The 72,089-nt window shown below is 38.4% G+C and overlaps 1 protein-coding gene and 1 long non-coding RNA gene across 2 annotated transcripts; both read right to left on the minus strand.

Moving 5' to 3' along the window:
* Window positions 1-27,775: 27,775 nt before the first annotated feature.
* LOC144712496 (uncharacterized) lies at window positions 27,776-54,010 on the minus strand. Its single transcript, XM_078586793.1, has 3 exons — window positions 53,898-54,010; window positions 28,098-29,014; window positions 27,776-28,032 (listed from the first exon to the last, which is right to left on the minus strand). Exons 1-3 carry the CDS (start codon window positions 54,008-54,010, stop codon window positions 27,776-27,778), a joined length of 1,287 nt encoding a protein of 428 aa, XP_078442919.1.
* Window positions 54,011-60,507: 6,497 nt separating this feature from the next.
* On the minus strand, window positions 60,508-66,301 carry LOC144712404 (uncharacterized). The gene is made up of 2 exons (XR_013583788.1): window positions 65,967-66,301; window positions 60,508-60,711 (listed from the first exon to the last, which is right to left on the minus strand). It is a non-coding gene; the product is annotated as an uncharacterized LOC144712404 (long non-coding RNA).
* Window positions 66,302-72,089: the final 5,788 nt, after the last annotated feature.

Genomic DNA, 72,089 nt, shown 5'->3' on the forward strand with positions numbered 1-72,089 from the left:
CTCAATCTGTAAACAAATATATAATTCCATATTACTAAGCTATCAATTACAGATCTTAATCAATGTGATTCACATGATTATACTGACGAGATTAAGACATTTCTACTAATAAGTAGGGTTATCATAGCCAAATTCTACCTTAATTATGGTGAGATTAAGTAAGAGATATTAAATTGGGATAAGCTTCTCATGTTCCTTGAAATAGGGGCCAGATCCTTAAGTCAGAAAGGTTATTTTTTTTCTCTTGAGAATCCAATTATTTAAAGAGACTTCCAAAAATCATCATCTACTGCTCCAAAATGACTTCCCTCAAGACTGTTTGATTTGATTAATCGGAGACACAATGGACTGAGTTATGTTTTACATTCATGTAAGATATTCTTCATCTTAAAGAACTAGTGTCATCCTCCGGCTAATCTAACAAGTGATATCAGAGCCAACTTACATTATGTTCTTAGAGATGACAACCTTTTATTTCATATTTCCATCAGCTTCATGTTAATGTTATTGAAACATTGTTTAATAGACAGTCAAATTACACAGTATCTCCATAACACCTTCATGTGGAATATAGTCATACGAGAATGAAATCAATACTAGAATTGCATAAGGTATGAAATAAGATAGAAAATGAGTTTTTTGTCCCATTGTGGTTTCACCCCTTAGAATATAAATAAAGCACGAGCAATCACTGCCTCATGGGCTGATGTGGGCTACCCAAGCGCTCGATGCTTGATGTGGCCCACTCCAAGACTGTGCATGACCCTTTATTGGCGGGCCGTTTGGGACAATGATAGGGGCCATAAGGGACCCAATACGAGAGACCCATTTTTGGTTGCTAAGTGGCCCTACGTGACATAGTATGGGTGACCCATTTAAGGCCCTTCTGGCCCCCGAGGACCCAGCATTGATGGAAATATATGAGGCCGACAAGCCAATCACACATTCCACATCTTGTTCTATATTTATTAACATAACATATTCATTACAATACAAGTGTGATGCTTACAATGAAGTCGATGAATACATGTTTTGACTTAGTGAATTATGATGAGATCGTAATACGGAGATCACTAGTCATTATGGATGTGTTCTAAATATTCTTATTCGAAGGATACTCGAGAAGGACATTGAAGTATCCGGATAGAGTAGCACTATATAGCCTTACTCATATGATGAGTATGGCTGGTCCCATAGCCATTAGTGTGGAGACACCATGGATAGAAAGTGTGTGCTCTTTAGTGGAAAGAGTTCACTAAATCGATCCTTATAAATCCCTAAATGGTATTATACAAAATTGTGAATTAGATTGATATATGTCATGGTTGTCTAAGTGGTCCTTAAACTTTAGACACCAAAGATGTCTAGTGGATAGACGATTGTACTTTGACTATAACCATTTAGTCTTTAATCATGGGATTCTAAATTGTCCTAATTCAGATGCATCAAGAAGCTCATGAAAATGATTGAGTGGTCAAGATGGGATCGACCAACTTTGGTATAAGAGGTGACTGCTCAAGGAAGATGATACTATAAAGTCCTTTTGCCAAGGCAGGGAAATATCTAAGAATATTCTCAGAGGATTCCCAAATGCATTTAGTACTAACTAGGTTTAAGACTTGACCATACCCTAGGTCCTCCTTGGAGTGTCAAGTAGACAAGGGACTATACCTGCATGATAAATTGATCAAACATTAATTATTCTATATGGGCAATATTGTTAATTAATTTGGCAGGCCAATAAAAGTTATTGGGCCACTAGAGTCATTAACTAGAGTGATACATGGGCCTCGAGGGTCACATACAAATAGTTTTTGGGACATCAAAAGATATATTTAAGTTTTGGAGGTTTTATGAAAAATACCCATTTAGTATAAATAGGGGAAGGCCCTGAACGAAATTCACCGAGGCCAGAATTTTTAGGGGCCCTTCCCTTCTTCTCCCATGATAAATCCAATTACAGGTTTAGATGTCATTGTTACTATTTGGATTTAAACAATACAATTTATATTCTCTTGACTACTCTATATGAAAAAATATAGCAGGAGTGAGGAGTCAATACATAGGGAGCAGGAATGAACAACGTAGAAATGTGAGTTGATTTACTTTATTTTAGGATTTCCAGATAGGTTCTACTATTCACTCTTTAATGTCCTAGGCAAAAAATAATTATAGCTGAGAAAAACTAACCTAAATAGTTATAATATATCTAGAATGTGGAAAATAATCTTTACTAGTTTCTAGGGATTAACTGATAGAAGTTTGAAATTAGAGAAATAGTAAAAACAATTACATGTACCTACGCTAGAGCACCGGTGGTGTCCAGCGTCGCAGCGGCAGCAGATGGGCGCAAAGGCGTAGTTGTTAAGTGCAGGCGAGAGGCGGTCTGCGGTGGGCACTAGGTTGCTTCAAGACTTAGCAAAAATTTTGCTAAATCTGCTCCCCTTGGGCGCTCACACGGTAGCGGCTAATGAGCAGCAATGAATGCTTCACGCAAGCCACCATAACTCAATTTGTGGAGCTCCGATTACGTCGACCTTAGTGGCATTGGAAAGAGGAGAGCAGACCTTTCCAATGGTAGTACTTCTCAATCAGAAAAGATTTAAATGGAGAAAATGAAGCTAGGAAAGGGGTATTTTTCACTCTTGGGATCACACCTAACCACAGATAATTGATCTCCAAGGGTGACTTTCTCACTTTCTGGCTATCTCCGTCCCTCTAGGGGGTTCTTCCTCACTCAGCCCTGTGTCAGGATCTTCACAAAAACCTCCATTAAAACTTTCATAAAATCAATACAATCTTACAATAGGAGAAGAAAGATATAAGTGGAGAAAGTTACGCTGATCATGGCCATTGGATCCCCAAATGTAATGGATGGCCAGATTTACTTTTGGGGCCTTGAATCCCAGTGACAAAGGCTTCCTCAAATCAGCTTTAAGGTCCCAAAATAAAAATGGAAGGGACGTCGATCCATTATTTTTAGCTTCCCTTATTTTCTCATCTTTCCTTCTATTTTTAAAGCCGCCATTGAAGTGGGTTTGTTATAGTTATTGAAGAGGGTCGTGTGCTGAGTTTGGGCCCATGGGTTTGGGCTTAGGATGGGCTTTTTTTACTGCCCAGAACCTTGCTCCAACTCCACTCCAGCTCATCAGGATTTCCAGTATATGTATATTCCTAAATCCTACTATACACATACACTTGAGATAATTATATGTTTCACAGCATGACTTGGAAAGCCTAGTGGGGTTAGTTCTAATATTGAATAATTAATCCAAAATGAGGATTCATGATATTCAGCACTGAATATTAGAAAATCATGATTATTTAGTAATTATGGAATTTCATTAATATATCTAGCAATATTAGGATAACTTATCTTGCAAATGCTCTTAATTAGATGTGATAACTTAAAATTATCATACCCTTTGTATGCCTGATGCAATCGGGAAGGCGTAAATACAACGGTGGAGGTAGGACATGTCTCGTCAACGAGAATGGGGATATTCTACGTGTTGAAGGCCGCATGGATATATCTAGAGGCTGCACACTTGAGCAGCTCTACTCTTCTGGCTCCCAGATAGAAGAACGCCCGAATGTGATCCATGCAAATGTACTTTATTTCATGATTTTAATGATGTCATTCTGGTTCCGTTCAAGTCTTCTACTATGGGTCATTTTAATTTCTTAATCCAGATCTAGGCCTCTAGAACCCAACAAGCATAAGCGATCTAGTTATGGTAGCTTTAGGGTCCCCCAGGGCCCATTATGAGCGACCCCGTTCAAGCCCTTTTATGGGTTCTCCAAGACCCATTCTAGGGGTCCTATTCTTTTTTTCTGCTCTAGGGGCATGTGACACCATTATGGGTGTGCCATTTTGGATTTCTCTAGGGCCTATACTAGGGCAATAACATGAGTTTCTCCCTTTCAAGGTGATAGGTGATACAAAGGACCATTTTGAGCCATTTAAGAAGAAGAAAAAATAGGTGATAGAAAGACCGATCGGTCAAAATCTTGTGGTCAAGCGCTTTACACCATCACAAGTTGGCCCAACAAGGGCTTAAACAAATTATTTTGTATCCATTCAAAACTAGGATGCTAACAATGCTCTATATTACAAATTAAAAAATACTAAAGGTTATGGATAGGTAAGGATATACATAAAAAATGTCAAATACAAAATATGCATTCTTCATCGTTGCAAGTTTTAGATGGAAACATTATCTTGCTAAAGTGGGCTTTCTAGTAGGATAGTTTACTCAGTACATTGGATATTATGTACACGTGAAATGTTAGTACTTGTCGGCCAAAAGGTAGGCAACTACTGGACATGACAGTTTATGGTTGTGATAATGACACGACGAAAACTATTCAGTATTAGTCTAATGTTTACTTAGTCAGTCCAAAGAGTGACCCGCTATTTCATGGGAACTTTCTGTCTATGTTGTGAATCACCACAAGACGTCGCTTGAAGTTAATGTTATTGTCCTAAGATGATATATTAATTGTACACTCGACATCTTGAAATGGTTTTGTATTTTAATGGAAATTCAGTTCCTTATATGAGTTATCTGTCCTATTATAGAATGAATAGACACGAGTACATCACAATACCCAGCAAGAGACTTCATATTTTTAATCTAAACAACTTTTAGACATTACTTTTAGACTGTGTCGTCGTCCGACGGATGCAACCCTAACGGGTTATGTAACAATGATGTTGATGGAGGCGCAAATGGGGTGTAATTTTGTTGTTGTTATTTTTGCTGCAATCAAATAAAAAATTTAATTTGTAAACCTACTCAGGGATGTATAGCATTGAGTAAGGTCATCTCCGCAGGGCTTGGCATTTAGAGTTAGAATTACCTAATGAGTATGACGGCTAAAAAACACCACTAGGTGTTTGTTTTAATCTCTAAGTGAAAGCAAGGAAGAATTTATTGGTGATTTACAAAGGAAAATATCCTTAATGATTTTATTTCGAACTCAGACTTTAAAGGTAGGTAGAGGAAGTAAATTTTTAGAGGTTGAAAAGATAAAATGCAGGGGCAAATACTGAAGTTGAAGTGTTTAATGAAATGTCTAAAAGAGGATTCCAGATTTTTATGATTTTTCATAAGGAATGAGATAGAATTTTAAGGTATTTTATCAGACCGTTGATGTAGATTAGTAAGTATATCTTCCTAGAGTTTATTTTATTTTTAGAGATTTTTACATGTGTTAAAAGTATTTAAAATGATTTTAAAAGGATCGAATTTAGAGAGCATGCATACCAAGTGTTTGTAGAAATGTCTAAAGGCGATTTTTGATAGTGTGGGCTTAAGCTCGAAATCAAATCATTTTGATTTCGAGTTAGATGATATGGAAAGTGGATTACTCCTTAATCCTTGGATAATATTGTATGAATTCTATTAAATAAAATTTTGATCTTCTTATCAGATTTCGGCACCAGAACGGTGTCGCCAATGGCTCCAGACCCTTCACCGGCCTTGTTGTCCTTCAAGTAAGCTTTATGCTCCGTCTTCACATCTTCTTCCTCACAGATATCCCTTCAAGTCACGGCCCTGTCACAGCCGTTGAACGAGATATTCCAGAGAAACAAAAGACAAAGGCGGAGGACCTTCTCCTCCGGCGATTAAATTTCAAATGGTTGATTTAGAATTCCGACGGTCAAAGATTTTTTACGAGAGACTTATGGCTATTTTATAGGTCAGGAATCGTCCGAAGACCTTCCTGACCGGTCTGGGATATCTCCAGCAAAGTCTAGGATGGTGCGCCGCGCTGAGCTGTCGGCCTGAAAATAAAAGAAAATAGAAAAGAATTTAAAATAAGATCTTGAATGTTCGATCTTCCGAAGGAAGATCGATGATCAAAAACATGCTTTTTTAATAAAGCCCAAACTGACAGCTTAGGAGATGGCAAAAATTTTGGTGGCGACGTATCTCTAGAATAATGCCTAGAGTATGGGATTCTTGAAGATCTTGAAAGGTAACTGTTCAAGAAACGAGTTTCTTGGTTGATTTTAAGAACTCAAGACAAGGAGGGATGTCAACGGCGGCGGTTCTTCCACGCTCTACGTGGTGAAGCTGGCACGGCGACGGGGAACCCATGATCTCAATCTTTACGAATTACTCTTACAAAGCGGGAAAACGAGAGAAACTTAAAATGATCAAAGATTTCATTTTCAAATGACAACATGTCTTCCCTTGGGCACGCCTTCCCTTTATATAGGGAGGAAGGCTTCTAGTGGCCGACAACAGGGGGAGAAACCGCGTGAGATGATGTTCCCCTTAACAAACATTACAAAGATGAAAATAAAGTAACAGACAAGGCCCAAAACACAATGGCCCAATCCGATTGTTCAATGAAATGAAAATACAGAGAGAGAGCATGTAACACTTACTTTTACTGATAGGATTACTTAAGATCAACTAAAGAGGATCAAGTATCTCCTCTTCTAGTAAATAAAGGTCAATGGCTAGGATCACAAAGGTTATTAAGTTTTTTCCTGAGCATCACATTACTTAAAGAAACATCACAGAGCCATATTGTGCGGATCCAACATGCCTCACCTCAATACTGTTCGATTCAATTAACCTAAGATGGGATGGAACAATGTAAGATTTACTTTTAGTTACAAACATGGGCGATCTTCTTCACCCTGAATAACTGGTGCAAGCTTACTCCAGATCGAATTACTATACTCTCCCTCCATATTTCTCTCTCTCTGTCTCACACTGTCTATCATTGTATCTATCACGCAGTTGATAGGTCTCTTTATCTCACTTTGCTTCTCTCTAGGTATGTCTTTGTCTCACACTCTATGTCCCTGCATTCGTCACATTGTTGCTCTATCTATCCATCTATTTGTTCCCATGTTGTTCCCTATGTGTCTCTTACTCCTTTGCTCTCTCTTCCTGTATATCTTGGTCTCTTCCTCTCTTGCTTTGTCTCTCCCTCTATCTCTTGCTCTCTCACTCTCTCTCTCTCTCTCTCTCTCTCTACATCTGTCTCTGTATCTATTGTTCCTTCTCTTTCTATATATATATATATCTATATATCCACGACACTCAAAAGCCTCGTGTCTCTTCTTTTATAAGTAAGCTTTGATACTGGTATTTTTGTGTTTAGTATAGAGATATATTGAGAGCAACAAAGCAGGGATATATACAGAGAGTGCAAAGGGCGAGAGAGTACAAAACATCTTGGGGAGTAAATAGCTGCGGTACATTCGGTTCTATTCATTAGACTATTGATGAATGAAGCAACAAATAAAACTAAGTAAACTAGGTCAGTAAAAGAAATTGGTAAAACAATGGGTAACTAGGTCAACATCCTTGTTCAAACTCAGGTCCTTGATTTACTACCTTCCGGTTTATAAATAGATCTCAATCATATTTTCTCATCTATATCAATGACTCCATAACTTACGTCTTTTCTCCTCTCTTGGGCCTGCTGCACTTCCCATTTTTCATGTTCAAGTCATTACTACGTCATCAGTTATAGCTCCTTCATCTTCCATTTTTATCTAGATCATGGAGGCTCCCCCTCTCATTCTTTGGTGTCAATCAATGGATTCTCCCCTGGAATGCCCCCTAGCCTCTAATTTTTAGACACATGGTACTAGGGACAACCCAGGCAAAATCATCAAACATCACCATGGGCATACACTGTGAGCAACTCATAAAATGGAGCATAATTCCTAGATAGTAGAGCCACTCGTCATGTGATAGCCGAACAAACTTAATCTCAAATGCAACAAAATACCAAGGGAGGGAGCATCTGCAATTGGCTAATGGTACTGGTTTGAAAATTACAAAGAATATTTTATCCATTCACAAGCTAACTATCGAAAATAATGTTTTTGTGGAATTTCATCCATCTTATTGCCTAGTGAAGGACAAGAAAACCAGATGCAGCCTGCTCAGTGGAACAATCGAAGACAAAGAATATTGTCTGAAGTCACATCCAAGCAAACCAAAAACACTAGTTGGAGAAAAGATATCCTCAAACACTTGGCACTCTTGCCTTGGACATCCTCAATTTCATATTTTACAACTAGTTATTAAAAAATTTAGACTTCCATTTACAATTTTTTGGAAGCATTTTGTATCTGAATCTATAGAGTTTCCAAGTCACATAAACTCTCATTTTTCTCTTACTCATAATTATTCAAAAGTGCATCTTGTAGCTGTTCATTTTGATCTATGGGGGGGTCCTTCATCTATCTTATCAAATATTGGTTTTCCGTACTATGCTGTGTTCACGAAGATTACAGTAAATATATATTGTTATATCCATCAGAACACAAATTAGGTATTGGATAAATTTATTGAATTTCAAAAGTGAGTAGAAAATCAATTTGCGACTAAAATCGAGTATTTTTCAATCAGATTGGGGTGGACAGTATTAGTCTCTTCAAGAAAATTTTAAATCACAAGGTATTGTCCATCAGGTATCTTGTCCACATACCCCTAAACAAAAGGGAAATGCAGAGGGAAAACAATATCATTACTTCATCATGCATCTTAGCCTCAAACATTTGAGATGAGGCTGAGCCACTACTACATATCTCATCAACTGATTACCAACCCCTGTTTTAAAAAAATAAATCCCCTTTTAAATTTTGGTCAGAAATCTACTTGATTATTCTTGTTTAATAACATTTGGATGTTAGGGTTATCCATGTCTAAGGTCATATGAGCAGCGAAAGCTGGACTAATGGTCACAAAAGTGTATTTTTTTGGGATACAACGCAATGCACATGGGCTTCAGGTGCCTCTTAGTCCAGTCGCGTAAATTTATATTTCAAAGCATGTTATATTTGAAGACCATATATTTCATTTTGCTTCTAATTCATCGCGAAAAACACACTCTTGAATACTTGGACCTTCTTCCTACATACATCTAATGTTCCAACTATAGACATAACACAAAATAAATCATCATCAGTGCCAAAAATGGTGATTGAAAATCATATACAACTGTCATCGATATCAAATTCAGGTCTGAATGATGATATCGAATCACTTATCAATCAAGAAAAAAAGCATCTTAAACCCGATAGATGATTCTTCTATACATAAAATAGATCCTAACCTTTCGGATATCATCAGCACATTTGATCAAACACCTGAGCATGGAGTTCCAAATAAAATAAAATAAACTGAATGATGTTTATTGTAGGGATGAATCGCATCATAAAATCAATCATTTATCATTTTCAGCTACTAAGCATCATATTCAGAGTTTCTTATTTACAAGTTTCGGATCTACACAACCAACTACCTACATCGTAGCATCCAAAAACAGTAGGTGGATGCAAGCAATGAAAGTAGAATATGATGCTCTAATTTAATATTTGGTTCTAAGGGATCAAAATTTACATGTCATATGATGTAAGTGGGTATACAAGTTATAATATAAACCAGATGGATGTATTGATAGATACAATGCCTATTTAGAAGCTAAGGGATTTAATTAGAGGATTTTGATTTGAAGGAAACGTTTAGCCCTATAATCAAACATACCACAATGTTATTACTATTGTCAATTGATATCATAAAATTGTTGAAATATTCATCAATTCGATGTATCAAAACACATTTTTACATAGAGACTTGGAGTAAAACATTTACATGGAACAACCTCCAGGTTTTAAATATGCTTCACATCCTGATTTTGTTTGTCCGCTTTATATATATATATGTATATATATAGATTTAAAACAATCACATCGAGCACGACTTTACAAGTTATCATCTTAATTACATGCACTTGGTTTTCTCAATAAAAAACTGGTACATCTTTACTTTTCAGATCAAATGATATGAGGCCTCTTTTTCTTTTAATGTAAATTGTGATATCTTGATGATTCTGTACATATCAGCGATATACAACAAAATTTTTTATTAGTTACATAACAATTTCGAATATGTGATCTTGGAGCTGCAAGATATTTTCTGGATATTGAATTAATACCACATCCAAATAGGTTCATTTTGACACAGTTAAGATACATTTTATCCATACTTCATCAAGCAAATATGGAAAATTCAAAACCAATATCAACTCCTATCAGTTTGACTTTAGCAACTAAAAGTGAAACCAAAACAATGGATGACACTTTTTATAGACAAATTGTTTGTGCACTTCAGTATTTAACATTTACTAGAGCTAATATAGCTTTTTCAGTCAACAAGGCATGCCAAAAGATGCATTCTCCCAATTCTGATGTATCACAAACACTATCCGTTATTGAAAGGGCAACATCTTGCATGGTTTGCTTGTTTATACAGATTCTAGCACACGTATTAGTGTGTTTGGTGATTCTCATTGGAAGGTGATTGAAAAGACAGAATAGAAACAGGGGCTTATCTCATTTTTATAAGAAAAAATTTCGTTTCCTAAAGTTCAAAGAAACAGACCACCATAGCTAGATGAAGCACTGAAGCTGAATATAAAACAAGTCCAAATGCAACTGCTGAAATTCATTGGATTCAATCTTTATTAAAAGAGCTCAAAATATCATTTGAGTCCATATGAAGATAATGGTGCAACAACTTAGGTGCTAGAGATCTGGCAACAAATGCTGTGTTTCAGTGCTTCATATGGAAGCAAATGTTGTGGCAGCAAATGCTTGGAGGAAACATATATAAGTCAACTATCACTTTGTCACAGAACAAGTAGCAGCTAAAGCATTGAAGATGTAGTTCATTGACATTGGACATGAAATTGCTGATATATTAATAAAATCCCTACCAAAATATCATCTTTGTTTTCTCAAGGACAAGCTCAACGTCGTGATGGCCACCGATAATCTTGTGGGGGGTACTAAAGGCTTTCACTCGCCACGTCAGCAAGCGTCAACCAATATGACTTAGCACAATATTAAACTAGTATTAAACGAACATAAACCCTTTACTCATTAAAGAGATTCAGTGACTTGGATTAAATATAAGACTATATAAATGGATATGATTAAACATATATAAGGAATGAATAGATGACTAGGATTCAATATAGTTAGGCAACAAATAAATTGATTAGATTAAATTCCATATAGCCATTGCACATTGTTATAATGACCTGGATTAAATCAAACAAAATAACATATATACCATATCAGCTAAAGTAAGTATAAATATGAACATACGTGTATCTTTAACATTTAAGGAATACAACGATCTTAACAGCCATTCTCTTATCTTCCTGTCTCTTCTTCTCCTTTATTTTTCTTCTTGTTTATGTCATGGAGTTGAGCAGTCTCAACAGTTTTATCCGCAATTAGTAATCCTACAAAAGATCCTTCAATCCAAAATTCTATGGTAAAATAAAAGAACTGATGTAATCTCTGGTTGAAAGGAGGGAAACTATCATTGATTTTATCCCTCAAGTTCCATAGTCCACTTTATTTTTCTTCCAACCCCTTATTGATTGACTTTTCTGCGTACACATTTACCTTTCCTTTCGCCGTCACTCCAAGTTTATCACAGCAGAAATCATGATCGCATAGTGCAAACATTTAAGCACGGTAGATTTTTCTTATTCTTATTTAGTTAGAAAAATCGACGGCAACCTTTCATTGCAGCCCTTTTTGAATACCCACTCAAATTCATGAAATTTTTCCAAAAGAACACTTCTGAATATTTCCTATTACTACTCATTCTGCTGCAATCTAGAGCCATGACATGACAAAGACGAAGAAGAAATGAACATCCCCTTCCTCATCCTCTCCATGATCACAATTATGCCGATTACGTTATACTTTCTGAGTTGGTCAAAAATTAAGAAGATAAGTGGGACAGCTCTTCTACCTCGAAATCTTCACGGAATTCTTCTTTTAGGCTTTCTTCCATTCTTCCGAGCTGACCTCCATTCATAGCTCAAAGAGCTCGCAAACGAGCATGACTCTTTCATGAGCTTCATGATGAATATAGACATACCTGAAGGGGCCATGAAAGCAAAATATGTCACCTTAAGCTCCTTGGATTGTCTCTAGAAGATATGGACTAGCTCCTACAAGCTTGAGGCTCCCCCTACGGTTCATGACCTGAGAAGACCAGGTACGCAGCTCCAGATTAGGACACTGATAGCCTTAATCTGTATGTCTTTTCAAGGGACGAACCATACCACAACTTAGCTTACTAAAACTACTGTGTAATCTTCTCCGATGGAAAAGATGAAAATACCCTTTTATAAGGCTAGTTAACAAGGTCAACATCCAATAATCTCCCACTTGACCTAATGGAATAGCCTCTATAGTGAATATGAAAATCACAATTCAGGGATCATTAGTACGCATCACATATGATCATGATATCTCTTGTAAGTACTAATCATAGCAGTAATATACCTTTACGGAATAAGTCCCAACTTTGCACCAACTACTAACCAAATACTTGTGTAAGACATAAATATCACTATGTAAGATTTTGGATGAAGTCATATTGTCATGACAGTGATTTGAGTTTCAACCAATTTGTAGCAAACAAATCATGATTCATCTACAATCATTTAGAGATATAAAGTGATATCACGTGAATACAGCACTATCTTAAGTGGGAGCTCTCACCGCATAAGTCAAGGGAAACTGATCATACCGATACTTAAGACCTGTCCACAATAAGTATCAGGTGCAGCGAATTAGTAAGTCAGTCAGCTAGCATTAAGCCAATCCCAATGTGCTCAATATAAATTGATCCATATCTCCTCCTCTCCTTTACAACAAATAACTTTACCTCACTGTGTGTACAAGCACTTGAGCTCTTGTTGCTATTGGAGAACCTTACAAAATCTTCATTGTCACAATATATTTGTGTGGGCTTCTTTATTGAGCAAACATCTCCAATATGTGATATGAAATTTGGCAACCACATGTCTTGTGAAGATGTGTGGAAACAACCACATACTCAACTTTTATCATAGATTTTGTAGTCCTCTTCTGCTCGTACTAGACCATGAGACATCTCTAGAGTAAATATAAAAATATAACCAGATGTAGATCTTCTCCTATCTAGACATTCGGCAAAGTCTGAGTCAGATAATCCCATGACTATAAATTCATCTGATCGGTTGTACATATGCATCAAATCTTTTGTCCCTCGCAAATGGCATAGAACCTTCAAGGCAGCTTGCCAATGCTTGAGTCTGAGGTCACTTTTATATCTACGAATATATCTAATGATGAAAGAAAGGTTGGATCGTGCGCACATTTGGGCATAGTTGAGATACCCAACAACCGCAGCATATGGTTCACCCTTCATAGCCAGTCGTTCCTCATCAGAGTGAGGACCTTATTGTTTTCTTGGTTTGTCACCCTAATAGTAGGCTCCTTTCCTAAAGTACAATTTCCCATTCAAAACTTCCGCATCATATTTGATATATAAGACCTTCGTGATAGTCCTAGAGTGCCCAGTGATCTATCTCAGAGTATTTGAATGCCAATACGACAATGGGCTTCTCCCATGTCCTTCAAGTCTAAATGGTAGGAAAGGAAGTCTTTGGTATCCTTTAACAAACTAGAACATGAAGTAGGAAGCAATATATAATCAACATACAACGCCAGCAAAATCCAGCTACTCACACATTCCTTAAGGTACATACATTGATCAACAATGTTTTGGTTAAAACCGAAAGTGGTGATAACTTCATAGAATTCTAAGTACTATTGACTGGAAGCTTGCTTTAGCCCATATATTGATCTACTCAGCTTGAAAACCATATTTTTTTCTCATTGACCTGAAAACCTTGAGGTTGCTGCAGGTACACTTCCTCTAATTCATCGTCTTGAAAAGTCATTTTCACATACATTTGATGCAACTGTAAATTGTATTGAGCTACTAAGACCATTACTATTCTGAATGAGTCCTTGGATGAGACATGATAAAAGGTCTCATAATATTCCATGCCCTCTCTCTATGTAAACCCTTTTCCAACAAGTCTAGCCTTGTGCCGCTCAATAGTTCTACTAAGATTAAGCTTAGTGTTGAAGACCCACTTACAACTAGTTCATTTCTGCCCTAATGATGTGTCAACGATTTCCCACACTTGATTGCAACCCATCGATTGAAGCTCCCCTTTCATTGCTTGAAACCAATGATCTGAGTTTCTAGAGTTCATGACTTGTAAAAATGTACTAAGGTCATTCTGCCCCTTGCTTGTATGTTCACATGATAAGTATACCACATAATCTGACGGAATTTCTAGTCATCTTTGCTGAGTAGACCTTCTTAGGATAACCTCTTGACTTGATGAAGATTGTCATTTGCTTGAGGTTCCTCTAATAGATGTGTGATGTTGTTTGGTGAATGACATACTTACCGAGAAGTATCATCCATTGCTCGAATAATAATTGGTAAGTATGTGTGAGTCAATTGAGGATGGTAGACACTAGTGTATTTTGTATTGTGATGAGGTTCCATGGTCTCTTCTACCAACTTCTCAAAGACAAAGTCCCTGAGTATATTCCCACTGACACAACCTTCCTCAAAGAATATGGCATAATCTGACAATTTCACTTGTATGTGTAGGACAATAGACATCGATGGCGGGAAGCCCCCCAAGTCCCAAGGGACGCCTTCAGAGACGTCGTCGCCGTCAACAGCACTACCGCCGGTTGGCATTCAGCCCGACTAACAAGCCAAGGCGACCGCGCGGACACCCGGATTCAAGTATTATGGGTGAAGGCGCAATGTATTCGTTTGAGTTTAACATCATCTAATTTCTCTTCAATTTGTGTTTTTATCCCTGTTTTTGTTCGTGTTTCTTACGTTTTCCTATCGTCAAATTCTATTTGTGACGGGGAGGGAGACATTGAACTTTACATTTCCTTTTCTCTCTTCTCCCACTCCTGCCCCTCACACCCTCTTCTCTCCTTTTTGTTTATTTTCTTTGCGTTGTAATGGGGGAAGTCCATTCTATAAGGACTTCCCCTTAATGGGCCTAACCCCCCCCCCCCTTCCCTCACTTTTTTTCCTTGTCATGATGTAAAACTATGGGCCCATTCATCTCCCTCTTATAAGGGAAAGGATGGGCGCCCTAGCCCCCTGGACTTGTTTTTTTGAAGAAAATCATTTGTTAAGAAAGCAGGTCCCGTTGGCCCCCCCTCAACCCCCCCGCCCCCTGATGAACGAAGAGGAGGGCCTCAGAACCACGGAAGGTGACGCCCAAGGTGGCGATTTGAGTAGATCTCTCCCATGAAGGTTCCATAACGAGAGATTGATCCACCATCGTCTCCTTCGACCAGGAACTCCAACGTCGACCTTGCCAGGCCCCACATCTCCCTTGCCGCATTTAACCGATGGAGGCCCTACCATATGATGAATTCCGGTTGATGATCGGACCGGATTCATTCACGGTGTGGAGGTAAAGTGTGTTCTCAGGCGTTCTCCACTAGAAATATGGTTTGGATGCCTCGTTGTGGAACCTGAAGGCTCTGTTGTCCGTCTCCTAGACGGCCCTCCATAGAGTGTCGTTGATCGGTCTAGCAGCGGCCCAAGTCAATGCCGCCTTTGGCGAACTATCACCGCATGCGATACGGGACCAGGTCCTTGATTTGACTACGACGGCCCTGTGAGTCACCCCAAGGTTGAGTTGGGTGCACTTGAGGGCTCTCAATAGACCTGTACATCAGTCCAGGGCCTTCCTTGTGGCGCCGTTGTTTGGTTCAGCATGTTGCGAGTCCAGTCCTGATCCAGATCTCTCTACGGTGCATTTCGGTCAAACCGACTTCGCTCGAGGACTCCCCTACCTGATGGTTCCCTTGGTGTCGTTCCTGTCGAGTGCTGTTGCTTAGCAATCGACCGAGTCTGCTACCTGCAGCCACACGATCGTCTTGCTAGAGCTGTCACGATCTGGCATCATTGCCTGGTCTCACCACCAACTCCACTCTGCACCTCCCTTGACTCTTCATCGCCAAGCGGACCCGCTTGACCATCTCCGACTGGTTCTCTACTTCCATTGTCCTCAAAGTGCACAGGCTGACCCGACGCAGAATTATCCCAACATGCTCGCACCGACAAGGTACGTAGTTTCTTTGCTCACTCGTCATACTATTTTTTGCAATATATTTTTTCGTTGAGCGTGAAATACGATAATCTTGAGCATCTTACTGATACAGGTCGAGCCCGCCAGTCACGTGTGGACCCCGATGGATTGATTCCATTTGGCACCGTAGTTATCCCTGTCTCCTTCGACGAGGCTTGAGAGGTCACCACTACTGTCACCGGGCAACTCCGTGGGAGCCGAAACTCGGCACCTCCTATTAATTGGCACTTGCGCGTATGATACCTCGACGTAATTTGCATTGCAGCATAGTTTCATTACTCACTTAGGGTTTCTCCTGTCGAAGGCCAACACCGTCGACGTTCGATACCACTATCGCGGCACCAAACCGTCATATTTGGTGGGGTCTGAACAACGTCTTTGACGACGTCCGACATCAAAAATTACAACCCCTTGACCTCTCTGGATAGCCAATGACGTATGCACAGACCGTCTGCAAATTTAGAGACCTCTCACTTAGATTGTTAAGCTTGGATTCAGCTGGCCAACCGTAGATATGTATGTAACCTAAAGAAGGCCTTTTATGTGTCCATTACTCATAAGGGGTTTGCCCTACAAACTTGGTAAGAATCCTATTTAGTATATGCACGATTGTTCTCAACGCTTCACCCCACAACGAGAATGGTGGGGTGGAGTGACTCATCATAGCTCTAACCATTTCTTTAAGTGTTCTATTGTTGCATTCAGCGACCCCATTCATATTGGGCTTGCGTTGCATTCTGTACTGTAGAAATATGTCATGTTGCTTTAGAAATAGAGCAAAATTTCCTCTCATTTGTCCCTTATCAGTGTATCGAGCATAGTACTCACCTCCCCTATTAGATCAAACTGATTCTAAGGATTTACTTACTCATTTTTCTACCTACGATTTTAAATCTTTAAACATCACAAAGACTTTAGTTTTGTCACGGATGAGGTGTAGATATATGTATCTAGAGTAATCATTGCTATAGGTAACAAAGCACTTTTCGCCGGTGAAGGACGGGTCAAAGGGTCTTCGCACATCAATGTGAGTCAAATCTAGAAGATTCTGGCTCCTATGAGAAGATTTCTTAAATGCATTGATTGTCTTAGCCTTTACACAATCAACAAAATTTTGGAAGTTAGTGAATACAAGGAAGTTAAAAATCCCTCCTTCACTAGTCTTTCCACTCTTTCTTGCGATATATGTCCCAACCTCCTATGCCACAGAATACCAGTATTGTCAGAAGCTCTTGTCGTCTTAAGAGAGCTAACCAGAGAAGTGGTTGATTCAATTGAAGCTATGTTGAGCTTGAATAATCCATCTATTACTTCTGCACCAATAGGACTATTTGCCCATAGTAAAGACATTCCAGATGATTTAAAAGACACAATATATTTTGTCTTAAACTAGTTTCGTAATAGAGATCGATTTTCTTTTAAAAGTGGTGAATCCAAAATGATAGTAATAAATATGTGCATTTCTAGCTAATTTATGTACTTCTTTATATTTATCTGCATTTACTACCAAACTTTATGCTAAGTTGTGACAAATCATGAATAAAATCCCCTTTTTCTAATTTGTGTTCATTATTGTCATTTTTGGGACTAATCCCATTTAACTCAGTGAGTTGAGTGGAATGAATATTACTCTCTTCTTAGTTTATGTGGAAAATGCAGGAATTAGGTGAAACTTTCACGACTAAAGGGTATAATTAAATGAAGTGGAAGTTATTTGGCCCAAAAGAGCAGGCCCAGCCACAACCCTGGACCAAGAAAGGAGGCCCATATCAGGAGAGTTGGCTCTAGTCTAAAGGCCCACTAAAGAAGCTCAATTAAGCCCACTATGAGAGGCACCTTGGGCCAATGAAAGGAGGGCACGGGGAACGTCCAGTCATTAATATTTATGAGAGTTTAAGGTGCTTAAATGCTGATTGGAGGACACTCTTGGATGAGGATCCAAGCATATAAGAACATCCACCCATTGAATCAAGAAATCATCCAAGCTTTGAGACTTAAAGATACCACCTTTAATGCTAATTAAGGAAAGAATTCTTGAATGTCCCTGGGGTATTTCAAAGCTTTCAATGCTAATTGAAGGACCATAATGGACATGGATCATGACCCAGATAAGAATATCTGGCCATCCAATGCGTTAGAAATCCAATGGCTCTCATTTGCAGCCTAGGTGAAATTGAGTCATAGATCTGTTCACCTTAGTGAGTGTCAGGCTGAGTATGAAGCATCTAGGGCTGAAGAAGCTGGTAGAAAGGAGAAGAAGAAGTCCCTTGGGCCTTGGAGGGTTTGGTAGAAAGGACTATTTGACATTTTTCACTCTTTCCTATTCATCTTTGTCTTCGGGTTAGTCTTGGAGCAGCTAGCCAACATACAGACAGTTCCAACGCATCTGACCACGCTCAGAAATGCCTTTTAGAACTCATTCTACACTGAAGTTAGTGCATGCCTATTTTCTCTCTCCTTCGCTGAGCCACTTGCCCCATTTAACATTCGGACTTAGCCAAATTTTGACCAAGTCTGGAGCTCCAGCACACCTCCATCACTCAACCCCGCCACCTTCATGTCACCGTTGGAGGCTATTACTTTCATTTTTGTATTTTATTTTGGCTTTAAAATGTTCCTTAAATTCCCAAAAATTCATTTTCTGCCTGCTAATATTTGTATAAATATTTTAATTTTATTTGGTTATATTTTATTTATTTATTTTATATCTTCATCGTAGTAAACCCACTTCTAAAAGGGATGAAAATTATAACTGAAGTACAAATTCATTAGAATAAACCGTTGCTCCCTGTGGATCGACGCTTACTCTTCCTAGGCTAGTAAGGTTATTATAAATTTTGTTGCTTTAATTCGGATAAAACTACGACACTATTTAGTGATGTTAAATCATCACTAATTATCTCTCAAATATGAATTATCGAAAAGATGGAAGGAAAAAGTAATCCTACAAAATCAACACTTCTCTAGTGTCCGAGGTTAGGCAAGAACCTCACACAGATTTGAAATGTGAGCACATCCTATTGTCAGAGATGATGAATGCTTTACCTTCATTTGGATTTGCCTTGTCTGAAATCCCTTCAAGGTGGTTGAAATGTGTATGGGGGCACTAGAGTCAATCCACCAACTTGATTGAGGAACATATGCTAGATTCGCTTCATGTTTAGTTACTTGCAGCAAAGGTAATATTACATTACTGATGCTCGGCCAACCATGCCTTCCTCTTAGTGTAGTCTTTCTTGGTGTGACCAACCCTTTTGTAGAAGTGAAACTCCATCTTGGGGGCCAACCTCATGGCTTTTATATGTCCCTTTGCTGCATGGTTCTTCAGCTACAAGGTTCTTGAGTGATAGTTCTTATCATCGTGAAGATATAATTTAACATTGTTCATCTTAGATTCAAGCATACCAGCTACTTGTCGTTCCTCCTTTTGGACGCATTTGACACTTAACTCTTCAAGGGACCATAATTCCTTGATCGCGTTGTAGGAGATTTTGAAAATGTCAAAGGTTGTTGGTACAATTTGTAATGTGTAGTGAACCACATATTTTTTGATATGTGGATGTGAGGCTTAGTCATTTGCTTGTTGATGTCACGCATTTTCATAATGTGTTCACAAACGCTTCCATGTCTAGTATAGCAACTATTGCTGAACCTTTGAATCAGCACTCCAGTTTTAGCTTTCTCATTTCCAACAAATTGATGTTATATAGTGTCTTCATATGTAGAAGCTATACAGTCCTCAGAAACATGACCCCTAATGTATCTTGAAACATGTTGTAACATATAAGATAGGGATAATTTGTTGGACTTGACCCATTTGGCATGATTTTCTCATGACTCTACATCACTCTCTTCAATGGGATCGCTTGGCTTACTTTTATTGAAACATAAGTTGAATTCCATGAATCCTAGTTCGAAGAGCAACACTTCCTTCCACTCGGGGATATTGGATCCACTAAACAGGGGAACCCAAATGCGTATCTGCTCTGTATAAAGTGATAATCAAAACACATCTTAAATTTTAGCATTCAGTAGGAGAAATTGTATTTTCACGTAGGTGGATGAAAGCAATAACTCATTTTAAAATTTAATATAGACCTTTTGAGTTATGAGCAAGACATTTATAAAGCACAGTATCATATGGGACTTTGTACTCTATAGTTAATGCACATGCTTAACATTCCATCTGTCTTAATACAATCATAATACTCCCGTTTTGGTCAGGACTTCTTAATCCCTATTATTAACACATAAGTTTGAAAGCCTTCTTTTACATTAAAGTCAACTTTATGTAATTCAGCAAATAACCTCTCTTATATGGTGCCACGTAGGTCATCGCCCAAATTGTCTTGATTAGATGCTGAGATTACTTGGCATTTCGATTTACAAACACAAATCTTTGAATATTGCAGCATGAATTAGTAGTAAACATGTAGAAAATTCATCATAATAATTATGGAAGTAAAAGATTGCAAGCCATTATAGAGACCAACAATTGGAATAAGTTAAGAGAGAACTATTCCAAGCCAACGAACTTTCGATAAACATACATTAAAGAAGTATGATTTTATTTGAGCTATAAATAACTGGGCTGTAAAATTAAATTGGTAGGCCCCCTTAAACAACATTTAATAATTTAACGGCCAAACAATTAGTTGGCCGCGCTAAATGGTGGCCCATCAGGTCGTCCAAACGCTGGCCTTTTTTGGGGCATAGGCTTAGCGGGCCGTTTTCAGAGTTGACCTTAATGGGCTGCCTATGGGCATGCCCTATGTTAAGCAGGCCACGCTAAGTGGTAGCTCCCTAATGGGCTACCTAGGTGCAGACCCTATGGAGCCTACCCTTAGCGGGCCGCGTTGAGCAGGATCCAACTGGGCAGCCTTAGTGCTGGCAACTGGGCCCCTTACGGGCCTGTGCTTAGGCACATCCAAGAGGTGTTTGAGGAAAGTCCCAATCAAGGTTACTATCCCTAGAAGGACAACGTCGATCTATAATGTGTTTAAAAATGCTTTATGAGATGAACGCAAGCTCTAATACTAGTTGATGAACATTGGAGCATACTTGAAAGGGCCATGACAGTGGAATATGTGCCCTTAAGCTCTTTGGATCGTCTGTGGAAACTATGGACTAGCTCCAGCAAGCTTGAGGCTTCCTCTATAGTTTACGGTTGGGAAAGACCAAGTATGCAACTCGAGAACAGGATGCTGGTATCCCTAATCTACATGTTTTTTCTAGGGATGAGCCATAACACTCCTTAACATACTAAACTCTAATGTGTAATTGTCTTCCATGTATAGGATGACGGTTCCCTTTCATGAGGCTAGTCAACTTGGCTAATATCCAATACTTCCATCTTGGTGCTAAACTTTGCGTTGTGCTAACCTCTATGGAGTCTGTTAAGGAACCTATTAATGACTAGGATACCGTCTTCATCAACCATGATTCTCCCTCCCTAATTTCCGCCTTCTTTGGTGACATGGGTATTCTCTAGGCCTCGTATGGCCCCCAATGGCCCATGGTACGCATAGTCGCTGTGCATCAGCTGCTCAGCCCCACCATTCTCAATGGCCTCCAAGGTGTCCACATAGTTGTAGTAAAGAAGATAGTGGAGGAGGTGGAACCAAGTGCAGGCAAGTTAGTAAACTTGCGTGAGCTTGTCTCGCACGTAGCAATGAAGTCAATGATGAATATGCTGTGGGGGGCCTTGGTGACATAGACTGTAAATATAGAAGGCCTTGGGAAGAAATTTTGACGATAAATTGATGAACTTGTCATCTTGCTTGGTGTGACCAATATCTGTGATGTTTTTCCCGCTATAGCTTGGCTTGATCTGCAAGGCTTGCTCATGCGAACAACACAATTATTTTCTTCCATCAACAATGCATTTGATGGTCTCATTCAACAAGGGGTTACACTAATGGGGGCGACAGCCTGGGAAGGCTGTGAAGGAATGACCACGTAACAGAGTTACGCATTGCTTTTAAAAACCATTCTACAAGAAAATATTAGTTTAGTTGTTCTCTTATCGTAGGTATCTTTCACACCTTCATTGATTTCAGTTTGTATTCATTTAATAATTAAATTGGGGTCTTACTTGTGTCTTAATGATTATATAGTTATGCTGTAATTATGCCAACACATAGCTATGCTCCTATTGATTGTATATTAGATTGACAATAGTTATTGGCTAGTATTTTACTATTAGGGTTCGATATTATTTATATCATTTTTGCTCTTTATGAGCTAATTTTATGTTCTCAATGAAACCAAGTCTTAACTCGGTTACCTGATAGTTCTTTCATAAGAGGCCAATGGAACTGTGAATGAAAGAAAGGATTTCCTACAGGTGCTGTTGAGTCTTACACAAATCACCTCTTCACAGTCCACTATGACTATGTATGTCATAAAAGCTTGGTTGATGATGATCATCTCTATGCATACCTAACCTCATCATCATGTATGTCATTATTGTGGGCCTAAACTCTGAAGTTGTTCAAAGGAAATGGTTAGCGCAGGAACATGTCTTGCTCCCACAATGGAGTGGGCTATAGCAGAGCTTCTTTATCATCCTTATAAGATGAATAACACTTAGGAGGAAATCACTGATGTAGTGGGTATGGGGAACACTGTCGAAGAGGCACAACTACCTAGGTTGAGGTACCTTGATGTTGTGTTCAAGGAGGCTTTATGTCTCCATCCGGTACTGCCATTGTTGGTGCTGCTCCAGTAGCACAATTTCTGGATACACAATCACAAAGGGGACTCAGGTTTTCATCAAAACGTGGGCTATATAAAGAGACTCTTGAGTATGGGAAGACATTGCAAAGTTCATACCAGAAAGGTTTCTCACTGAATCTAGCGTAGGGGATTACAAATGTTGTACCTTTCACTTCCTCGCATTTAGGCAGGTAGGATGGTATGCGACGACATCTCTCTTCGGGAGTGTAAGGTTATATTCAGCTTTGCATCACTGGTGCGCTCTTATGACTGGATTCTGCCAAGAGGCGGTGATGCTGAGTAAAACTGAAGGAGAAATTTAGGCATGTGATGAAGAAGTAGGAGCCTTTATTTGCCATTCCCACTGAGCGCGAGCTGAAAATGTAATGTCGTTGGACTCAATACTATTGGGGTCCTAGAGGCAAGATTCACAGAGTGGCATGCGCTATACAACAACAAAATATGTTTCGTTTGAGCTCGCTAATTGGACATTAATATCATTGTAGCTTACAAATTGTTCATTCAAGAATAGCCTAAGTCCATTCTAATAATGATATCGGGATTCATTAAGATTAGTGTAAATAAACGTCATTTTTTCATAATGCATAAATATTAAGGGACCGTAATCCTTGAGTTATGATTTGACAAAAATGATTGGAGAGCCCAATTTATCGAGGGAGATTGAAGTCATTTGTGTGTGATAACTCATAATTGTAGTCTGCAATGTCTGATCCATTGTAGTGGGCTCACATGTGTCATATATGTTGTAATTTCTTTGGTTAAAATAAAGCATTCTTAAGATCCTCAAGTTTGTGCCACGTGTATGATATTAGTTTTGGGCCTTTATGAAGTTGATTATTATGGCTTCAAAATATAAATTTTATCATTTATAAAAGATGGAATGACTTACCTTTTATTCACCTTTTCTGTCAACCAAATAATCTATTCATCATTGGTGTGATTGGCACATTTAGTATTTAAACCACCTAGTTATGTTCGATGAGACCGGAAGATAATTCCACGCTCTGATTACGATTCTATATAACCGTAAGGCACTCACATTTCATTTTTCATTCCGTATCCTGAATATACTGTTGTTTTCCTTTTTTCTAATTTATTGTAAGAACTATTTTAGTTTCCCTTACCTTAGCCAAAATATTATCATTCTAAAAAACTAACATCAAGAATATATTCACAAGGGATTGGGTAGTGTTTTTCGACAAACAAACTACTAAAAAAATGATGTTCATGTTAATGTTACGTTCATCCTTGTTTGTTCTTAAACAATATTAAAAAACACTACATTTTGAAAGCCAATGTTATTTTTCAGAAAAATCAACTTTACCTGTCATTTTCATGAACAAATCATTTATAATGCAATACTAGATATATACTGCTTACCATTACAAGTAATCCCATAACGTGAATTTATTCATCTAAAAGCAATAATATAGATCACTTATATCAATCATTTCATGTGATTAATGTAAAAGGAAATTTTGACTTTTGCTTTTATTCTATGGAAAAGATCATTAATAGGGAAACTAATGGTGAAAACCATTAATAACAGTAATTTTATCAAGAAAAATATAAAAGTTAAAATTTTACAGTAGCTATCATTTTTGCGTTAAAATGAATGGTGAAATACTGCTTAGATGTTTTTTTATGACTATAAGTATTGGCAAAAGGCAAAAGTATTACTCCAAAACTAATGACTTAAAGATTGAATACTTTCGTAAAGATTTATCTGAAACTAAATTTTTTTGGATCAAATGTTTAAATCATGTACTATATATAACATTACTCTGTGGAAATTTTTATGAAGGATACTTTCAGCTCCAATGTATAAAGACAATGTTGTAAAAATTACAAATTCAAGGGAGTGTATGAAACATGTTTAAAGCAAGAAAGCATGGAAGATGGCGGGAATGTTTGAGTATGATTAAGGTGACATAGTGGTTCATTCGAGGAGACATCCATTACAACTTCTATGTCCCTTGTCTAACAAGGGAACGAGACAAGGCAAATGACTTGACGTTGGACCGAGTCTACTATCAAAGGTGGAAGTTGTAACAACTCCAAAGTATGCCATCACTCCACCTGATGGAGCCTGTTTATCTTCCTTTGCTAAGCAGGTTTCTATGCCTAACCAGGATGTCTGTCTCAATCTTGGATTCCATTGGAACCAAGTAAATGAGGTGCTTGGTGCTTACCCCATTTAGTTCACTTTGTTCAAAGGACAACGGACATCCATCCCCTATGGTAGCATAACTTGTTGCTTTCGCGCCATCATCATTATCGCTGTCACATTTAGAATATTGTCTAGCAATGATGACACTAGAGTCTTTAGGTTGCTTTACCAGTCTCTGCTTAAGAAGTCACACACTTCGGTACGGTATGCGTCAAGGTTGAGCTCTCATTTCCTCTATTGATCCCATGACCTCATCAACATTGGGCAAGCCCTCAAGACTGATCAGACCATACTACATGATACCTGCTTCCATAATTAATTTCCATGTTACATACATAAATAGTTCTAAAAATGGTCTGCGTATGTCAAATTGCTTTTGTAATTTTAAAGAGAAGACATCCTAACATCATTCATAAAAAATGTAATGGTGAGTCTAAAATAGAATAAGATAATGTTTTAAGGCACCATATAAGCCTTGTAAGATGATCAAGATAAAATATTTATTTCATCTATGTCCCAATTTACTCTGAAAACTAAATATTATAGTGCCTGGTAACAGAATGAAATTAGCAAAAAAATAATAATGGATGAAATATTATACTAAAAAGCAATTAAATGATATGCATATCAAATATAAGTAATACCTAAGATTATGGTCTATCATACTCTCATGGAGATTTATCATCTAACTCTCAATGCACCATTTGACCTTGTCAATATAAGACAAAGACTTAGTCATGATGGTGTAGATACTTTTGTCTCAACTAATATTTTAATGTCATCAATGTGAATATGTTATGTGCCAAAATCCTTGAATGTTCATTGATGGAAAGTTTACACCTAGTGAAGAAGATTCTGTCGAATGGTGCACTACACGCCCAAATAGGAAGTCTAAGGCCAAAACAAAAATCTTTGAGAATAGCTTACATAGTTTGCCACCATGACAAAGCATCATTCGACACATGAGGCATTTGTTGGTAGCTATGTAACTCATATTCGATTGATGTGTTGTCATAATTTTGACATGGCAACAATCCTACAAGCCTTTACCTGATGGAGGATGTGAAGCTCTAATCCAACCCACCATCTTTGAATGGACTTTGCTTCCTTATTGGAAAGCTTTCGTCACATTGTTCTGCATGTAATATAGATGGTGGCCCATTAATCCATTGTGAGCACAACACTATTGGGGAAAACTGAAATTGGTTAATGTCATAAATATGTTTGAGAAAGTATTCATCAAGAACCGAGATCAGTCATAAAACTATTCTGAATGTCATGTATAAAGATTAGGCATGTGTGTTCTGTTCTGTTCACTTAATTCGCACAAAAAATTCGCACAAACGAACCGCACAGGGGTCTGTTCTCTGTTCAGTTCATTTGGTGTGCGAAAATTAGAACGCACAATTCGCACAAATTCGCAAGATCCGCACAAATTCGCACTAAAGGAACAAATTCGCACAAAAGGAAAAAATTTGCACAAAAGAACAAATTCGCACAATTCGTACGAATTCGCACAAACCGCACAAATTCGCACAAAACAAACATAATTCGCACATGAATTGAAAAAATTGGAAATTTTGGTTGTGAATTGCACACAATTGTGCAGAGTTGGGACAACATTGCTATGTATGTAGGATAGTATACTGAACTAATAATATTCTAAGTTATAATATATCTTCCAAATGACAAGTGTGAATATAAATTTAATTAAAATTTACAATCAGAAGAATAGAATTTTTAATGGTAGAAGAATTATAAATGTATACGTTAGCGCTTAGTTTTTTTAAAAAAATTGAGAGTGATAAGTAAAAATGAGGAAACTGATGAAGAAACTAACCCTACTAAACCGTCCTACTAATCTACCGCACTTGTTTAATTGTTAAAATTAAATGTGGCATTTTTGAGGTTTAATTTTTGAGCTTAAAGTAGTTCTGTTCTGAGTTGTTATCACTCGCTGGAAGTTACAATGATAAAATGAATGAGTCCACGCACAACGACAATTACTACTTAAAAGATGTGCAAGTGCATTTAGGAAACGGTTACATATGGAAAAGTCCAAGTGCATTTAGGAAAGGTAAAAGATGTCCTGCCAAGTGCCAAATTAGTTGATAGAACATCAAAGCCGGGAGGCGAAACGACGGATGTGTTTCTTGATAACATCAATCATTGTGGGAGTGAAGTTGTAGCGCTCCCAAAATTTGTTGTCATCCCATTCAGTATTCAAAACTCTTTCGGCATTTTTCGCAGGGTTGAAACAATTTCTGTATGCATGCGTTGATAGCCAATCACAATGAATTGCTCTTGAATTGGGGAAAACTGTTCGAGGATTTCACCATCTGTGTTGTTTATGCGCTTGTTGACATCATCACCGTTTGGTTCAGAGTCCGAGGTGATGACAGTAACAGTCGGGGCTTGGGTCGTCGTCGTCGTCATCGTAGAAGCCGCACACTTCTCTGTGGGATGCCCCTACATCTGGTTCCTGCGCCCTCCATTGCAATGGATATACCTGCATTTTTGGGAGACTTCATAATATGTATGTGATGGATGATGACGTGCATAAATAATTGTGCTTGAAACCAATAGGGAGTCAAGCAGAGAGTGGGCCACACTTTAACACACAAACATGATAGTCAAGGAGCATTTAAAGGAGAAATAAACGAGGATATATGAAAATTCTCAGTTGTAAGGGCAATAACTTTTGTGGACCATTATGTGCTTGAACATCAATAGTCAACGTATCAGTGATGTTCATAGTTGAGATTCGTGGCATATTTTCTGTTAGAGGGTAGTTGACGAGTAAGAAGTACTCACCTTGCTGTTCTACGAAGCGTCGACACAAATGTTGACTGGCCCACCATTTTCATCACCATCTTCGTCCTCATTCGCTCTCAAATCTTCGTTGTTGTACCATGACTTCAACATCATTAGGACTTCTACGCTCTCTGCTGTGAGTCGCGATCGCATGTAGTTGATTACACGACGGCCTTCTGAGAATAGACGCTCACACGCCGCACTTGTCGCTTGCACAACTAGGAACTCCTTTGGAACCAATGCTAACATTGGGAAAGAAAGCTGACCTGCTATGAGAGAAAAGTTAATCATATATGCACTCTAGATTTTGAAAATGCAAATTAAATATTACCTGTCATCTTCCACCAATGCAAGACCTCTGTGCCAAAAGCTGGGGGGGCTGTCACATACACGTCGAGCTCCTCAATAGGATCAACTCTTTGCAGTATTTCAGAGGGATCTAGCAGTTCTTGTAGCTCCATTTGTATGAAATCACTCATCGTTGATAGATCAAATCGTTCAGTGGATCGACTCCCAACATTCCTGGATGCCGAATGGGACTGCATGATATTGCGAACGGTAGACAGTACATCATTCTTTGCACGTGGATCAATCAAGCAGAGCTTCATGGATGGGTCCAGTAGAGAGGCAATAGTGAACGCCTCATTTCGTGTTTGTAAGGACACATATTTCTCTATCTTTGCCCGCATAGCTGAACAAACATTAGATAAGGCGTTCCGTTGCTTGGCAGACATAGTGTGTTCAACAAGAAGCGTGGAGGACTCTGTAACTCCCTCTCTAATGCGCTCAAGGTGCCTCATCAGACCCTTAATAATCACTATACCCTCATTTGACGTTGGTGCCTTGCTCCGAATTGCGACAGAGGTACCTTGCTGCAGTGGTTTCAGTAAGTCGACAAATTTTTCAATGAGGTCCCACTCCGCGTCAAGTAAATAACGTTTGGGAAGCACATTTGACATTAGCATATCGATGATGAATTTCTTCTCAATGCATCCGCTAAGCATTTTGAAAGTTGGGCTCCGCCTTGTAGGGCACTCTATCAGGATCCTCCTCGTGTTTGACTTATTCAATTGTCGGTAGTAGAAATATTTTGCCTCTTTCTTAGACGATCCTCGTATAGCGACAACCACCTCTCTTAAGCGCCGGACAACGTCACCTAAGGAAATTTCTTGGGCAGCCGACTCCTCCGCATCAAAGACGTAGTCGATGTTAGTGAGGTCGACTTCGTCAATGAAGGTTGCCTCGGGCCTTTGTCGATGACATCGAGCACCTTTAGTCCAGCATGCATAACTAAATTGATCACGTGCGCAATACACAACACATGTCTCTTTGTAGTAAAACGGGGGTTCACAGAGCGCAACTCTCGTTCCAATGTCGCCAACATTGTTGTATTATTTGACTCATTGTCCGCCGTCATCGCGCAGACATTTGCGCGCAAGTTAAAATCGGCAAGAACCTCCAACACAATCTCGCTCAAGCACTCCCCACTGTGCGAGCCCTCCAACTGACGTATAGCGAGGACACACTCACACATCTTCCACTGCATCAACCCAATGCACAGTGAGTCCTAAAAATGAGATTCGATTAGTAGAAGCCCAACAATCTAAAGTAATGGCCACTTTTTCGACACTCTCTAGTCGGTCGCGAATACCACTCTTCAACTCATTGTAAAGCTTGAAAGCCTTTTCCTTCACAGCCCTTGTCGATGGGATTGAGATCTCCTCTTGTGCGATGTAGCGTGGTAGTCGTATGAAGTATTTCTTGCAGACAATGTTCCATGGTGCGGCTGTCTAGCATATGAATCGTACAAGCTCCTTTTTTCTCGTCTCCAACGTGCACCCAGTGAAGTAAAATTTTCCTGTACTTTGTAGATCAAAGATGTTCGCTAGTGATGGTTTGTTGGAAGAGCTCCCTTCACAAGCCTTTAGTGCGTTATACTCTTTACGGTGCACATTTTGTAAGTGTCGCCATAGCACTGTACTACAGCTATACTTATTCTGCTCTACTGTCACTGCACGACCCCTAGTCCGAGTAGCACATAAATTGCATGTGAAAACCCTAGGCGCCACCTCTGTGTAGTGTACCGGGCAGCGCATTTGTTCTTTCTCCTCCTCTTCTTTTGGCCTTGGCCAACACTCCGCTCTATTGATGCAGAGCTCTCGGATGAAGCAGATGTATGCGATTGATGTGTTCTAGGCATCTAGGCTACAAGTTCAATCCTAAATTATGACAAAGATAAATACATCAATTGAAGGCTAAGATTGACACAGATAACTACAGTACGACAAAGTTCAATCTTTGTGTCATAGTTCTAGCTCAAATACCATGGTTATGAATTTTAAATAATGGGTAGCAGCCATTCGTTCTTATGTCAACTCAGACATCAGTACTAAATGAATTCAAGACGGCAATAGAAACAAAAAAAATTAAATTTTAGACTATGAAAACTTTCGGATGAATAAGTCTTATTAAGTAAAGAATAATAAAACTACAAAATTTGGCGAACATAGAGAGTGCCACTCAACAAGGTAAAGAGGAGGGAATTATTTGGAAAACCCAAGAAAAACAACACAAAACATAATAAAATTAAAGAAGTAAAATGTACCAGAAACTTCAGAAATACTCCCTATGCTCAGTGATAACACCCTAATTTCGGCCTTTATTTCATGTAATTAGCATGATTTGATGCATTTAAAGAGCTTAAAATTGGGCTGTTATCATATATTTGCATGAAAATAATGTTTGCAAGTAATTTCTGATTTTTCCTTAATTTTCTGTTAATTCTATGAATTTTAAAGGATTTATTGAAGCTCGAAATAATTATTTTTGAATGAAAATGGCATATTTAATATTTTATTTCGACATTTATCAGCATGGGAATGAATCAGTGAATTTTCTAGAATTTTTTACAAATTTTTAGGATTTTTCTGAGATTTATTTGAAGAGGAAATGTATTTATTTCAAGGAAAAAAGTATATTTATAATAGAAAAAAAAGTATTTTTATTATTTTCGAACTTTCAAGGGCCTCTTTGCAAACTTTCGTTGCAAAAAGACCCTGAAAACAGCTCTCGGTCGCCACTGCAGGCGTAAAGATCCAATTTAAAAATTTACAGGGTTTTATTGCAATTTTTAACATATATTTTTAATGTTTTTAGGAGAAATCGGAGGAGAGAGAGTGCGCTAGGGGCATATACGCAATTACTTTGGGGCGGCGTCCAAAAGTAATTCCAGGCTTTTTAAGGACTTTTCTGCAAAAAGGAGGATTCAAAATGCGCCAGCCAATGAGAGAGCGACACGTCATTGCGTGTTTAAAAACAAAATTAATAAATAAATCAATTCTAAATCCAATGGATTAAATTAGTTTAAAATTGATTTATTTATAACTTTTGATCCAGAAGTCCGATTGAGATGATTTTTTTATGGATTTGTTCGTCTTGATCCCTCCCCTCTTTCTATCTGTATGCTTGGATCATTCAGATCCAGCCTACATTGATAGATAAATATTAAGTACTAAACGGGGGTAAAATGGTGATTTTTACCATATAACCTAAGTATAAAAGCTAAATTTCGAGAGGGGGAGCTCATTCTGGATGGTTCTCTATCACATCTGCAAGACAGAGCAAAGCCCCAGCCTGGATCAACAGTTTTGGTATTTTTTCCTTTCATTGTATTTAAACTTTTATGCATTTTGAATGAAATAGGTTGAGTTGTTTGTTTCTTCATCTCTATTCTGATCTGAACTTCTAAATCGCTTTGCTTGAGCGGCATGTACAAGCCCTGATTAGGATTGAGAGGAGAAATTGAGGGATTCACCTGGGCATTCAATTGCATTCCAAAAGAAAACTCTAAAAAAATTTAGTTTTAATTCTTAGGATACTCAATTACCCCATTTTAGTTATGAATTATCAACTTGCAAAAATCAACCAAACCAAAATTAAAAATTCCTACCAACCTCTCTAATTGAATTCTTTGATCCATCCAATTGAATCAATTAATTCAATCTAGAGCCCACACTTCTTCCATTCTTCTCACCTCTTCTACCCCCCCTTTCTCAATTCCCATCTAATTAGGGTGACTTGATCCTCGTTGAAGATCAAATTCACTCTAATTAGGATTAAAACACCAAAAAGATAATCACATTGAACTTCCTACTTGCTTCCCTTGGACGACACTCACACTTATCACTATACATGTTAAGTAGAGTTTTATAAAATTTATTGCATAAGCTAGAATTCACAACGACAAGGGCTAAAAATTCATAATTTTTACCCCTATTTTCGGCTTATCACTCAGCCTAATCCTCGCCGAAGCAGAAATATTGTGGGCTACCAATAGAAACCATACAGATAGTGAGAGTTTTGATTACCTAACGACCAACTGTATAGACAGAGAATTGAATAAGAAGAGGGAGAGGGAGAGGGAGAGGAAGAGGAATAGCAATTGAGAGGGGGGAACAGAGAATTGGAGAAGAAGAGGGGGAGGGGGAGTTATTGAGAGAGGGGTAGTGTGAGAACTCAAGAAGAAGAGGGAGAGGGGGAGTGATTAAGAGAGCGGGAGACAGAGAATTGGAAAAGAGGGAGAAGGAATGGGGGAAGAAGAAGAATAGTAATTGAGAGGGGGAGATAGAGAATTGGAGAGGAAGAAGGAGAGGGGTAGTGATTAAGAGAGGGGGAGACAGAGTATTGGAGAAGAGGGAGAGGGAGAGGAAGAGGAGTAGTAATTGAATGAGGGAAACAGAGAATTGAAGAATAGGGAGAGGAGGGAGTGATTGAGAGAGGGGGAGTGTGAGAACTCGAGAAGAAGAGGGAGAGGGGGAGTGTTTAAGAGAGGGGGAGATAGAGAATCGGAAAAAGGGAGAGCGAGATGGGGAGGAAGAGGAATAGTAATTGAGAGGGGGAGACAGAGAATTTGTAAGGAAGAGGGAGAGTGGGAGTGATTAAGAGATGGGGAGACAGAGAATCGAAGAAGAGGGAGAGGGAAAGGGAGAGGAAGAGGAATAGCAATTGAGAGAGGGGGAGACATAGGATAAGAGGAGAAGAGGGAGAGGAATCGTAATTGAGAGAGGAGGAGACTGAGAACTCGAGAAGAGGGAGAGGGAGAGGGGGAGGAAGAGTGATTCAGAGACGGGGGAGAGAGAATTGGGGGAGAAGAGGGAGTGGGAGATGAAAAGGAATAGCAATTGAGAGAGGGGGAGACAGAGAATAAGAGAAGAAGAGGGAGAGGAAGAGGGAAGGGAGAGGGAGGAGACTGAGAACTCGAGAAGAGGGGGAGGGAGAGGGGGAGGAAGAGTGATTCAGAGACAGGGGAGAGAGAATTGGAGGAGAATAGGGAGAGGGAGAGAAAGAGGAATAGCAATTGAGAGAGGGGGAGACAGAGAAGAAGAGGAGAAGAGGGAGGAGACGGAGAACTCGAGAAGAGGGAGAGGGAGAGGGGGAGGAAGAGTGATTCAGAGACAGGGGAGAGAGAATTGGAGGAGAATAGGGAGAGGGAGAGAAAGAGGAATAGCAATTGAGAGAGGGGGAGACAGAGAAGAAGAGGAGAAGAGGGAGGAGACGGAGAACTCGAGAAGAGGGAGAGGGAGAGGGGGAGGAAGAGTGATTCAGAGACGGGGGAGAGAGAATTGGAGGAGAAGAGGGAGAAGGAAGAGGGAAGGGAGAGGGAGAATGAATGAGAGATGGAGTCGGGGGTAGAATTTGAGATGAATATACGCCGTGAAAGGGAGAGAGATTGGCGGCGGGAGAGGGAGAAGCAGAGGAAGAGTGATTGAGAGAACGGACAATGCAGAATTGGAGAAGAAGAGGAAGATGGACAGGGAGAGACATAGACATGGAGACAGATAGAGAGAGGATGAGAGATTGAGAGAGGAGGGTGGGACAGAGTATTTCTGAAGAAGAGAGACCATGAGAGGGGAAGACATGGATATAGAGAGGGGCAGGAAGAATGAATGAGAGACAGTGAGGGGCAGATAATTGGAGATGAATATACACCGTGACATTGGCAAGGGAGAGGGAGAGGCCTAGAGGGGAGAGTAAGAGGAAATGTGGGAGATCGAAAAATGGAGAAGAATAGGGGCAGTGAGAGAGTGAGGAAGAGTCAGTGAACGAGAGAAGAATAAGGAGAGGGAGAGGGAAAGGGGGAGTGATTGAGAAAGGGAGAGACAGAGAATCGGAGAAGAAGAGGGAGAGGGAGAGGGAGAGAATGGGTGAGTTCTTACCTCACAGAGGGTGATCCGACATCAAGGAGGGCGGAGAGCGACGGCAAGGAGGGCGGACCGAGGGTTGAGGAAGACCTAGAGGAGGGCGGCTGACGGGAAGGAGGGCAGCAAGGAGGAGGACGGAGGGAGTGGGGAGGGAGTGAGGACAAAGGGCGGCAAGGAGGAGGACCTAAAACGCTTTTTTTTTTTTTTAAAGAGAAAATCGCACAATTCGCACAAACAAACCACACAAGGGTCTGTTCGAAGTGCGGTTCGTTTTAGAGTTTGTTCTGTTCGGAAATCCGAACAGAACGCACAAATCGCATGGATTCGCACAAATTGAACCGCACGACCATGTCTAATCAAGATGTAAACAATATCTGAAGCTTCACACAGAGCCCATAAAATTCCATAAATTGTGCCACCGTGTGCCATTCATACTTATGGGTCACAAATTTTCTTTCTGTTGTGGAATCTATATCAAAAAGGTCATCTTGTATATAGCTTTCATCTTTATAGATGCTACCTACAACATTTCATGTTTATAATTTCATCTAGCCTTAACATCCATCACCAACTTATTGCTATAAAGCATCCTTAGCTGAGCACACCATTGGGAAGAAGTCCTATACCTATCATCTGATGAAAAAATAGACACAACAATTTTACTCACCCTTGTAACCAATTTTTTAAGGAGCTAGACTGCTTGAGCCATCGTGTGCAAAGGTGTAAGTGGTGTAGGAAGTCCCAATGCCTTAAGACCATCTTGCACTACAACGGTGATACAATGTATGTTGCAAGATTACGTCATTGACAAGTGCAATACAAGGCAAGTGGTGAGTTCTATAAAAAGTAGGGTACACTTTTGTGATTGCACCTGGCACCGATGTAATCATCAACGTTTTCTTACCAATTTCGCTTGTCGTGAGAACGTTAAACTTTTTACCCCTTCTGACATCCACCAAAACCTTTGTATGCCATTGCATGAGATAGTTGTCTGGTCCATCAATTTTCTTTATCACCAAGGCATACTCTGGAAGTTCCCAGCTCTCAGTGGCCCAATGCAAAATGATTCTCAATAAAGGAATCATATTTTCACTTTTCAATGCATCATCTTTTAGGAGAACATTTCTAACATTGGATATTGAGTCTATCAATGTTATCCGCTCTATACCAAAGAAGACCAACACGTAGTCTTCGAACATAATTATTCTCATTTATGTTCTGAACAGTAACATTATACTTCTCTGAAACTTCTGTGACCAGAGATGGTCCATGCTTGGACAGTAAGACATACAGAATAGGTCAGCATCGCATTAGTTCTCTCAAATGTGATACTAAATATGAAAGTATCCATCCCAATCGGAGAAGCTCACATTTAAAGAATAGATACATTGACCAACAACTTGGATTCTCCTTTCTCCCCTATACTATTTTGCCCCTGAACCAATCGGGAATGTCCTTATGGCTCTTGTTCAAGTGGCTCTAAAACATAGTTGTCCACGCATGTGCGTTCCTCTCGATAATAATAAGGATTTGAGGGTGTGTTTTCCTTGCTTACCATTCATTTGTACTGGTCGAAGTCAGACTCTTCAAAATAATTCAAATTATGTTTTGGTGAGGTTATTAGAGTAGTTTTATTTGTGCAGATTTCACTTCTAAGAGTATGACCTCATCCAAAGCCCCATAGCCTTTCAACAATTTCAACAATTTCCTCCATTTTTTTAGATTGCTTCTAGTTTAATCTTCTTCAATGGTCTTAGAGAATAAATAGTTCACCATGGTGTTATGTGTACTTTGAAAATTAGACAAACCACGTGTAAAGATGGTCATACGATAATAAGGATTCAACATGATGACTCTAGTACTTTAGATGGCTTGAAAAACCTCTTCCGATATGTCTCGAGTAACAATGATGCAACTGGTTTTATCTATTTCACATTTGTCTGTAGCTAAATGACATATGTCATTATTGAATAAAGAACCATAAAAGAAGACGATCATATAAAACAGAAACATGTGATTCCTTATAATAAAAACAAAATTTCTGAACTAGTACTGTTTTGCATAGTAGATAGATGGAGAGATAGATACATAAATAGAGCGATAAATTGATACTGGCATAATTAAATATAGATATAAGATGATAAATCGATGGTAGAAATTATTGATATATTGGTACTTAGATCAATAGATAGGTACACATATAAATTGGTAGAAATTGTCCTTATCTGAATGTAATATCGATCATGTAAATGTTGATTCATTAAAATAATTAGATTGATTCTGGGCTTCAAAAGCATAATGGCATGTATCATTTAGACAACTCTGCTTGGATATGAACAACGAGCAAATAAAAAAGAAACATAAAATAATTAATTCATAGGGTTCCTTATAATGAAAACAATATTTGAAACCAAGTACCTTTTTGAGTTTGGTTTTGAAATGATAGAGCCGCGTGCCCAATCTTTCTGCATTCAATCCTGCTTTCTCATCAGACTGAAAAATTGTGGGGTCGGGGTGTACAATGCACAGAGAAGAAATAAACAAGAAGTAAGTTTTAGTGATTGAAAAAAAGGGAAACGGGACTCAAGGAGAGGAAGTGATAGAGGGGGAGATGCCCCTATGCACCAAAAAAGGGGAGGAAGGGGGGCACCCGATGACATTGTTTATTTATCTTTCCCACCATGTGTTCTCATACGGCTCTCTTTTTCTCCAACAATTCAGGATCACTCTTCATTGCGCCTTTCTTACACTTGTGTTCCTCTTCGTTCAGGAACGTTCGCATGCGTACTTTTTGAATCCATCCAGTTTTATCCTCTGGTAAATATGAGTGATTTTACATTCTTGAATTTCATGAGTCGATTGACAAGTTGTTTTTCTAATTCTTGATACATTAAATGAGATCTTAAGATTTCAGTATTCCACTATTAATCAGAGATCATTCAAACAATGCGGATGACAAATGAATAAATAGAAAGTGTTTTGTATCAGGGCCTATTTCATCTTTGAGTGGAGTAAGTGATATTCAGTTTTCCATCAAATAAACTTCATTTACTTTTAGATGTGTTTCAACACCAACAAAGTAGAATAAAACAGCAAATATAAGAGTTTAATACTTGTATATTTTATTTTAAACTGTCTGAAAAAGATTTTTCATTGAATAAAATTTTATTTAGTTACTTAGAAGTTAAAAAAAATCAAAGAACCATAATTAGAAACCAATCTGTACTATTATTGTTTTAGTTTAAAAAGTTACTATGAACATTCTATTACCACGAATTTATCCTAGTTGATTTCTGGCAATAATGAATTCTATACAATGCAATGAACATTGAGGCCTACTTTCACATATTATAGATAAATAATTCTGGGACTAAAATAACTTATGCATATGCATGGATTGAATACGTAATTATTTTTATCTCAAAGATTTCAATGAATATTTCAATTACTGTTGTAGAAAACATTTTTATCGACAATATGACATCGATCAAACACATTTTGATTTAAGAGGAGATTGAAATAAATGCATTTTAAAAGCTACCATGGATGTATCACAATGTAATTTAAGTGTCAAACCATAGCTGCCTCACATGAGGATTAAAAATATTACTATTGTCCTGCACCTATATATGAAGCTTAAGTGGGACACTAAACTGAGAATTCAAAAGTGACCGAATCCAACTTATTTATCCAGTGCTACATAAATTGTATTTTCATCATATTTTCTAAACTTAATGTTTGTTTGTTGTAAAATCCAAAGATATTTAATACATCATTATTTATTAAAAAAGGAACTCATTTTTTTGTGAGATTCAAGTAGCTTTTACACGTGCCTTTCAATTGGAAATGAATGTTTTAAGTAAATTGTATGCCTAGAAATATTATTCCGTGAAACACAATTTAGAGTATATTAAGCACTTAATCAATAAATTATAGTGCAAGGAAAGAAATCTGAAGTCTTGAGTCCACTAGTTACTGTTATTTGTTTCCATTCCTGTCCTTCATTGTGCTCAGCACTCTATACTTAATGGTAGGAAGCCTACAACCTGTTGGCCTTCGGCTTTACTCCCAAAGAAAAATGACACATTTACCTGAAGTTCTCAAGTATGTGCTAGCCTCCAATCTCTTACTTGAAAGTTCATGTGGCATTCCAAATGCTGCTTATCAGATTCATGATTAAGAACTATGTTTTTGCTCTACTCCAACATAATACTTTAATACATAATATTTTGAAAACATTAAAATTGAATGCAATTTGGAAATATTTTTTTTTATTTTTCTAAAAATATTTTACCACAATGAGAATAATTAATGTCCAACTAACTCTATGTTACTATGAACAGACTTGTAATATATTAAAGGATACCTTATTATGCTCAATTTAGCCTTACATCAAGCCCTATCTGCTGTCATACAGACCATAAATCTTGGAAATATTGGTCTTAATGACTGAGATTAATTGAGAGTAATGAGCCAAAAGAAATGGATTTTGAAAATTGGGTTGGAAGATACCTTTAGTTAACCATGGTCAACAACCCAACAACTCTCAACTTGTTTTTCCAAATAGAGCCAAAATGTTCAACCTGTGAAGCTCTCAGCTAGTACGAAAGTAGAACAACAGATTTAAGGTAAGATAACAGCATATTTATATTCAATATCTGACAACATGTGAACCTGCAGTTTCAACACAACCATCCTTATTACCTATAACCCTCATTTTTTTGAGTCCCAGATAAAATACTTCTTTCCCACATAAAAAATCATAAATTCTTTTGAGAGGGCATCATTCATCTACCTCATTCATGTGATAATAGACATATGAAATGTTAGGTTTTCTATAGTCCCAAAAAGTCGTTCTCTCAAGGGACAAGGCTCATAAACTCAATTTAGGGTATGAAGTTTTCATTCAGATTTGAGGTAGCCAATAATATTCATTTGAAAGCTTGACTCCTAAAAATATGATTCGCTAGTGATGAGGAAGGGATGTCTCTACACGGTATGATATTTATGGAATTAAGAAAATTTCAAATGCTTGTTAGATGATGAGGCCCAAGGGTTGTATGATGTGAAATACATTGATATAAAAATGTAATAGATAATAATAGAATAAATGATATGAGAGGACACAAGGAGTAATTAAAATTGGACATGGATGCTTGATGTGGGCAAATGAGATCGATGGATATATGTTGGTGGATCATACATATGAATGAATATCAGTGGTTAGGTGTGGATAAATATATTAATAAATATGGATAAATAGGCCATAATTTTAATCAAAAAAAAATCAAATATTTTGTGAAACTCAAAGAAGTTTAAGACTGCAAGAGACCCCCACAACTATTTTGTCTTCAACTTCAATCAACGATTTTTGATACAGCGCCTAGCGATAGATCATAAAATTGAGTATATTTTTAGTTTTAAATAGGCATTTGGTTATCTATCTAATATTATGGATGGTTAGAATAAAGAGAGACTAAGATACTTTTCAAATTTTAACACACGATTTCTCGATCGTTAAAATTTTCATGTCAAAGACATATGATTCAAGGTTGTTTATTTTCCTTCTCTGCGCATGCATACCCAAGTTATAGGAGCAGTGTGGTGGTCCAGGTGTCACATAATCAAGTGTTTTATTAAAGATTTTGGTCCAATTTGAATGTTAATAATCACGATTTCAGACATGTCAAAACCACCTTCTTAGATAATATAGGAAGTTTCCTTTTTCTGTCATTGACTACTAACATTTTCTCATATATCTACATTTTTTGATTTCAAATCTGTAATTAGTGTCATCATAATATTCATATTGCAATGCTAACCAATGTACTACTTCCTCATCGAATAAAAAAAATATATATTATTTTAAGTAATGTGGACACACAATCTGGGAACAAGATTTTCCAATCAGATATCAGTAAGAAAATCATAACTTCAGTCATTTTATGACACATACATGTGTATATATAAATATAAACATCAAATTTACACTGGTTGAAACTGAAATTTCTTGAGTCCTTTGATGAGTCTTTTTGATCTGTATAGATGCATGACCTACAGCAGATACATGTGGTCTATAGAGTATTGGATTTACTATTATCTTCAAAATACACTACTTGAAATATAATTTCCACACCATCTAGTATTCCTTGAAGTCTCACATGAAAGATCAAACAAAGAAAGGAAAGAATACTCAAAAATAACTTGTAGAGTAAGAAATGGGTAGCCCCTCTATTTATACTCTCTATGACAATTTTATCGAAGCTATGATCTTCTAGGCCATGTATGTGACTCATCAATACCTATAAGTTCCCAGAAGCCATTCTAAACCAAAAGGTATTCATCCATCTTATCAATATTAATCAATCAACAAATTATTCAATTAAATCCATAGCTACCGCCTCATGATTGGTAAATCAAAGTGATACTTAAATTTTGACATATTTTAAGGCTATTTTTGACATCAATATGTTGATGTTATCCTCATTTTAAAATGAATTTGTATTTCATGCATTTATTGGAACATCTTGTTTAAAGATGCTTTTCTTTTACGTATTTTACATCATTTACATTCATAATAATTTTATATTTTATAAAAAATGTTAGCATTATTGATTTTAATGATATCGCACAAGTTTTGGCTTTTAATAGTATTTCAACTTTATTTTTTGACATTTTTTGAGGATAGATTTAATGCTAAATAATTAATGAGAAATATTAAAATAAATGGTTTTAGCCATAGTGCCAAAGGCCAAGGTAAGGAGGAGGATTGATGCTAAATATATTGTTAGGCATGCATGCATAGAGTGCAGAAGCCAGCCTGCGGCCAACGAGTGTCAGCGCATGATCAGTAGCAATGCGGGGCGACAAAGTCCCATAGAGACCCAGTACAGACGTAAGCCATTCCATGCACACACATGGGGTTGATGGGATATTGGAATCAATTTATTGACTTGTCAAAGATTTATACAGCATCCATGGCCTTACATTTATATAGCATCCATGGCCTTACATTATATAGCATCCATGGCCTTGAATTTTTTAGATACGGGATATCTCTCTTTCTGTTTTCATTCACATCTGTTTCAGGCGATGCTTGCAAAATGAAAGAAGGATCTCAGCCTCTAAAGACACAATCTTAAGAAAAGACACAATCTTAAGAAAGAAAATAATAAATATGGTTGTGACTCAAGCCAACCCAGCTCAAAGCTCGTGTCATAATGGGCTGAAGTTTAAGTGTTGTTTTAATCTTGATACTTGATCTTCGTATGGAAGATTATACAATTTTATTTATATCTAACTATTATTTTTATCCTCTTCTACTTATGGCTCTACTGATTGGACACAGCCACTCATGAGGACAGTAGGCGCCCCCGACGGATAAATGATGAATAATAGCCACTCATAGGCTGAGTTGACATATATGACTTCTTCTAAGCAAACATGTCTTTGGTGGACAATGGTCAATCACTGGCTAAAATAAGGTATATGCCTGTATTTTGATCACAATGGTTCTACCCTATCTCTTTAAGACTAAACAGGTAAGGGTAGAGAACAAAATCCCTACCCTTTGCATCATTCAGATCAACTAGATGACAAATTCTGGCAATGGGAGCACGCGATCTAATTAAATGGTTATAAGGAGGATTCTCCAGGGTGCACATGGCATCCACGCCCCCTGAGTTTCCCTTCCTTGACCCTTAAAGGGGTTCGTTCTTGCCAAATTTCATCATCTTCCCACCATTAGGGGAAAGAGGTAAAGGAGAGGCACGAGGCCTCTCCATTTGTTTCAAAGCCAAGAATATAGCCATAGGACTTCTACAAGGTCACGGATCTGCAACAGCATGGACGCATGCCAAAACAAGGATATGCAATCGGTGCTCCTATCATTACTAAATTGAATCACGGCATTTCTGGTGAAATTTCATAACCACCTTGATAGAAACCTACATTTTTATCATTGTTCTAGTCGTATATACTATCTAAAATAAATATTAAATCCAGTTTTGATTTGTGTTTCATAACTGACCCTCTTTCATGCGCTTTGACAAAAACCTACCATGTACTAACCTTTTACTACATTTTGCAATATTTCATTCTTATTTATATTTTTTTCATATAATCTGTATTATATTCATATCATCTATCAGCTAATTTTATAGATTTCAATTAGCCCACATTATTGCTAATTTCATATTAATACTAAGGCTTGATCTATGCCTTTAAGAGCAGACATGGGGCTTGAGTGTTACGGCCCATTCTCTTTATGGTGCCGAAGTTAATTAAATGGGCTCCTTACACACCACTAAAGGGTTCTTCAAAAAATGAACCTTGTCATTTTATAAACGTAGTAGAGTACTCACACCTCCTATAAGGTGGTACCAACAGCTTTAGTACTTTCAATCAGCTAAATGGAGTTCTTTACATACAAGCTACTGACTAGGCCACTTCCAAGAGCACCATGAATGGTCTTAGTTCTGGCGGTACCATGTAGTCAAACTTTTGTAGAACTAGGCGCGATGAGTGACTTTTGGAACAGATAAAGAGGTGGCTTTTCAGCAATTATCCAAGAGGGTTTAGAGGTTTATTATTTAAGGTAATTAATTAAACTACTCACTTTACTCCCTAAAATACAGCTCATATAGTTTGTCTCTCCTTCTCAATTCCAGTCTTTCAATGGCTACGCATCTAAAGGCACCTAATAGCCTGGGCTAACTTTATTTGGACACGAATTTGAATCAATTGGCTTTGTAATCATTTAATGGTATGTAGATTGTGTGAGTGAGGGTCCCATCCACCACTTCCTCTCTTCATTACCTATTATAGATGTTAAAAAATATTATCTTCCTATCTGTCTTAATCTTAAACTCTCTTCGTATATAATATCTCTCTATTTTACTAATATATCCATCATTCACTAATCTCTCTTCCTATTAATGATAATTCTTATCTCCTCTTTGGTCTATTGTCTGTCTTATATTTTGTTTAAAATAAAATCTGAATATTCACTAGATCCCTGTATTTTAATAATATTTTACTTACTATATTTATGTATTGTATCCTACATATAGTCCTCCTCCGAGTTAAAAAAAAAATAGTCTGAACATATCATCTATTAAACTTCCATCTTAATGTATTTCTCTAGGTAATTACTCTTGTGTGGTATTAATATACTTAATAAATGTATCTTTGCCGTAAATAGTTATATAACCTGTTGAGGTTTTTGTGTTTTAATGTACAGTAAATTACAATAGTAATCATGACTTTATAAATTAATAAGTTCTTTGAAGTTAAAGGTTTAAAAAGGTTTTTGAATGCTTTAAAAAAAACAAAAAATTGTTTTAAAATATTAAGAGATATTAATATAATTGTTAAAATCTTCTGTGTAATTAAAAATGTTTTTTAAATATTCTGAAAATGTTTTTAAATTTTTTTCAAATGTTTTAAATAATATAAAGGGCGTTTTAGGTTTTAAAGTGTCTTTAAAACATTGATTTATATTTTTAAAAAAATATTTTAAAATGTCAAAAAATTAAAAGAATTTTTATTGAATGAGAAATGGTTTTGTAATCATTTTTATTTATTTATTTTGGGTTATAAAGGACCCAAAAGGCCTAAATGGGTGGAGCCCATTAGCCTTAGTGGCGGACCCGACGGGCGGACTTAACCAGTTAAGTCCGCGGTCGGGTCCGCAGTACAAAGTCTAAATAAATAATAATAATAAAATAACGGGGCGGGCGGGATTCGAACCCGCAACCTCCGCCCCAGCAACTTGGCTCCTTAAAGTGCGCCACATGTGCACTTTAATATAGAAATAAAAATTCTCTATTTAACTTACTTTGGACCCGATAAATCGAATTACGAAATTCGTTTATTCCAAAGGTCAGGTCCGACGGTTGACTTTCCAAAATTCATTAGTTATTTCAAAAAATCATATGTTTTCCGACTTTTGGAATTCCAATATTAAACCTAACTACTTTAATTAGCACTAATTACTATAATTAATTTTTTAATTAAGAAAACTTTCTATAAAATTTAAAAAATCATAAAAATTAATTACAGCTCCTTTTGAGCTCGAATTCTTTTTAAATTCTCAGAAAATTACAATCTACCCCTCTAGCACTATAAATACCCCTTCAGAGCAAGGGTTGAGGCATCCACTTTGAAAACCATCTCTCTTGAGCTCCTCTTTGAAGAAGAAAGTGCTCCCTCTTGTGAAGTTCTTCCCCTGCAATCAGTGAGCTTGTGCTTCTCTACTCTCAAGGGAAGTTTTTCATTTTCATCACTCATTCATTTACTGAATAGGGTGATAGTTTCCTCCACAATCATTTAGTTAGTGGTGATTTTTATGAGATCTTGTGAAGGATAGTGAAGGGATTGATATTATTTTTGAAAGTGATTAAGAGGAATTGATTTGTTGATCATGAAAGTACTTCTGAGACAGATTTGCAGAATTGATCTTGATATCACATTTTAAATCTTAGTGCGTTTGATCATTCATACATCATTGAGAGCGGTGATTGACCTTTGATCAATCACGGGGAGCAGTATATTGTTTCTTCCAGTAATCTTAACAGGTGTTGAAGATCGAGAAGGCCCGGAGGTGACGTTGGTGGCACCAAGGACGTGACGGTGACGAGGGAAGTGGACGTACGAGGAAGAGCTCGTGACAGTCTACCCAAAGGCGATTCGGGGGTGAAGCTCGTGCACCCAAGGACGTGACGTACCATCGGAATACTCCTCTATAGAGGCAACTCGGTGAGTTGGGTTAGGGTGCCTTACAAGGGAGGATCCTTAGTAAGGTTATCCTGAGTCCTAATTTGGACTCGACGGGGGGCCTTGGATTGACTCAATCACTAGCGGATCGAGGAACCAAGTAAATCTTGTGTTCGAGAGACAGAAGGTGAGCGACAATCCAAGGAATTTTAAAAGTAATTTAGGCAAATTAAAAGTAGATAAGCTAATTCACCCACCCCCCCTCTTAGCTTCCATCATAACCTTCATTGTAGTTTTTTATCTGTCTATGTGTATAAATATGTTGACTAACATTGCTTTTATATCTTGTTCAAATGCACTAGAAACATGATTATCGATCCTACATATCTGGGACCAGGTTATAAACAAACTTGTGAACTTCTGAATAAGGCCAGTCTGATGCTTTCTCCTTATAATGTGATTTCCAGATAATGGAGAGATGACATATAAGTTGAAACTGGGGCTAGATCAGTCTATATGTCTCGGCAAGTGAAAATTATCAAGCACAGAACTTTGAAAAATGCATCATTCCACTGGATTAAATATGAGATAGAAAAATGATAAAAATAACTGCTTTTATTTTTAATGGGTATACTTAAAAATTTTCAACTCACTTCATAAGCCCCAAAAGATAACATCAATAGTTCCATTTTATATGTAAATTTAGCTAATATTATTTTAGATAATCCCATGTCGTGTATCTGTGCTTAAATATCAATGAAAACACTAATATCTTCCATGTATTTTAATGAAAATTATTTCAGATATAAAAAATAAATTGGATTATTAAAAATATCTCAAAGTATGATGATACACACTATCTCTCTAATTCAATATTCCTATGTGGGAGATTGTTATGATCAATTGTATTATGGATGTACATATATATTAGCATATTATCAGGTACCATTTAATGAGCGTTCAAGTGACACAATTTATTTTTGGGATCAAGACATTTCATTAAATATGGGAATTATGCATAGGTACTATTTTTATTCCATCTATATTGTGAGCGCAATTTGAACCAGAGTATAAAGGTTTGAGTTACTCTCCATCCAATATGTAAGGGCCAAATTATTAAAGCCCATATCAAGATGAACATCTATGTGGACATCCCAGTATATCTAGGATCAAGAGCTCTATTCTGTATCCAAAAAGACTCATCTCCCTCATTTAAGACATTACAATTGCTTCAGGATGAAAGATAAACAATGGAGTAATGTATCGTTAATGTATACTAATGTCAATCAGGTTTAAGATATCCAGAAATAGATGATAAGAAACAGAGATATATAAAGATAAAAGAGTGAACGCCATAATAGAGAGATATTAGAGTAGGAGACCAAAAATAAGAGAGAAAGAGACAAGACAGAGAGAGAGAGAGACAGTATCTGGGAAGGATATTGATACCCACATAAGGGTGCCTATAATTTCATGAATTTTAATATGAATTTAACTATTTCACTATTGAGTTATCAAGTTATTCACTATATTATCTGAATAATTACAAATTTCACCATAAAGACCATTTTATGCACATTTTGGGTGTTTAACTTACATTGCTTCAACTTCCTATAAATAATATTTTTATTACAGATAAATATTTTTCCGAATAGTTTTATTACTGATAAATATTTTCAAGAAAATTTTTTATTAATGATAAATATTTTCAAGAGTGTTTTTATAACTGATAACTATTTTTGATATCCATGTGTGGAGAAATTTATACAAAGTAAATTGGGTGAGGATCAAAGGGCTAGAGCATCCTATGTGATTTTTAGATCTAATTATTTGGCCAACCTGGCAACGAACGGTTAAATATCTGTGTGTCACATCCTGAATCCCTCCACAATCCTCTCTAAGTAACCCTTTAATGAGAATCATGAATTTCAAATGGAGGATATCAAAATTTAAAATCAGCCAATGGGAACTGAGGAAGAAATACCAAGGAGCGCAAAATAGGAAAAGATAGAGGGGCATTTTACATCTTGTCTAATGTATAAATATTATCTTCCTCTCTCTCCCTACAATTTTGTATGGTCTCTAGCAGTGGATAGCCAGCCAGACAAGGTTCTTGGAGATCCTAGTCGTTCAACATGGTTGAAGTGTCTTAAAGTGTTATTCCTTCTCTTGCATAGAAGAATGCTTGATCTTGGCAAAACAAAAGGATCCCAATTAAGAAAGATGCACCAAGGCTCCGGACACATTGATACTTTTTTCACCAAGATCTAAAGTTTCATCATCATTCCTATCCATTTCTCCTACAATTGCCTTATTTTACATCACTTCCTTTCTTTGGATGTCCATTTACCATAATTTTCTATCTCTCTATCAGTCTGTCTATGTATCTATATGTTTGTCTGTCTGTCTGTTCGTCTTTTTGTCTATCTGTTTGTGTATCTTTCTATCTGTCTGTCTATATGTCTGTCTTTATATCTATCTGTCTGTATGTCTATTTTTCTATTTGTGTGTTTGTTTGTCTATATTTCTATCTGTTTGTCTGTTTGTTTTTTTGTCTGTCTATATGTTTGTCTGTTTGTCTGTCGGTCTGTTCGTGTGTCTGTATTTTAGTATGTATGTCTGTCTTTCTGTATGTCTATCTATCTGTCTATCTATCTATCTATCTATCTATCTATATATCTATCTATATATCTATCTATCTATCTATCAATCTATCTATTTATCTACCTATCTATCTATCTATTTTTATTTTTGATAAAGAGTTTTATTGATTAGAGTGTGATAGTACATTGTTTGAAAATGCGCTCATTGGTAGGAGAGATGGTGTGACAGAAATTTGACTTGTAAGTTGTGCACTCTTCAGTACTCTCAATCTTTGTGTGCTTCCTCTCCTTGACTGCTTCCATTGACCTTGATTTTCATTAGTTGAAGGAGGCTGCATGTATCTTTGCTGCCAATACATGTCATCTCGTGCGGTTCCCTATTGTGTGTTGATATCTTTTATGTTGCCTTTTTGTCTTCACCCATCTCTTCGTCTTTATTTTCATATAAAAGAAGGTATCTTGTATGTTGCCTTTGCTCCTTCACCCTTCTCTCCTTTTTTATCTTCATGTATAAGAATGTATCTGCACAAAGATACACATTTGTGAAATGGAGCTACAATGTTAGGCAAGCATGATTAAAAAACTAGTACAAAATCTTGCACCATAAAAATGGATTTGCAGATTTACATTGATACAATGATACATAATATCGATTAATAGTCAGAAAAAAATTGTGTAGAAAATAAAAAGATGCGTCAACTATGTTCATCTGATAGAGGCATGTATTTTGTCAACCATTTGATGGAGCATGAACTGAACCAATTTAAACTCATTTTGTACTCCTGTTCCATCAACTGTAGTTCCAAATATCAAAAGTCATTAAAGAAGGTTAGCTTAGGTCTTTGATGGTCCATTGAGAATCTTGGTGACAATCGGAATGATAACCTATGCTTCAAGAATATAAATGTATACTTCCTTTTTTCCTTTCATAATCTCTTGAATTCATACCTCTCCATCTTGTTGATGATCGCTTGATGGTGGTTCTGTTTTTTTTCTTCATATTTTTTTCTTTTCTTTTCTTTTCTTTGTTCCAAATTTGAGTGTTACCACAGCGCTCCTCTTCACGGCTGAATCACTGGTCATTCATTTTTCTTTCCTTCTTTGTACTCCACACCTAGTTGAGTTTTCCCCATGTCAATTAGCTATGCACCTCCCAGCTTCCATTTCAGACTTTGGTTCCCTTGTCTGTTTCTTGATGTTTCGGTCACATCGGCCATTGGTAGAACATGCTCTACTTCCTTGATAGACGAGTACCTGCCACTTTCGGATTGAACACCGGAGACTCCACATTCTATTTCATTCTCTCCTTTAAAATAAATCATACTCCCTAAAATGTTGCTGCAAAATGTTGCTGTTGAATCTAATGATGGTATATGATTGTTTTGAAAATCCTAATGTAGAATCAAAATATGTTATGATTAATGTAAAAATTATGTGTAAACATATGGAATTGCTGTGGGCCTGGATCGATAATGAAATATTTAGGATAAAATAGTTTAAAATATTGTGTAAAAGGAAAAAATCCACTTGGAATAACATTGAAAGCTGGGTTTTCCTTCTTCTCTGTTGGATGCAAGTACTTATCCCTTCTCTTATAAAGACTTCTAATCCCTTTTTGAGTCAAAATCTCCTCAACCAGCTTATTGATGGTGAGTAGCATCATTTGCTCCATACTACAAAAGCTTCTTGACATGATAACCTGCAAAAGTGGTGAGCTTTTCTCCTCCTAGTGGGTTCCATAGTTGATATGGTGTTTCTTAGAAGTGGGATGTACTCCCTAACTTCCACTCCATTCAGTTATGCTTTGTCTTCTCCTAAGGTGTGATATCCCTTATGTCCTGCGTCCCAAAACTAACAAATTTTGCTATTAAAATATGATGTATATATTTGCATAACTTTCCCTAACCCATGGATGGTATGTAATTGTGTGAAATATATTTTATCTGCTTTATATATGGCATTCCTATTTTGTCTGTGAGATAAATCCCCCTATAGAGATTTGGTACGAGTTGCAAAAAAAAACCCATATCTCCAATTTGAAAACTATGATTGTGTAGTCCATCAGCTAATGCATTTCCATTCCTGAATATATGCGCCATTCGTTTAATTATTGGAAGGAAGACAATCATTTTGCTCCATCTTCGTTGTAAGTTCCCAAAAGTACACCTTTCACTGGCAATCATTTTCTGTAAGCATTGAGAGTCAGTTTCAACAATTACAGCATATATATTCATTTGCCGACACAATTTCAAACCATCAAGCAGAGCTCTAAATTCTACTTCCATATCTGTGCATGTTCTATACTTTTTAGAGAAACCCGCCACTATATATCCAAGATAGTCATGTATTACTCCCCCTCTTGCGGATCTACCAGGATTTCTTCGCGATGCCCCACCGATATTCAATTTGAAAGACCCTTGAGGAGGAGGGTGCCGCTTTACTATTATTATCCATCTATGATAAGCTAATTCTCCAATATTTACTCCCCAATTACGTAGGGCTTCTTAAACATGATGACGCGAAACCCTTTTAGGCACTGCAATAAGATCCATTTGGTGCATGGCTTTCCTAAACATTCTTGTAAATTTTTTTGGTGAAGTGAAAGGATTGGACCATTTTTTTCATTTCGTTGTTTCCATATTCCCCACAGTAGAAACATAAATGAACTCATCATCAAAATACGTGCTTTCCTCTCCTTAGCTCTTTTATGCATAAAAACAATAACCATCCCCCAAATGTTTAAGTTTATTTTTTCTGGCAGCCTCCACATTAATAAGAACCACCTCCATATCTTATGAGGTAGTTCACTATAGTAGAAGAGATGTAATCTGTTCTCTTCATTTGGCCGATATGGACACAACATACACATTTAGAGGCCTGTTGAACCCCAATATATTGGATCTTCATATCCAAAAGAAGGTCCTAATGAATCTGTTTCTAGCAGAAGATGTTTACTTTGGAAGGTATGGTTTGGTCCCAATTCCCTTAGAAAAAATGATTATTTTTTGTTTTTCTCGAATAAACTGCCATGATGTATTAACAGTGAAGCCTTCACTCGGGTGTAGAGACCAATTTGGTACATCTTCCATATCAGATATCTGGATCTTTTGACCTCGTATGGACTCTACAACTTCAATGGAACAACCCATATGATTCATTCTCATTTCCCATTCTTTTGTTAGTAGATCTGTCACCCGTCTCATAGAGTCTCCAATAGGAATACCTTCTTGGTGAGCCAAACATCCAATACCTGTCCAATTCATAGACCAAGCATTGATGTGCCTCTTCCCACCCTTCAATAGATTACGGGTGTCATCTTTTGCCATGCTTTAAAAAATTTTATAATTCTGAGCGGTAGATTGCGGCATACCTGCAGTTGGTACACTGTACCAAACTTTTGAGTGAGTAATCTGCTCCATTGGGATTTTTTGGTGATATATTTCCAAGCCATTTTCATTCTCATCGTGTTCATTATATCTTCTAATCTCCGTATTCCCAGTCCTTTCCCATTTTTACTCATACATATGGTTTGCCATCTTACCCAATGATGTTTTTAATCGCCATTACTTCCTAACCAAAATGAATCTGACTTGATTTGTGACATAATGTTTATTATTTCCTGTGGAACGTTATAAAATGCCAAAGTATGACTAGGAATACTATTGAGCACATTGTTAATGAGTACAAGTCTCCCTCCTACAGAGAAAACCTTCCCTATCCATCCATGAAGTGTTTTTCTGACCTTGTTGATGAGGGTCCGATAGTATTTTATTTTAGATTCTCCTTTCAAAATAGGACAACACAGGTATTGAAAAGGCAATTTCCTGCTGTATAACCCATGATGGTCTGAAGTTGCATCATTTTCCTTTCACTGCACTTGGATCCAATATAAATGGTACTTTTATCTTTATTAATTTTGGGGCCAATTAAACATTCAAAATAATGGAACAAACTCATAATGTTCTTCATGGAATGTATTCCTCCATTGGGAAAAATAATTGTATCATCGGCAAAAAGACAATGTGTTATCAACGGGCGCCCTCTTTTCACATGATAACTCTTTATGCTTCCATCTGATACACACTTTCTAATGTTCCTGCTAAACACTTTCTGCCCAAATATGAATAAACTTGCTGATATCAGATCACCTTGTCTCAACCCTCGTGTTGCTTGGAACAAAGGTGTGGAATTACCATATACAAACAGAGAAAAAATTACTCATAATACATGCCCTTATCATTTGAATCCAATATGTGTTGAATTCAATTTTTTAAAAAACATGTACAAAGAAGGACCATTCCACTCGATCATATTCCTTTTTCATATCTAGTTTGATTATAGCATTTTGACCTCTTATCATGGGATCCAAGGATGTTCCACTTCTTGAACTAATGCAATGGTATCATGTATGGATCTACCTTTAACAAGGCCATATTGTTTATCGAGGATTTACTTTGGTAACAATTGACTCAATCTGTTAGAGAGAAGTTTGGTTATGATCTTGTAAACCGTGTTGCAGAGACGGATAGGTCTCATATCTAAAAATTCCTTTGGCATCTGAATTTTTAGTAGGAGGGAGAAGAAGGTATTTTCCATGCAATTGGCACTGTAATTTGTTGAAAACAAATCTTCGATTGCTGCTAGCGCATCCCGCTTGGCAATATCCTCATATTTGCTGAAAAATCTAGGAGTGAATCCATCACGACCAGGAGCGCTATCCTGCTTCATAGATTTGAGTACATTCTCTGTTTCTCCCATTTCTGGTACTTTTCGTAAAGAAACACCGGCTTTAGCAGAAATCAGCGGTGTGATAACTTGCGTTAACTCCCATTTTGCATACACTTGTCACAAAGTGAGCATCGATTTAAAATATGATATAGACTCCTCTATTAGTATGTTCCCTATTCTTCTTTGCGTGACTCAATGTGCGTAAAATAATCTTGTTGAGATCTCTGACTTATTATGTCATGAAGTAATTATTTATGTTGGATCCACATTGTTTGAAATCGAAAGGAAGGTTTCCTTATTAATTTATGTGAGTTTTGAAAAGTACACATGATTGGTCTGTGATCTGAAGGCTAACTGGGAAGATATGTAATGCTTAACTCTGTCATAGCCAAACCTTTATAATTGACAAGTATCCAATCTAGCCTTTTGTACACTCTCTTTGACCCCTTTCTGCCATTACACCAAGATAAGTTGTTGCACGTGATCTATCAATCCCAGCCGCATAATAGTTTCATTAAATTCATTTATAAAACAAAAGGAAGGTGGATGCCTTCCTCTTTTTTCTGAAGAATTCCTGATAATATTGAAGTCCCCACCTATTATCCAAGGATCATATAAATCACAAAAATTCCTAACTAAATGCTCCCATAATTCATGTCTTCTTTCTTCAACATACGATGCATGTATAAAAGTATTGTCTATAAGCACTGTTCCCACTTGTGCATGGCCATGACAGTTTGTGACTTTTTATCCACTACATGAAGGTCGATAGATGAGTCCCAAAATAACCAAATATTTCTGCTATCTTGCGCCTAGTATTCTATCAAACCTATGTCACGCATATAGGTTCCAACTATCATAGCGTCAATTTTTGGTTCCATGATTCCTATCAGTTGGATTTTCTATTTTCCCAGTACCATATTTGTAAGTTTGAATGTAACCCCATCGAACCAATTCCTACGAAATTCCAAAATAATATGTTAATCATTTATTCTTGATCTAAATTCAAGTTTGGTAATGTTCCATCTAATGAATGCGTAGACATTCTGTTCTGATCCTTTAAAATGAACAAAAAATTCACACAAACAAACCGCACAAGGGTCTGTTCCTTGTCCAGTTCTCTTTATGTGCGAATATTAGAACAGATGTTCGAACATTTCGCACAAATTTGCACAATTCGCACGTATTCGCACAATCCAAACAATTAGCACAAACTGAACAAAATTCGCACAACCAAACAAATTCGCACAAACCGAACAAATTTGCACAAATTGAACAAATTAGCACAACCAAACAAATTCGCACAAATGAACAAATTTGGACAAAATGAACAAAAATTTGCACATAAAGTGAAAACTTGCATATATTGGTCGTAAATTACATAAAATTGAACAATGTTGAGAAAAAATTGCTCTGCCCTTAGCAAAGTATAGTAAATTAAAAATATTCTAAGTTATTATATATTTAAATGGAGAGTTTATTCGGCTCTGTTTGTTATCTTGATGAAATAATTTACTAAGATGTTGGCAAATTCCAAAAGATGATAAGAGCAAGGAGAAATTTTCATTAATATTAATATAAGATGAATAGAGATTTTAGTAGAAAAGGTATCATAAATTTTAAATAAGAGATAAATCAATTAAAGATATAAATTGAGAGTTTAAATGTCTAAAATGATAAAGAAAGGAGGATAATGACGCATTATATATAAATGGGCAGCATTTTTTAAATGAAGTTCCAAAAGTTGGAAATAAAATTTCAAGGATAGAGAATACAATTCTTTCCTAAAAATGTCTAATCCGGGAAAAGGATAAGGATCCAATTTCGACAAAAGACATTTGGGGTTAAATGCAAAAAGAGACATGGAAAGCGATCTAGATGCACTGTTCCAGCTCTGCACCGAATTCATCCTCAGGTACTGTAGCAGCTTGGTCAAGCTCTTCCATCTTTGCGCCCACCTCTCTGGCTGCATCCCATTCCTCCACAAGCTCTTCCATCTTTGCGCACACCTCATCTCCTCTCTAAGCTATTATCATTGCTTCCCCAAACTTCACCGTCTTCGACGCCTCTGTGGATCTAGATTGAAAAATAGAAGAACACATGTACAAAGAGATGCAAATGATAGGTGATATGCATTTTAGGAGAGAGTGATAGGGAGAGGGGGAGAGTGAGTGCAAGAGAGAAGGAAAGGGAGAGGGAGAGCATGAGGAAGAGTGTGAAGAAAAAAATAAATAGCAAAGTAGACGGAGAGTAAGAGAGGAGGAGATTGAGAGGCAGAGGGAGAGTGTGAGTGGTAGAGTGAATTAGTGGGAGAGGGTGAGCGAGAGGGAGGAAGTCAGAATTAAAGGGAGAGAACTGAGAGCGATAGATATAATTTAAGGAGAGAGGGACATGGAGAGGGGAGAGTAAGTGTAAGAGAGAAGGAGAGGGAGAGGGAGAGCATGACGAAGAGTGTGAAGACAAAGAAAAATGGCGAAGTAGAGGGAGAGGGAGAGGGAGAGAGTGAGAGTGACAGTGAGATAGAGAGATGGAGAGTAAGAGACGAGGAGATTGAGAGGCAGAGGGAGAGTATGAGTGGAAGACTGAAGAAGTGGGAGAAGGTGAGTGAGAGGGAGGAAGTCATAATTAGAGGGAGAGAACTGAGAGAGATAGATAATTTAAGGATAGAGGGACATGAAGAGGGGAGAGTGAGTGGAAAAGAGAAGGAGAAGGAGAGGGAGAGCGTGAGGAAGAGTGTGAAGACCCAAAAAAATGGTGAAGTAGAGGGAGAGGGAGAGGGAGAGAGTGACAGTGACAGTGAGATAGAGAGATGAAGAGTAAGACAGAAGGAGATTGAGAGGGAGAAGGAGAGTGTGAGTGGAAGAGTGAAGAAGTGAGAGAGGATGAGTGAGAGGGAGAAAGCCAGAATTACAAAGGGATATCTAAGAGTGATAGACAGATAATTTAAGGAGAAAGGGACATGGAGAGGGGAGAGTGAGTGGAAGAGAGAAGGAGAGGGAGAGGGAGAGCGTGAGGAAGAGTGTGAAGACAAAAAAAAATGTCAAACTAGAGGGAGAGGGAGCGGGAGAGAGTGACAGTGACAGTGAGATAGAGAGACAGAGAGTAAGAGAGGAGGAGATTGAGAGGCAGAAGGAGAGTTTGAGTGGAAGAGTGAATTAGTGGGAGAGGGTGAGTGAGAGGGAGGAAGTCAGAATTACTGGGAGAGAACTGAGAGCAATAGACAGATAATTTAAGTAGAGAGGGACATGGAGAGGGGAGAGTGAGTGGAAGAGAGAAGGATAGGGAGAGGGAAAGGGAGAGCGCGAGGAAGAGTGTGAAGACAAAAACAAAATGGTGAAGTAGATGGAGAGGGAGAGGGAGAAGGTGAGAGTGACAGTGAGATAGAGAGACGAAGAGTAAGAGAGAAGGAGATTGTGAGGGAGAGGGAGCGTGTGATTGGAAGAGTGAAGAAGTGGGAGAGGGTGAGTGAGAGGGAGGAAGTCAGAATTAGAGAGAGAGAACTCAGAGCGATAGACAGATAATTTAAGGAGAGAGGGACATGGAGAGAGGAGAGTGAGTGGAAGAGAAAAGGAGAGGGAGAGGGAGAGTGTGAGGAAGAGTGTGAAGACAAAACAAAATTGCGAAGTAGAGGGAGATGGAGAGGGAGAGATTGGGCAAGTTCGTACTTGGCTAATGCAAAGCCCCTCGCTAATGGTGGCCCACTAATCTGAATATTGGAAAATGAAATAATTTGCCATCACTTTATCTACAGCACTCAATGAGAAAGGACAGAGTCTAACTTGTTGGTGCATTTAGACGAATGTTTAATGGCGCGTCATCTTCATCACGGTCTTCGTCCTCATATGTTCGCAGGTCGTTGTTCCTATACCAAGACTTCAACATCATTAAGACTTCAACACACTCTGCCGTTAGCCTCAATTGCCTGTAGTTGATTACTCGGCGGCCCTCTGAGAATAGACGCCTACACGCGGCGCTCGTTGCTTTAACTGCTAGGAATTCCTTCGCCACGAGTGCTAACGCGGGGTAAGAAAGCTGACCTGTTTTGGGGGTAAAGTTATTCAGAAATTCAAGAAGTGAAGCACAAGATTTTGAATATAAAGAATGCAGATTGTATGATACATGTCGTCTTCCACCAGTGCAACACCACCATACCGAATGCTGGGGGGGCTATCGCGTATACGTCGAGCTCTATGATCGAGTCAACTCATTGTGGTAGCTCAGACGAATCGAGTATTTCTTCACGTTCCATATATATGAAATCACTCATCATTGTTAGAGCAGTTGGTTCGGTGCGCCGACAGCCAGGGTTCATAGATACTGAATGTGTCTCCATGATATTGCGGATGGTAGATAGAACCTCATTCTTAGCTTGTGGATCCACCAAGCAAAGCTTCATAGATGGATAAAACAGAGAGGTGATGGTGAAAGCTTTATTTCGTGATAGTACAGATACATATTTTTCTAGCGTAGCCTGCATAGCAGAACGTACAGTGGATAAGGCGTTCCTTTGCTTAGCGGAGATAGCATGACCAGCTGCAAGCATGGAGGAGTTTGATACGTCCACTCTGATTCGCTCTAGATGTCTCTTCTGTCCCTTAATAATGACTATAGCCTCATTTGACGTTGGTGCCTTCCTTTGGATAGCAATTGAAGTACCAAGCCGGAGTGGTTTGAGTGAATCGACAATTTTTTTTACTAGGTCCCATTTTGTGTCAAGTAAGGCTTGTTTTCGAGCGGTGGACATCATCATATCGATCATAATTTTCTTCTCAATGCACTCGCATAGCATTTTATAAGTGGAACACCACCTTGTACGACAATCGGGATCCTCCTCGCATTTGATATATTTAGTTGTCTGCAGTACATAAAGTACTTCGCCTCTTGCCTCGTCAATCCTTGTATAGAAATCACCACCTCTCTTAGGCGTCGAACAATGTCCCCCAAGGAAATAGCAGGACGATCATATTCCTCTGTATCCATCGCATCTTCCAGGTTTGTGAGGTCTACTTCGTCAATGAAACTTGACTCGGGACCATCGTCGATGACATTGAGTGCCTGCAATCCAAACTGCATAACTAAGTTGATCATATGCGCAATACACAGGACAGGCCTCTTTGTAGTGAAATGGGCATTCACTGGCCGCAACTCTCATTCAAATATCACCATCATTGTTGCGTTATTCGAAGCATTATCCGTCGTAATAGCACAGAGCTTCTCACTTAGCTTAAATTCTGCCAAAACCTCCAAGACAATCTCACTCAAGCACTCCCTAGTGTGGGATCCCTCCAACTAGCATATAGCGAAGGTACATTCACATATCTTCCAATCCGTGTCTATCTAGTAAACGGTGAGTCCAATAAATGATATTCGATTCATAGAAGTCCAACAATCTAGAGTGATGGAAACTCAATCAACACTCTCTAGTCGGTCATGAATGCCGCTCTTCAACTCTATATAAAGCTTGAAAGCTTTTTCTTTCACAACCCTTGTCGATGGAATGGAAAACTCCTCTTGTGCGATGAATCGAAGCAGTCGGATGAATATTTCTTACATACAATGTTCCACTGTGAGGCAAACTGACATATGAAGTGTACAAGCTCTTCTTTTGTCGTCTCCGTCGAGCAACCACTGAAGTACAATTTATCAGTACCTTGACGATCAAAGATGTCGGCCACCAATGGTTGGTTAGAAGAGCTGCATTCTTGAGCCTTCAGCTCGTTATATTCTTTACGGTGCACATCTTGCAAATGACGCCATAGGACCATATTGCAACTATATTTGTTTTGCTCAACAGGCACTCCACGCCCCCCATTACGGGTCGCACAATGATTGCATGTGAACACCTTTGGCGCCATCTATGTGAAGTGCATTCGTGCAGCGCATTCAGTCATTATCTTTTTCTTCTTCCCGCCCTCGCCAACACTCCCCTCGAACTATGAAGAACTTTCGTGTGAACCAGAGGCGTATGATAGGGGTTCCCTAGTCATCCTAAATTACAATTGGAAATGTATATTATTTAAAAAAATAATCCAATACCAAAATAAATTCAGACATTTTTTAATGTGCACTACTAATGCATATATGTTCAAGCAGGTTCATAAATAGGAAAGTAAGAACCATATGACAACTACAAAGCAACAATGTAGATTCATACATCATACGGGTACATAATAGAGCAAAAGAAATGAAATATATGCCAATTAACAAAAAATTGAAAATTCTCCAGATCGTGTCCCGTTCATCACATAAGTACGCATGATGGAGGATCATCGTGCCGACGACGACCTGATGATGACGACGACATCAGCCGGACGACCGACGACGACTCGCCAGCAGCCACGTCAGACAGCTCGTGCCGACGTCCGCAACCCGGGGTTTAAGTACTCCGGGTAGGTTCGAACAATTTATGTTTTTTCTATGTGTATTTTCTTTGCATTTCGAATTATGGATTGGGCCAGTATCGTAGGGCCCATCCTCGTCTTTATTTTCATTTTAAGATTGTATTTTGATTTTGTAAGGAGAGGTCGAACCACGTCTCATGATGGTTCAACCTCTCCCCACGTCTCCTTGGCACCCCTCCTCCCTATATAAGGGGAGGGCATGCCCAAGGGACTACTTGGAAGTTTTTGAATTGAAATTGTTTCAAGAATCTTCCCCCTATCGTAGTCGTAGCGTAGGGGGTTTGGCTAGCCCCACCTCTTCGTCGAGACCACTCCGAGGAGTAGAGCCCACGTCCTGTCCGTCGAGATCACTCCGGGCGTGACGTGTTCAACCATACCGTCGAGATCACTCCGGTACGTTAAAGATTTTCAAGAAGCTGTTGAAATCAAGAATCGAGAGAGCACCCATCGAGATCACTCTATGCGTCCTCGAAGGTTCGCGACGACTACGGCGCCGCGCTGCATTCGGGAAATCATCTCCAACGAGGAGAACCACCCGCGACCCACCAAGAACTCACCACGCCAGGTTCTTGGCTCTACCCATCCCCCAACCCTTCTCCTTCATCCAGCCCATCTCGCCCACATTTCCTTGGACGCCACCCCTTCACCCTCGCTTCTTGATCATCTAACCCCATTTCTTGATCTTTCCCGCCGATTCTTGAACGCCCCCCATTCTCATCCCCCATTTTCTTGAAATTCTTGATCGCCCAACCGCTTCCCCTACCCTTTCTTGATCGCCCTTTCCCCTTCCCCTGCCCTTATTGATCGCCCAACCACCTCTTCTTGCCTTTCTTGATCGCCCTCCCCCTACCCTGCCTTTCTTGATCGCCCACCCTCCTTTCCCCTTCGTTTCTTGATTCCCAACCGCCTCCTCTTGCCTCTCTTGATCGCCCACCCTCTTTTCCCCATCGTTTCTTGATTCCCAATCGCCTCCTCTTGCCTTTCTTGATCGCCCACCCTCCTTTCCCCATCGTTTCTTGAATCTTCCTCTTCACCCTCATCGTTCTTGACCATCTTCCACCACTTTCCATCATTTCTTGAATCTTCCTCTTCACCCTCATCGTTCTTGACCATCTTCCACCACTTTCCATCGTTTCTTGAATCTTCCTCTTCACCCTCATCGTTCTTGACCATTCCCCACCATCTTCCATCGTTCTTGACCATAACCACCCCATTCTTGCATCACCCTTTGGCTTCCCCCCCCCTTTCTTGATTCGACCGCCACTTCTCCCATTGCCGCCCCGCCCCGAACCCCGATTCCCGACCACCCCGCATCACCGCCCGCATCGGGGACCCGCTCTGTGCCGCGACCCCACGCCGCGCCATGGACCCATTCTGCGCCGCGACTCCCGCGCCGCGCCGCGGCTTCGCCAGCGCCGCAGACTCGCGCCTAGCCGTGATCTGACCGTGCGCAGCGAGTTCGCGCCCCGCCGCGGGTCCGCCAATCGCCACGGTTCTGCCGCACTCTGTGGCTCCACGCCGCGCCGAGGCTTTGCCCCGCGTCATCAACCCCCCTGCGCCGCCATTCTGCCCTGTACCGTGGCTCTACGCCACCGCCACTGCCAGTTGCGACCGGTGCCGCCCCGTCACTTGCGCCAAGCCACGTTGATCCCTCCCGGCATTCCGGCCTACGACAAGACGAATTTGTCCCCGGAACGCTATCTCTACGCCCGTCTTCAATACGCCGTGGACTACATATTTTAAGGTCAGCTCATCTCCTCTCCCTCCTTAACCAGTATTATTACCTGTTCCAGTGCCGTCCTCCGCTATCGCATCCTCTGCCGCCACTCATCACTCGACGACGGATTAGGAACAGCCACTGTTGTGGGAGCAGGACTTTCTTGAGGTAAACGGTCTGTCACTTGATCTTTAAATTCCGAACTTATCAGGGCCGTTAGACGCCCCTCTCGTCTAGACGTCTAGTGGTCTTGAGGGTCATTGGGAGTCTGACTTTCGGATCAATCTATTTGGTGATCGTCACCGTCCATCGCGTTATCTCCTTGTGTCTTAACTGCTCGATCATAAAATCTCACTGTGTTTGCATCATATCATCATTATTCCTGTGACGCGAAACGCGCCGCTCGATCTCGGCCGTCGGCGTTTCGCATCAACGCACCTTTTAAATGCCTTAGAGAGAAATTCAGGAATTATTCAGTACGCAGACAAATTCTTTGAGCGTTATGTAGAGTACCGAGAACGCCGCCTATAGCTTTGTATCAAAAGGCAGGGGAGATTCGATTACCAGAGATGACTTCCAACTGAAATAAGATTGAAATAAGAGAATTGGGAAGTAGAAAGAGAAAAATAGAGCTCATAAGATTGACAGCATAAGGGAAACGGTCAGAAAGAGGGAATCAGTCAGTTAGAGGGAGAGAGTGAATTAGAGATAGAAAATGAGACACTCAGAGAACGATAGTAAGAGATAGGATGGTTAGTAGGGTGAGAGAAAGAGATAATTAAAAAGCCACAGAATGATGGAGAGGGAAATGAATAAGTTGAGAGAGAGAATGATAGAATGACAGATAGATTACAAGAGAGGGAGAGATGAATAAAGAGAGAGAGGAAGAGAGAATGACCGAGAGATGAAAATAGAGATCTAGAGATAAACAGAATTGAAAATACGAACAAAAAGAGGGAATTAAAGTCAGAGCAGCAGAGAATTTGATAGACAGGTAATAGCGGAGAATAAGAGAGAGAGAGAGATACAGAATCAGATAATTAGAAGGCGCGAGTGAATTATAGATAAAAAAGGAGACACTCAGAGAACGATAGTAAGAGATAGGATGGTTATTAGGGTGAGATAAAGAGAAAATTAAAAAGCCACAGAATGATGGAGAGAAAAAGAAATAAGTATGATGAGAGAACGAAAGAATGAGAGATAGATTACGAGAGAGGGGGAGATGAATGGAGACAGAGAGGAGCAGAGAATGACTGAGAGATGGAAATAGAGCTCTAGGGATAGACAGAATTAGGCAGGCAAACAGAAAAAGAGAAATAAAGTCAGAGCAACTGAGAATTTGATAGACAAACAATAAGGCAGAATAAGGGGAAAGAGAGAGAGAGAATCAGAGAATTAGAGGGAGAGAGTGAATTAGAGATAGAAAAAGAGACACTCAGAGAACGATAGTAAGAGATAGGATGGTTATTAGGGTGAGAGAAGGAAAGAATTAGAAAGCCGCAGAATGATCGAGAGAAAAAGAAATAAGTACATAGAGATAATGAGAGAATGAGAGAATGAGAGATAGATTACTAGAGAGGGAGAGATCAGTAAAGAGAGAGGAAGAGAGAATGACTGAGAGATGGAAATGGAGCTCTAGAGATAGACAGAATTAGGGAGGCGAACAGAAAGAGGGAATGAAAGTCAGAGCAACAGACAATTTAATAGACCGATAGTAAGGGAGAATAAGGGGACAGAGAGATAGAGAATCAGAGAATTAGAGGGAGAGAGTGAATTAGAGATAGAAAATGAGACACTCAGAGAATGATAGTAAGAGATAGGATGGTTATTAGGGTGAGAGAAAGAAAGAATTAGAAAGCCACAGAATGATAAACAGAAAAAGAAATAAGTACATAGAGAGAACGAGAGAATGAGAGATAGATTACGAGAGAGGGAGAGATGAATAGAGACAGAGAGTAAGTGAGAATGACTGAGAGATGGAAATAGAGATATAGTGATAGACAGAATTAGAGAGACGAAACAGAAAAAGGGAATTAAAGTCAGAGAAACAGAGAATTTCATAGACAGAGAAGAGGGGAGAATAAGAGAGAGAGAAAATAAGAGAGAGAGAATCACAGAATTAGGAGAGAGTGAATTAGAGATAGAAAAAGGAGTCACTTAGTGAACACTTGTAAGAGATAGGATGGTTATTAGGGTGAGAAAAGGAGAGAACTAGAAAGCCACGGAATGATCAAGAGAAAAATAAATAAGTACATAGAGAGAATGAGAGAATGAGATAATGAGAGATAGATTACTAGAGAGGGAGAGATCAGTAAAGAGAGAGGAAGAGAGAATGACCGGGAGATGGAAATAGAGATCTAGAGATAGACAGAATTAGGGAGGCAAACAGAAAGAGGGAATGAAAGTCAGAGTAACAGACAATTTAATAGACAGATATTAAGGCAGAATAAGGGAAAAGAGACATAGAGAATCAGAGAATTAGAGGGAGAGAGTGAATTAGAGATAGAAAAGGAGACACTCAGAGAATGATAGTAAGAGATAGGATGGTTATTAGGGTGAGAGAAAGAGAGAATTAGAAAGCCACAGAATGATAAACAGAAAAAGAAATAAGTACATAGAGAGAATGAGAGAATGAGAGATAGATTACGAGAGAGGGAGAGATGAATAGAGACAGAGAGTAAGTGAGAATGGCCGAGGGATGGAAATAGAGATATAGTGATAGACAGAATTAGAGAGACGAACAGAAAGAAGGAATTAAAGTAAGAGTAACAGAGAATTTGATAGACAGATAATAAGGAAGAATAAGAGAGAGAAAATAAGAGAGAGAGATCAAATACTTTGCGGGAGAGAGTGAATTAGCGATAGAAAAGGAGAAACTCAGACGACGATAGTAAGAGATAGGATGGTTAGTAGGGTGAGAGAAAGAGATAATTAAAAAGCCACAGAATGATGGAGAGGGAAATGAATAAGTTGAGAGAGAGAATGACAGAATGACAGATAGATTACAAGAGAGGGAGAGATGAATAAAGAGAGAGAGGAAAAGAGGATGATCGAGAGATGGAAATAGAGATATAGTGATAGACAGAATTAGAGAGAAGAAACAGAAAGAGGGAATTAAAGTCAGAGCAACATAGAATTTAATAGATAGATAATAAGGGAGAATAGGGGAGAGAGAGAGGGAGGGAATCAGAGAATTAGAGCCAGAGAGTGAACTAGAGATAGAAAAGGAGACACTAGGAGAATGATAAAAAGAGATAGGATGGTTATTAGGGTGAGAGAAAGAGATAATTAAAAAACCACAGAATGATGGAGATGGAAATCAATAAGTAGAGAGAGAGAATGACAGAATGAGAGATAGGTTACGAGAGAGAGAGAGAGATGAATAGAGACAGAGAGTAAGTGAGAATGACCGAGAGATGGAAATAGAGATATAGTGATAGACAGAATTAGAGAGAAGAAACAGAAAGAGGGAATTAAAGTCAGAGCAACATAGAATTTAATAGATAGATAATAAGGGAGAATAGGGGAGAGAGAGAGGGAGGGAATCAGAGAATTAGAGCCAGAGAGTGAACTAGAGATAGAAAAGGAGACACTAGGAGAATGATAAAAAGAGATAGGATGGTTATTAGGGTGAGAGAAAGAGATAATTAAAAAACCACAGAATGATGGACAGGGAAATCAATAAGTAGAGAGAGAGAATGACAGAATGAGAGATAGGTTACGAGAGAGAGAGAGATGAATAGAGACAGAGAGTAAGTGAGAATGACCGAGAGATGGAAATAGAGATATAGTGATAGACAGAATTAGAGAGAAGAAACAGAAAGAGGGAATTAAAGTCAGAGCAACATAGAATTTAATAGATAGATAATAAGGGAGAATAGGGGAGAGAGAGAAGGAAGGAATCAGAGAATTAGAGCCAGAGAGTGAACTAGAGATAGAAAAGGAGACACTAAGAGAATGATAAAAAGAGATAGGATGGTTATTAGGGTGAGAGAAAGAGATAATTACAAAACCACAGAATGATGGAGAGGGAAATCAATAAGTAGAGAGAGATAATGACAGAATGAGAGATATATTACAAGAGAGGGAGAGATGAATAAAGAGACAGAGGAAGAGAGGATGACTGAGAGATGGAAATAGAGCTCTATAGATAGACAGAATTAGGGAGAGAAACAGAAAGAGGGAATTAAAGTCAGAGCAATATAGAATTTAATAGATAGATAATAAGGGAGAATAAGAGAGAGAGAGAGAGAGAATAAGATAAGTAGAGGGACAGAGTGAATTAGAGATAGAAAAAGAGACACTCAGAGAGCGATAGTAAGAGATAGGATGGTTATTAGGGTGAGAGAAAGGGAGAATTAGAAAGCCACGGAATGATGGAATAAGTATAGAGAGAGAATGACAGAACGAGAGATAGATTACAAGAGAAGGAGATATGAATAAAGAGAGAGAGGAAGAGAGAATGACCGAGAGATGGAAATAGAGCTCTAGAGATAGACAGATTTAGGGAGAAGAACAGAAGAGGGAATCATACTTAGAGCAACAGAGAATTCGATAGACAGATAATAAGGGAGAATAAGGGAGAGAGAGATAGAGAATCAGAGAATTAGAGGCAGAGAGTGAATTAGAGATAGAGAAGGAGACAATCAGAGAACGTTAGTAAGATATAGGATAACTATTAGGGTGAGAGAAAGGGAGAATTAGATAGCCACGGAATGATGGAGAGGGAAATCAATAAGTAGAGAGAGAGAAGGACAGAATGAGAGATAGATTACAAGAGAGGGAGAGATGAATAAAGAAAGGGAGGAAGAGAGAATGACCGAGATATGAAAATAGAAGTCTAGAGAAAGACAGAAATAGGGAGACAAACAGAAAGAAGTAATCAAAGTCAGAGAAACAGAGAATTTGATAGACAGATATTAGGGGAGAATAAGAGAGAGAGAGAGACTCAGAGAATTAGAGGGAGAGAGTGAATTAGAAATAGAGAAGGAGACAACATAGTACGGTAGTAAGATATGGGATGATTATTAGGGTGAGAGAAAGGGAGAATTAGAAGGCCATAGAATGATGGAGAGGGAAGTCAATAAGTAGAGAGAGAGAAGGACAGAATGAGAGATAGATTACGAGAGAGGGAGAGATGAATGAAGAGAGGGAGGAAGAGAGAATGACCGAGAGATGAAAATAGAAGTCTAGAGATAGACAGAATTATGGAGACAAACAGAAAGAAGTAATCAAAGTCAGAGAAACAGAGAATTTGATAGACAGATAATAGGGGAGAATAAGAGAGAGAGAGAGAGACTTAGAGAATTAGAGGGAGAGAGTGAATTAGAAATAGAGAAGGAGACAACACAGTACGGTAGTAAGATATAGGATGATTATTAGGGTGAGAGAAAGGGAGAATTAGAAGGCCATAGAATGATGGAGAGGGAAGTCGATAAGTAGAGAGAGAGAAGGATAGAATGAGAGATAGATTACAAGATAGGGAGGAAGAGAGAATGACCGAGAGATGGAAAGAAAATATGACATAGAAAAAAAGGAATTCGGACAAAGAGTGAAAGAGAGGGAAGGATAAAATTAGAGTGCAAGGAAGGCAAAGAGAAAAATAGGAACAGAATCAGAGACAGACAGAAAGTTATAAACAGGGAATAAGAGAGACACAGACAGAATATCAGAGAGCGAAGGAGAGAATAAGAGAGTTTGTTGGGAAAAAACTAAAGAGAAATTAAGAGAGAATCAGATAGTTTGAAGGGAACAAGAAAGCATCAGAGATTTAGAACGAAAGAAAAGAGAATCAAAGAAAGACACAGACCTAAAAAAATTTGAAACAAAACGTACCAAATGCCGACTCCGATTTCCGCCTCCACTTTGACCTCCTTCCGAATACAGCGCCAAATCGGCCAGGAGGAAGTCCGATGATGGAGTGAGAACAGAGAATAGATAGGAGAGAAGAGACGGGAGAAAGAAAGAAAGAGCTGTGTACTGTCCGTCGTGGAGACTTGAGAGAGATGGAGAGAGCGATAGAACGAGAACGAGAGGCTGGGACTCTGGGAGAGGCTGAGGACGAGAAGGAGACTGGGACTCTGGGACTCTAAGAACGAGAATAGGGCAGGAGACTGGGAGTCTGAGGCTCAGTGAGAACGAGAACGACAGAGGGAGACGAGGAGTTTAGGACTCTAAGAAAGAGAACGAGAGTAAAAAAAAATTTCTAAAAAACCTTAAAAGAATTTGTGCAATTTGCACAAAGCAAACCGCACAGCCATCTGTGTGAAGTTCTGTTCGTTTTCAACATTGTTCTGTTCAGAAATCCAAACAAAAATTGCAATTCGCACCAATTCGCACCAATGGAACAGAACGACCATGTCTATGAATGTGTATGCACCAATTTGTTTCTTTTCTGTTTGGCATGTTTTTTTTACGACCTTGGATAACACAGTCTACCAACTGGATGCAGAATTGGAACTATCATTTTCCTCACCTAAGAGCATACATTTGTCCCAACTCTTTTAAAGTGGCTGGAACCTCCCTTTTTTGCTCCTTGTATTTTATTAGAGAAAGAGAGTTGTTTGTAACACTTAGTGTACCCAAGGGTTCCTTGATAGATAAGAGAGTAGTTTCATCTGATACAGTGCATGCATCTTGATCTGGACGTGAGTGACTATCCAATGTATCATTCGGAGATATCTTTTGTGTACAAATGTCTGTTTTGATGACCCATTTAAGTTTGCCTCCTAAAGTGGAATCATTGTTTGTTCCAGGATTGTCTGACCTTGCGATGTCATGTGTGCTTCTATTAGGTTTCAAAAGAACACATGTATACCTCTTTCTGCAGTTTTCTTCCAAGTTTCTAATCTTGTGACAATGCTGACAACAAAGTGGTAAGCTTTTGACTATTACCCTTTGTTTGATTATCTGTCAGGAACCATTACGAATATGAAGAATTCGGGAATAGTTTGAGATAAGTCCAGTTCAATATATGTTCTAGCATATCCAGGTTAAGAAAAATGTCTGAATCCACTATCTGTTGTGATAAATTTACCTATCATCGAGCAAATAGATTTGGAAGGGGCTGTGGTGAGAAATTGTTGTCTCAAACCTGGAAACCCAATCCATATTGGTGCAATCATGGGCTCTATGTCAATTGAATCGTTTGGAGTCCATCTAAAAGTTCTCATCCAATATTCTTCAAACTGCCACAAACTCCTACTCCGAGCATAGTTGAAATCTTCCTTATCCTTAAATCTAAGTAAAACATGTCTCTCGTCCCAAGCAGTGACGGCAAAATCAGCTCTAAATGCCTTTAATGTTAATAGATCTCGCCTAATATTCCTAACATCTAGTCAAAAGGTTGTGCCATAAATAAATTTACCGATAATTGTAGTTTCAAAACGTTGTGCCATCTGTTGTATTTCCCCATCTGAAAATATTATCATTTTTATCCGATGAAGCAAAGTATATCCCCTCTGTGAGATGCTTGACGAGAACTTGGGAATATGCCAATCTTCAGATTTTGACTTATCCATGTTATCTGCCTTTGTATTTCCTTCACTCTGAATAGGGTTTCTAAAAAATAGCTCTCTAAATGAAGTCTTCTTCCTTGGACTATGCGTTTCTTGGTTATTACTATGTCATGTTTCAACGTTTAAGATTCCATCCTCAATCTTTGTAGATAACTTCTCCATTTCTGTGTCATGTACCCTCTTCCTTCTAACTTTTTGGGTATTACATAACCTGCGTGTTCTTTATCTCATGAATGTTGTGATAAACCTGGTGAAATTGAATGGAAATATTTGATAAACAGGAATCTTATTGGCCCTCCTCTTCTTTATGGATCTTTGAGATCTCTGCTTAGCCATGTCGTATGAATATGGGACTTTTGCATAATAGAGGGTAATCTCCTTTTTGCTACTCTGGGATGCTGTTTTGCATTCAAGGATCTTCTAATTTTTGCCCTGATACCACAATGTTACCTTGACACTCCACTATCTCAGCTTTGTCGCCTAAAGCATATTCTTTGATATCGTTACTATTAATTCAACGAATCTTTGCCACGGTCTCTTGAGAAAATCCTGTAAATTTTCCCTTCTTCAAAAGACCTGGCCTTTGATGCCCTATCATTTTGTGCCAAAGTGATCTGAAAAAACATATGTTATTGTGAACACCTGTGTATAACTCTCTTTCCATGAAACACCAAACCACTACAGTCCATTCAATATCAAAGCATCTGTTTTCATGTAGGACTTGTAAGGCTATTCTAATTTCCTCAGTACCTTCATAAGACATTACTGAGCACATATTTTGAATCCAGTCAGAACCAACCTTTGAAAGCCATTGGAATTCTTCAACTGCAAGGACTAACTCTTGTTTATATGCTTTAGCCTTTTTTCTTGCTTCCAGTCTATTCCCATTGATCTAGCTAAGTCGGGCCTACTAAGTGATATTCAATAGTCGTTGACCCATGACCATCTCTTTTTGGTTTGTAATGCCCAAATAACTGTGGAATGCCAGCGCAATCATAATCACTTTCACCCTAAACCTGAAAAATCATATCCATTGCCACATTAGTAGGCCACCTCATGGCTTTTATGGTACTAGGCCATTGTCACAAACATCGCAACGGTAGTTGAGGGAATGCTTTAGCATATATGTTCATTGCATAGATCTAGTTGTTCCTTTGTCGTTCACCTTTTGTAGAAATTTGGTGATTTTGGCACATTATCGCTTGGTCCATTAACTGTTGGGTTTTCCTCCACACCATGATCCTTACAATACTCCCCAAAAATTACCAGGTTCTGATCTTCAATCTGTTCAGTCAGTGATATCTTCCTCCCCATCTTGATTATTCCCTCTATGCTTTGTTGATTTCCAAAAAAAGTATCCTCATTTACATATGTTCGTCCATTGCATAGTGCACCAATGTTAGAAATCTCGGTTCCTATTACTGGTATTTCTGTTTTATGTTCTGTTTTCGGTGACCCATGTGACGCAAGTATGGAGGAATTGTAAAAAGAGAAAGATTCACATACCTCAGATTCTCACGCTGGAATGGAGTCCTTCTCATCACACAGCAAAGCTGGCAAACAAATGGTAGTAACCTTGGATTTTGGTGATGGTCCCTCTGCACCCTTTGCTTTCCTTGACTTCCTGTAAGCTTTTTTATTTTTTTTCCTTCCCATTTTGTCCCCTTAACTAACCCTTTTGGGGCCTTACATAGTATTGCTAGATCTCTGACTTCTCCCTTTCACCCTCGATAGGATGCCTCCTTTTGTTTTCTTTGAATCCTGCCACTTTGCCTTACCTCTATCACCACCATCAAACCTGCTATCACCGCGCCTTTCACTATTAGAGCTTCAACTCTCTAAGCCACCATTGTCAGAAAAAGAATACTGACGGTGCTCTGGCATTCTGCCCTAGCTCCGCCCTATCTCTGGCACTCTGCCAAAGCTCCCCCTAGCTCTGATACTCCACTCTAGCTCTGCTCTGCTATCTCTCAAAATCTAGTATCTAAGTATCTAACTATCTATCTATCTATCTATCTATATCTATCTATCATATTTCTTTTTTTCTTTCTTTCTTTCTTTCTTTCTTTCTTTCTTTCTTTCTTTCTACATTTCTATCTTTCTATCGATCTACCTGGCTATCTGTATCTCTGTATTTCTATGTCTTTATATAATTTCTCATCTTTCTATATATTGTTCTCTTTCACTCTCCCTTTATCACTCCTTGTATACCTTTACCGTTCAGAGTATTCATCTCTCTCTCTCTCTCTCTCTCTCTCTCTGTTTCACTTTAGGTTGATCTCTCACTTTCTTTCTGTTAGTCTCCCTCTGTCTTATTTATGTAATCAAATAAACTTTGAAAAAAAGATTTATATGTGTCATATACTTTGATCTTCCTCTAACAACTAATTTTAGATAACAGTGGAATATTGATTTGTTGCACCATTCTATACTCAAGAGAACCGATAAAATTAATTATTAAGTGTTGTGTATTTTTTCTTCTACTTCTACATATTATAGTTTATATGGAATTTTAATAATTTTAATTATGACATTCATATCTCTTCTTTTATTATAGACATAAAATAGTGTTATTTTCCTTTTTGGCCATTTAAAGTTCAGTCCCCTTTCTCATTCATGACAGTCGTCCCATCACATCTCTGTTTGAGACTCTCAATTAGTGTCACATCACATTACATGAATATTTATCCTCTAATCATTTGTCCTGTTATGGGGCTTAAAAATATCCGATTATAATCACGTCATTGGTCATGGATCCATTACCCTCATGAATGATGTGAATGGTGATGGTTGCGGCTTCCTTGGGATAACATTGTTCTAATTTATCACAAATCAGGTCGATAGAGCTGTGCAGCCCACATATTAGTTTAAACCACCAGGAAAAATGCTATTTTATTAATAGGAATTCTTCCCAAAAATCAGCTCTTCTTTAATGCCTTCTTTCCCTGCCATATCTCCTTGGCAATCGGGACAAGTTGACTAGAAGATCTCCACAATCTTGCTAAAACAATGACCTTGGTGGGAAGATCCCCATTGTGCGAGCTCCTACAATATCATTGGGATTCGTCTGGCTGCTCGGATCACTCTGGTGTTGCTCATAAGGCAGATAAAAAAGCAAGCCAATAATAGACTTTCTACAACACTACCTCTAGGGCCACACGGAGTGCCAGTTTTGGGAAGCCTCTACTTCCTCTAGAGTGATCTTCACAACTACATTAAAGAATATTCAAATGCCTATGGCCTTGTATGAAGTCTTTGTCTTATTCTGATTTTAAATCTCTATGTAGTTCTTAGCACAATGGAGAGGATGAGAGAGGTTCCCTGATACCAGGATGTCACCTTTGTCAACCGTGATGTCAAATTCGTTTCAGCAATATCCCTCTATGATGGCAGGGATATCGCATGGCCACCCTATGGACCATATTGGCACATCATATGGAAGATTTCTGTGAGAGAGCTATTCAACCTCACAAAAATGGCCAGCCTCAGTCATCTAAGGATGGTCAAGATTTTTCATATGGAGGAGAAAGTCATGGGGATGGCAGGTCAGCTGTTGAATTTGTGTGGACTTGTCTCCACAATATCACTAATGAGGATGATAGATATACAACTGAGTAGTGGTGGCCTTGGGATGACAAAGAGAGAAATGCTTGAGAAAAAGAATTCTAAGATGCTATCATCTTGGATAGATACCATACTGAATTGTACTATTGAACAGTGGCTAAAACTCATGTGCTAAGTCTCTAAGGATAAGCACTATGTGGATTTTCTACAAGTGTTGTCAGACCTTACCAAGAAGCCCAAACCAAAACCCCATTTAAACCTTCATGGCATGAAGGGTGTAATCTTGGTGGGCTTCTGGTAGCCGTGAAAGATATGTTATAATGTTGAATATTTCAAACTATATTAGTAATCATAGTAAGACTATGATTCCATAAGATAACCTATTCGGCAAGGCAAACTTGACAACAACCATAATTGAGTGGGTCTTGGTGGAGCTTCACCATTACCCAGCGATTTTTACAAAAGCCTTTTAAGAGAACTATTGTTGTACATGAATGTCACCTACCAAACCTTAAGTACGTTGACCTTGTGACAAAATAGATATTGCACCTGCATCCTCTTGTGCCTTTTCTGGTTCCATGATGTCCTATAAGTGAGACCACCATTGGCACTTGCAACACAGATTTTCCTACAAATATGAACCATACAATGTGATGTAGCCGAGAAGCCCATTTAGTAAGGCCCATTTTCAGCTTGTGGCCCAAGAAGAAGATTCTTCTAGAACTGACAAGATTTGCAGAAATATACCTAGCGCCTCTCAAACTCCTCTAACAAGATTTTCTATGACAAGATCTTCTTACAATATTTTCTCTGACAAGATCTTCTGATAGGATTTTCTCTGACAAGATCTTCTGACAGGATGTTCTCTGATAATATC

This window comes from Wolffia australiana, chromosome 14 (assembly GCF_029677425.1).
Source record: "Wolffia australiana isolate 7733 chromosome 14, ASM2967742v1".
NCBI classification, from domain to species: Eukaryota; Viridiplantae; Streptophyta; class Magnoliopsida; order Alismatales; family Araceae; genus Wolffia; species Wolffia australiana.

Coding starts and splice junctions, on each gene's coding strand:
- LOC144712496 (XM_078586793.1), bottom strand. CDS start 54,010: ATGGAAGAGCTTGTGGAGGAATGGGATGCAGCCAGAGAGGTGGGCGCA. Junction 29,015..53,897: donor TTCGGTGCAGAGCTGGAACA/GTGCATCTAGAT, acceptor TCATCGACAAAG/GCCCGAGGCAACCTTCATTG. Junction 28,033..28,097: donor GCATTGGTGGAAGATGACAG/GTAATATTTAAT, acceptor CTCTCATAGCAG/GTCAGCTTTCTTTCCCAATG.